This window comes from Coffea eugenioides, chromosome 1, assembly GCF_003713205.1.
Source record: "Coffea eugenioides isolate CCC68of chromosome 1, Ceug_1.0, whole genome shotgun sequence".
Classification (NCBI taxonomy): Eukaryota; Viridiplantae; Streptophyta; class Magnoliopsida; order Gentianales; family Rubiaceae; genus Coffea; species Coffea eugenioides.
In genome coordinates this window covers 1,007,518-1,068,798 of record NC_040035.1, presented here as the reverse complement: position 1 = coordinate 1,068,798, position 61,281 = coordinate 1,007,518, and the positions used below count along the sequence as shown (strand labels likewise).

At 36.0% G+C, this 61,281-nt stretch overlaps 5 protein-coding genes across 13 annotated transcripts; 4 read left to right on the top strand and 1 right to left on the bottom strand.

Annotated features, from left to right (window-relative positions):
• Positions 1 to 2,516: 2,516 nt before the first annotated feature.
• Positions 2,517 to 13,046, top strand: LOC113750973 (importin-5). The gene is made up of 20 exons (XM_027294867.1): positions 2,517 to 3,957; positions 4,366 to 4,569; positions 5,188 to 5,292; positions 5,393 to 5,458; positions 5,550 to 5,714; positions 6,006 to 6,080; positions 6,167 to 6,321; positions 7,486 to 7,621; positions 7,709 to 7,778; positions 7,914 to 8,041; positions 8,137 to 8,193; positions 8,863 to 9,048; positions 9,147 to 9,239; positions 9,912 to 9,997; positions 10,085 to 10,151; positions 10,323 to 10,389; positions 10,495 to 10,631; positions 11,214 to 11,305; positions 11,423 to 11,489; positions 12,441 to 13,046. Exons 1-20 carry the CDS (start codon positions 2,728 to 2,730, stop codon positions 12,603 to 12,605), a joined length of 3,351 nt encoding a protein of 1,116 aa, XP_027150668.1. The 5' UTR covers positions 2,517 to 2,727; the 3' UTR covers positions 12,606 to 13,046.
• Positions 13,047 to 17,658: 4,612 nt separating this feature from the next.
• LOC113750590 (ethylene-responsive transcription factor ERN1-like) lies at positions 17,659 to 18,721 on the top strand. The gene has a single exon (XM_027294553.1). The coding sequence runs from the start codon at positions 17,742 to 17,744 to the stop codon at positions 18,639 to 18,641; it is 900 nt and encodes a 299-aa protein (XP_027150354.1). The 5' UTR covers positions 17,659 to 17,741; the 3' UTR covers positions 18,642 to 18,721.
• A 3,187-nt stretch (positions 18,722 to 21,908) lies between these two features.
• Positions 21,909 to 33,157, top strand: LOC113763044. 9 transcript variants are annotated; one of them, XM_027306754.1, is made up of 10 exons: positions 21,910 to 22,073; positions 24,943 to 25,076; positions 27,689 to 27,794; positions 29,853 to 30,035; positions 30,768 to 31,259; positions 31,386 to 31,445; positions 31,524 to 31,603; positions 32,036 to 32,175; positions 32,409 to 32,488; positions 33,000 to 33,157. In XM_027306754.1, the coding sequence occupies exons 2-7, from the start codon at positions 25,041 to 25,043 to the stop codon at positions 31,586 to 31,588; spliced, it is 942 nt and encodes a 313-aa protein (XP_027162555.1). In that variant the 5' UTR covers positions 21,910 to 22,073; positions 24,943 to 25,040; the 3' UTR covers positions 31,589 to 31,603; positions 32,036 to 32,175; positions 32,409 to 32,488; positions 33,000 to 33,157. The 9 variants fall into 9 exon arrangements, with proteins under 9 accessions (XP_027162587.1, XP_027162555.1, XP_027162546.1 ...); XM_027306745.1 differs by lacking the exon at positions 33,000 to 33,157 and adding an exon at positions 32,732 to 32,988; XM_027306786.1 differs by lacking the exon at positions 33,000 to 33,157 and having other exon boundaries at positions 21,909 to 22,073; positions 30,768 to 31,253; positions 32,409 to 32,641.
• Positions 33,158 to 33,824: 667 nt separating this feature from the next.
• LOC113763033 (tubulin alpha-3 chain) lies at positions 33,825 to 37,530 on the bottom strand. The gene is made up of 5 exons (XM_027306720.1): positions 37,281 to 37,530; positions 36,475 to 36,689; positions 36,175 to 36,374; positions 35,370 to 35,878; positions 33,825 to 34,352 (listed from the first exon to the last, which is right to left on the bottom strand). Exons 1-5 carry the CDS (start codon positions 37,391 to 37,393, stop codon positions 34,040 to 34,042), a joined length of 1,350 nt encoding a protein of 449 aa, XP_027162521.1. The 5' UTR covers positions 37,394 to 37,530; the 3' UTR covers positions 33,825 to 34,039.
• Positions 37,531 to 53,687: 16,157 nt separating this feature from the next.
• LOC113760408 (mitochondrial dicarboxylate/tricarboxylate transporter DTC) lies at positions 53,688 to 58,637 on the top strand. Its single transcript, XM_027302975.1, has 6 exons — positions 53,688 to 53,928; positions 54,456 to 54,539; positions 55,327 to 55,388; positions 56,635 to 56,996; positions 57,846 to 58,060; positions 58,195 to 58,637. The coding sequence occupies exons 1-6, from the start codon at positions 53,803 to 53,805 to the stop codon at positions 58,249 to 58,251; spliced, it is 906 nt and encodes a 301-aa protein (XP_027158776.1). The 5' UTR covers positions 53,688 to 53,802; the 3' UTR covers positions 58,252 to 58,637.
• The last annotated feature ends 2,644 nt before the right edge of the window (positions 58,638 to 61,281 follow it).

Here is a 61,281-nt window from a genome sequence, read left to right as displayed (position 1 = left end):
GTTCTTTCCTCAAGTTTGGAGCTTGGGTTATTGTGTACATTTAATGTTTTGGAGTTGAGAAGAGAATAATAGCATTGAAACCAAGATAGCTGTATGTTTAGTAGGGTAAAATTTGATAGGTGAAAAGTTTCTTTTGTTGGAAACCACGTCATTCATTATGGTTGGTTTTTAATCATTCTTGTCAATGCCAAAAGCATAAAATTTTAGGTTTTATAGATTTTTAAAAGTCAATCAATTGTAAAATCAATGAGAACATTATTGATATTGTCTTTGTGCACTTGATCTTCATAAAAAACAAATCAATAAACACTTTCAATGGTGTAAACAAGAGTATTACTGATAAGTAGTGTGTCGAATTTTGGGTTTAATTGGACGAGGCAATGAAACAGTGAGTGAGTGGATTTTAGAGATTAATAAATGATATCTTCTTCAATGGTCTAGAGTCGGTTTGGATGGATATTATAATTTGTTGATGTATATGAAATTAAAAAATAAATAAAAAATGTGTTTACGATAAAATATAAAAATATTTTTTATTATTTCAGTTTCTCCTTTCAAAAGCCAACAAAAGACAGTGAGAACATTTCCCTCCAATTCCATCCCAACAAAGTCCTGTGCCACTTGGGATTCTGGACCATAAAGGCTACCTTGTACCCACATGAAATGATGCAGGGATACCCTCCAATTTATTATTGTCCCTAATGAGAAGCTCAGCCAGCTTACCCTCACCCCAAAAAATGAAAAAGGACCCAAATGGTCAAATCACGCCTAATGTTTGAATTTCATTGCAACATTATATTATTGCATTAGCTAATTGGACTAGGCTCAATAGCTTTTTGATTCCTTAACTTGGAAAAGGTAGAAAGGACTTTTTGCTAATAAAAATAAAAGCCTTCTACTGTTCCAAAAGTACTAAATACTCTTACTTGTCAGTAGTATATATACTACAAACTTTTAGACTCTTTTCAGGGTGTGATTGATAAAACTAAAGCCTGAAATCTAAAGTCTGAATTCATTAAATTATTGAATTGTTCAGCATTAAATCTGATACACTTAAGTACATATCACATTCAGTAATAAGTGAATAATTTATCACTTAATTTTGAGAGCAAGTTTTGTCCAGAAAATTCAGTGCCACTTAATTACTTCAGATATTTAATTTTTTGTTATCAAACGACTTAAATATATTAAAATTTGAATCTATTAAATTTAAATACTAAACCGAGTTATAAAAAACGGATTTAGTTCTTCTTTTGTTACTAAAATTCCATATCCGCACAATACTACTAGTCTACCACTTCTACTGCATGACACCCAATGACGCAAAATCACATCTAATCTTGAATCTTCCCACCCATGCCCTTTGTTTAGCCCCACCATTATCAATTTCCCCCCTACTTTATCTCCTCTCATTCTTTTTAAAGTTTCACACTCATTTAATCAAATCTTTTCTTTCCAATCCTAAAGGCACTATTTGTTTTGCAAGAATGGAAGGGAAAGAAAAGGAAACGGAGGGATAAAAGGTTTGGTTTGGTTTGGTGTTTGAGAAGGGAAAAAGAGAGATAAGATTCAGTTATCTTTTATCCGTCTACTTTTTCATAAAAGGAGACAGAAACGGAGAGAATGCGACATCAAGATTAATAAAAATTTCAAAATTTTTTCTACAAACATCTGTTATGTTATTATAAATTAGACTTTTAAATTATGGATAAAAATTCAACTAATGCATCATAATTCCATTTTCCTTTCCTTCTGTAATTCAAACAAAGATAGATTGACTCAAATTTCCTCTTCTCTCCTTTCCTTTATTTTCTATTAGAGTTATCTCATTTCCTTTCCTTCCTTTTCATTCAATCCAAACGGTGCCTAAATCTTTTTTTCCATCTAAATGAATTTTAGAAAAAAATAGAAATCAAGAATGAAAAAGAAAATCAAATAGTGTATCAAATGGAAAAGAAGAGGAAACGGAGGGATAAAGGTTTTTGATGTTTTAAATTGGTTTTTGAGGAGGGAAAAGAGGGGATAAGATTCAGTTATTTTTTGCCAACCTACTTTTTAATCTAAAAGTGGTCGGAGATAGAGAGGAGGGATATCAAAATGAATGAAAATTTCAAAATTTTCTAAAAAATATGTTATGTGTTTTCTTTCCTTCCCTTTCATTCAATCCAAACAGTGCGTAAATCTTTTTTTCCATCTAAATAAATTTTAGAATAAAATGGAAATCAAGAATGAAAACATAAGAAAAATCAAATAGTAATGTATCAAATGGAAAGCAATCAATCAAAGCATAAACCCTCCTTGATGAATATGAATAGTAGTAGTAGCATCATGCCGGTGGGTGGCTCTTCTTCTAATCTCTAATTCTTTCTTTCTACTTAACAACAAACAAACAAGGCACAAATGTGGCCCTCTCGTCCCTTCCTCCGAAGCTGAAACGAGCGCGCGCTCACATTAGCCGCGCCTATAAATTCATGCTTATAAGCACCCATTCGAGCGTGTGAGTGTGTGCAATCGAATCGCACGCCCCAAAAAAATATTTAACAAAAAGAGGAACACAAAAACGACAGAGCGCGCCTCCACTCACTCACACACACACACGCACCAAAACACGCACTCAACTTCACACAAAACACCGCACATTTCTCACTCATAATTCTCTCGTTCCATTCAATCATCATCAACTGCATCCCCCACTGCCCCAAAAACCCTAACTCGTTCCGCAGAGCCATGGCTGCCGAGTCAACTCAGATGCAGCAGGCCCAACTCGCCGCGATTCTCGGCCAAGACCCTGCCCCCTTCGAAACCCTAATCTCCCACCTCATGTCCTCCTCCAACGAGCAACGATCCCAGGCCGAGTCAATCTTCAATCTCATCAAGCAGACCGATCCCAACTCCCTCGCTCTCAAACTCGCTCAGCTTCTCTCTTCTTCTCACCACGTCGAGGCCCGAGCCATGTCCGCTATTCTCCTCCGCAAGCAACTGACTCGGGACGACTCCTACATCTGGCCCCGCCTCTCCCCCGCCACTCAATCCGCCATCAAGTCCGTGCTCCTGACCTCGATTCAGAACGAGAATTCTAAGAGCATAATTAAGAAGTTGTGCGACACGATTTCCGAATTGGCCTCGTCGATTCTACCGGATAACGAATGGCCCGAGATTTTGCCATTCATGTTTCAATGCGTCACCTCCAGCGACGCGAAATTGCAGGAGTCCGCCTTTTTGATCTTCTCCCAACTCGCCCAGTACATAGGGGACACGCTCGTTCCGTATATCAAGGACTTGCACGCCGTTTTTCTGCAGGTTTTGAATCATTCGGCCAGTTCGGATGTGAGGATTGCGGCGTTGAGCGCTGTGATTAATTTCATCCAGTGCTTGAATAGCGCTAGTGATCGGGACAGGTTTCAGGATTTACTCCCTGCCATGATGAGAACGTTGACCGAGGCTTTGAACGGGGCGCAGGAGGCTACTGCTCAAGAGGCGCTGGAGTTGTTGATCGAGTTAGCTGGGACCGAGCCCAGGTTTTTGAGGAGGCAGTTGGTGGATGTTGTGGGATCCATGTTGCAGATTGCCGAGGCCGAGACCTTGGAAGAGGGTACGAGGCATTTGGCGATTGAATTCGTGATTACTTTGGCTGAGGCCAGGGAAAGAGCTCCGGGGATGATGAGGAAGTTGCCACAGTTTATTAGCAGGTTGTTTGCCATTTTGATGAAGATGCTGTTGGATGTTGAGGACGATCCAGCTTGGCACACCGCGGACGCAGAGAATGAGGATGCTGGGGAGACCAGTAACTATAGCGTTGGACAGGAGTGTTTGGATAGACTATCAATTGCGCTGGGTGGAAATACTATCGTCCCTGTTGCTTCTGAGCAGTTGCCGGTATATTTGGCTGCTCCTGAATGGCAGAAGCATCATGCTGCACTTATTGCTCTTGCCCAAATTGCTGAGGGCTGCTCGAAGGTAAGACCTTGTGAGTGAGTTCATGTAGTGCTGTCTACTTACTTTAGAAGGCTGAATATGTAGCTTGCTTATTTTTCAGTTGTTGGGTGGTATTTGCTAATTGAGATGTTGATGCGTACATTGTTCTTGGCCCCTTATTTGTTGTCGTCTTGCACAATCACCAACACGAATGGTTTGTTTTATTAGTTAGTAATTGCTTAGACGTGTGATTTTGTATTCTTTTTCTTAAGGTGAACTTTTGTTCTTGCAGCCGTTAATTGCACTGTTTAAAAATTTGACCTTTATCGACAGCTTTGTTTGTGTATCATTTAGATTAATTCTGCATTCTGTTCATGTATTACCAGCTGCTATGCAGCGGGAATGGTATGGAATTCTTCTCTGATTTGACATTTTTTCTTTACATTGCAGGTTATGATTAAGAATTTGGGGGATGTACTGAATATGGTCTTGAATTCATTCCAAGATCCTCACCCTCGGGTGAGATGGGCAGCTATCAATGCAATTGGCCAGCTGTCAACTGATTTAGGCCCAGATTTGCAAGTTCAGTATCATCAACGTGTACTGCCTGCGCTAGCAGCAGCCATGGATGATTTCCATAATCCCAGAGTGCAGGTTTGATAATATGTATTTTATCATTCCCGTTAGACAATGCAAGTTGTTCTTGGGGGGTAATGTTGTTTCTGGAGCATTTGCTATTTATTTGGTGACCTTTGGGTCTAGCCATGTCAATGCTTCAGTGTTTGATGGTTCTACATCTTCATGCAGCTATGATATTTGCTTTATTAGTTGTTTTTTAATTAAACGTCTTTTTTTTTAAGCTTTGGCTCTCTTAGAATTGTACATATTCTCGAGATATTATGATGTTCGCAAATGTTTTTAGGTCCCTGAGATCCAAGCTACTTTGAACATTTATTTGCATGCTAGAATGGAATATTTATGCCTTGCAATTATAAGTTGTAGGATGTTGAATATTTGTACTTTGAACCACTTATTTGAATGCTAGAATGGAATATTTATACCTCGCAATTATAAGTTGTAGGATCTTGAATAGCATGTCAAAGGAAATACCTTTTTTAGCTCTTCTGAATTTCCTCTTTCGCGTATGACATTTAAGCATGTGATGAAAGCTTTGATTCTGCTTGAGTTACTGCTTAATACTCGAATTAATGTATCAAAGTGATGTTTGTACAGCAGCTGTATTTCCAATATATTTGTTTGGGAATTTTGCAGGCACATGCTGCTTCAGCAGTGCTCAATTTCAGTGAAAACTGCACTCCAGAAATTTTAACACCTTACTTGGATGGTATTGTCAGTAAATTGCTCGTACTTCTGCAGGTATGAGGGCGAAAAAGGTTCTCATTGGTGCTTAGAAAAGAACTTTGACAAAAATATTAAGATTTACTTTTTGGTTATTTTGTTCTTATCTGAAATGTAGAATGGAAAACAAATGGTGCAAGAAGGGGCCTTAACGGCCTTAGCTTCAGTTGCTGATTCATCACAGGTAGACATATCTTAAGATCATTTCTTTTACAATTGAACATTGATTTGGTAGTATTTCTGCTTTGCAGTCTGATGAATGTGCGTAATTACAGGAGCATTTCCAAAAATACTATGATGCAGTCATGCCTTACTTGAAAGCCATATTGGTTAATGCCACCGACAAGTCAAATCGCATGCTTCGTGCCAAAGCCATGGAGTGCATAAGCTTAGTTGGGATGGCTGTTGGAAAAGAGAAGTTTAGAGATGATGCTAAGCAGGTAAATAAAATATTAGGAATGTATTGCAACAATTGTGTTGCTTTTATCTGGCATCTTGGTAAATTCGCATGTTACTTAACAGGTTATTAATTATGACTAGTGCTATCACTTGATTTTTTTTTTGAATTGAAATTTGATTACACTTTTGTTACTCTTTGGCCTGTCAAAAATGAGATGAGGCCGTCATTGTAGCTGCTTTCTGAACTATCTTTTGGAATGTAATTTGGGTTATCTTGAACTGATTCAATGATCATGACATAACATAACATCTGAATCTTCCATTATGCAAAGGTTATGGAAGTGCTGATGTCTCTGCAAGGATCTCAAATGGAGACCGATGATCCAACTACTAGCTACATGCTTCAAGTATGTTACCATCCTCCCTTTCCCTTTAATCTGTTTTAGACGCTGGACCTTGTTCAAATGCTAATGAGCATATAACTCTGTGGCAGGCATGGGCCCGACTTTGCAAGTGCTTGGGGCAGGATTTTCTTCCTTACATGAGTGTAGTTATGCCTCCTTTGCTTCAATCAGCTCAACTTAAGCCTGATGTGACCATAACATCTGCAGATTCAGATAACGAAATTGATGAATCTGATGATGAAAGGTCTTATTCTTCTTGGAATTCACCCTGACGATGAATCATTTTCACATTATTTTTGAATTCTGTTTTCTTTTTTTCAACATTAGTTAATTACAGTCAATGCAGGTAGCTTTTATTTTGATCTTTGTGATTTTTTTCTTCTATCTATTGGTCCATCTAGCTCTGATGGCATTGGTTGTGGTCAATGTTCTTTATTTCTTGTGATTGAGCTTTTATGAACTTGGGTAGTTTTGCTATCTGAGTGGTAGTGCTCGAATTAGAGCATAATGTAGTTTGCTAGTTGTGCTGCATAAGATCCCTTATGTTTGGATTGGGGAAGTTTATTGTAGCACTCAGGTGTGGAATGTTATCAAAGTTATGATTCTTTTGAACCATGTCTAGGTTTGATGTTTGTCTTCACCCCATCTCCAGGAGGAAAAGAGATATGAGTTCTTCCATATGAACTTACCATGGTCCTGGGATGGTTGTGTTAGTTTGAGTTTGCCTCATCAGACTTAACTTTATTAACCCTTTGGAAGCTGCCAACCTACCATTCTTGTTGCTACTCCTATGGGTGTAAAGTGAGGCTTGCAAGCGGCTAAAAGAATTAGTTTATTAAAGATGTCTGAAGTCATATGCTACCAAGTAACTCATCTGGTGTGAGCTGGGAAATTTACATTTTTGCAAAGCAATTTGTACCCACTTGTGTCCACGGTGTAACCAACTTGACTTTTCATGTCAAACATCAAGCAATCTCCACAGAAGCCTTCTAACTCCTCATAGGATGTCAGTTCAGTGTCTTGAGATTTATATTTGTGCTCTCAGAAAGCTTTTGAAAACTTCGAACTAAAGTTCAATAGCAGCTGCTCAGCTTGATTGGTGAATAAGAGGCTTTATCGGTCCCTTTTTTTTAAAAAATGTTTTATGGTTACTTAATTAGTCTGGCAAACAAAGGCATGTTTGGGATTAAATTATTGCAAGGTATTTGAATGGACAGTTCTTGCCTACGTTCGGTGGTCTGTTATGAATATAAATACTTGCGTTTTCTACTTGCACCTGCTTTGGAATCTTGGCAATTATAATGCTTTTTCTCATTGGTATTGCACTCTCAAGGTGTCTTTTAAAGTTGCTTAAGGCTTTTTGTTACTTGGAAGGCTCTGGATCTCACACAGTTTTTTTGTCTTGTAGTATGGAGACCATTACCCTTGGGGACAAAAGGATAGGGATCAAGACTAGTGTCCTAGAGGAGAAAGCTACTGCTTGTAACATGCTATGTTGTTATGCTGATGAGCTGAAGGAAGGTTTCTATCCGTGGATTGATCAGGTACGTGTTCAATGTTTTAGTTTAGGTTTTTATCTGTTGAAACTGTTCAGTGCTAATGGTGCTCTTACTGGTCTTTTTGTTAAACAGGTTGCTCCAACTTTAGTTCCACTTCTAAAATTTTATTTTCATGAGGAAGTCAGGAAAGCCGCTGTTTCAGGTGAAATGAATTACTGTCAGAGATTGTTATTTCATGGATATTCGAAATTTTGCATTCTATTTATCCTTCCATTTTCTTGTGTTGCTTTGCTAATTAAAAGTTTCATGCTCTTTGAAATATAATCATTTGTTGCAGCCATGCCTGAGCTGTTGCGCTCTGCAAAATTGGCTGTGGAGAAAGGGATTGCTTCAGGTCGTAATGAAACATATGTCAAACAGTTATCTGACTATATAGTGCCAGCTTTGGTGGAGGCTTTGCATAAGGTGGTTTTAGTTGTAAATTCTTCTATTTTGACATCCTTGTATCTCTATAATGCTTCGTGTGGGATACTGAGATGTATTTTTTGCAAGTTGTGCAGGAGCCTGATACGGAAATTTGTGCAAATATGTTGGATGCACTGAATGAATGCCTCCAGGTTGGTCTGTGTTCTTGTTGATGTTTATGTTACATTGGATTTTTGCAGTTGGCAGTAGATTCCTTATCGTATGTATCTTTTCCTGTGATTTCAGCTAGTAGAATAAACAGTTATACCTGATTGCAACTGTCCTTAGCTGTAGTATCACTTTTAAATTTTCTCCATTTTGGTTATTGTGATTACTTACTACTGCTATTCATCTTTCTGTTTCCTTGCGTGATTGATCTGCATGAGCTGGAATGGCTTTTTTCTGTGTCTTATGCCTTCATTTCTTGTCATTTTACTTATATGCATCTTCAGATCTTGTCCTATGAGATTTTGAAAACACTTGGATATAAGTCCTATTTTACTTGATGCTCCTGTTTTTGGCCTAGCATGTAAATCAGCTAGGTGTTGAGTAATTAATTGTGTCATTGCAAGTAGTTGACCTAGTCAAATAACAAATCAGAGCAAGCACGACTGGTAATTCTTCTCTATGTCTGCTTGTATGGGAGAGATAAGAATGCTGAAAGGAAGGTTGAAACAGATAAAAGAAAAAATAGGGAGGGAAAAGGGGGTTGCATGTGGAGATTATTTCTGAATTGATTCTCTTCTTTCTTTTTGAGGTATCTGAATCTCTCTTGGGAGTTTAGAAGAGCCTGTAATTTGCTTTTTTAACTTTGTTTTTAGATTTCTGGACCCCTTCTTGATGAAAACCAAGTCCGAAGCATTGTGGAGGAGATAAAACAGGTGATCACGGCAAGCTCAAGTAGAAAAAGAGAACGAGCAGAGAGAGCTAAAGCTGAAGATTTTGATGCAGAAGAAGGAGAATTGCTCAAGGAGGAGAACGAGCAAGAAGAGGAAGTGTTTGATCAGGTTTGTCTTTCCCTTCTTTGGTTGTGTTGAGATGTAATTGGCACAAAATTACCTTTTGCCGTAATCGTTTGATCATCTCTTTCATCATTGTTGTTCAGATTGGTGAAATCTTGGGAACAATGATCAAGACATTTAAGGCTTCTTTCTTGCCTTTCTTTGACGAGTTGACATCATATTTAATGCCTATGTGGGTAAGTTTTGCCTCGTGACTTCTTCAACTCCTAATTGTTGGGAATATGGTGAAATTTTCAGATGAGATGCAGAACTTTTACCTCATCTGTTTTTTATTTTAGCGCCTTTTAGCTTTTAGTAGATTAGTTTATTTGAAAAAAGAGTTAGCGAGTGAAGAATCAGAAGTTTTTAGTTGTTGTATTAAAAGTACCCTGTGGGATGTGCATCAAGAGTCAAATCTCTGGCATTCATCCATTTGGCTATCGTGATAGCCCCTTCATATATGTTTTTTTTTTGGGTTGAAGAAATCCAAATGCAAATATACTTGGGTTAGTGGGTATTATCACCTTTAAGTGATGAATATACAAAGGAGATAATGATTGTCCTTTGTGTTGGAGTTAGATTAGTTACAAATTAAGGAGTTTTAGGTTGTAAAATCACTTATTGCCACCATTTTGCTGGAAATTTGTTAAGTTCTGGTGTAAGCGATGGAGGCTAATGATAGCTAATTTACATAAGAAGAAACACATACACACACAATGGGAGGTTCTAAGAGAAGGGTGTTTGTTCTAAATGGAGGTTGTTCCATGACATAGACTGAATACAACATTTTTCCAGCTGCTTTACATTTTTACAGCTGCCTTCCATGACATAGAGTGAATACAAAATTTGTGTGCGCTCTTCTAATGCAGGGAAAGGATAAAACTCCTGAAGAGAGAAGGATAGCAATTTGCATCTTTGATGATGTTGCAGAACAGTGCCGTGAAGCAGCTTTGAAGTATGTGTCCAATCTGCAAATTGTATTTTAATTTACTCTTGCTTATGACAGGCATCAAATTTCATTGTCTCTGAGCATGTCAACCAGGTACTATGACACACATCTTCCGTTCCTTTTGGAAGCTTGTAATGATGATAACTCAGATGTTAGACAGGTTCGTAGAAATATGGTACAATTTGTAGAAAATAACTTCCAAGTCCTCTTTTGGGATATTTGGTTCATTACATGCTATTGTAGTTTTTAGGATACGTGGGTTGCCATTCTATAGAATACTTTTGAAGTTGCTTTTCTACTAGTCTCTGAACCGTGTTTTTGATGTACACAGGCTGCTGTTTATGGACTTGGCGTATGTGCAGAGTTTGGTGGCACTGTTTTCAAACCTCTTGTTGGAGGTATATTTCTGGACTTTGACGTGATATGGTCCGTTTCCTTTTGGCTTTTGTTGGTTTATGACTGGCTGCTAAATGTCATTGATTTGTTGATTTGACTTCATCCAGAGGCTTTATCAAGGTTAAATGTGGTCATACGGCATCCTGATGCCCATCAGCCTGATAATGTGATGGCATACGACAATGCTGTTTCTGCACTTGGGAAGATATGCCAGTTTCATCGAGATAGTATCGACTCGGCTCAGGTCTGCATGCTTCATTTTCTCGCCATCCTTTGTTTGTCCCTGCTTAATCATAAAGAAGTGTATATATATATACACACACACATATAAGGGGGCAAAAAGAAGACAAAAAGGGACAAATGAATGAGGATGTTTGCATGCTTTAGAGGATGATGATATTTTAAGTTAATTAGGCTCAAAGTAGCGGGTAGAATTTAATGATTGTGTTTTATGGAATGTTGTTTTCTGCAGATAATTTCAGAGAAAAAGTATGATACTGTGTCTTGAAGGTTACTAATTAAGCGTGTCAAGCACCAACTTCTTTAAAGTTTAGTCTATAAGCAATTTCAACAACTCTTGTTGCTTAATTGAATTTGGAAACTCCTATAGGTTGATATGTCAAAAAGCTACAGTTGACTTTGTTGTTGTCTGTTTACTTTTCTGCCTGAAAGAAAGACTACCTTTTCCACCTAGGTAAATAAGAACAATAATAATAATTAACAATCAAATTCTCTTCCAGATCCACACTGGCTTAGGGTGTGCTTGCAGCCCAGAAATTCAATATTTCTTTTCCTACAATTTTTACCACTTATTCATTCTTTCCAGGTTGTTCCTGCATGGCTGAGCTGTTTGCCAATAAAAGGGGATCTAATTGAAGCTAAAGTTGTTCACGAACAGCTTTGTTCAATGGTTGAAAGGCAAGGGATTTAGATTTTGTTGTGTTATTCATGCTGTTAAATTAATTTGTGATCTTTTCCTCCTCCACTTTCCCAGCTTAGTAAATGTCAAATGACTTGTCACTTTTCCTCCTGCAGATCAGACAGGGAACTTCTAGGTCCCAACAATCAATATTTGCCTAAAATTGTTTCAGTGTTCGCTGAGGTTGGTTTTGTACTTTCAATTATTCATTTTACTTCCAATTTGAGCACTATATGTCCAATATACATTTGGATGATGCTAAAGCTGTGTAAAGGAATGTGTCTTGACTTGTGATCCCTACCATTAGTGTCCATTTCATCCAAAAGGCTGCTTTCTTATTTCATCTTCTGGCATGCAACTGTGTTTAATTTCTCTTTCCACTTGTATGGAGGGTTATCATGATGTTGGATGAGTTGAATCTTTTATTCAGAGACTGGCTGAGAAAGAAGCCATGAGCTATGGTCGTCGAGTTGCAAATGCACCTCACCACCACCAGGAAATCTTTTCGTTCCCATAGCAGTTTAAATGATGTCTTCTTTGGTTTTTTTCATGTCTTCTTTGGTTTTTTTCAACAGCTATTATTTTCCTCTATATTTTACCAATGATCCGTGTCTTCCTGCATGAAAAGAAGGAAAAAGGGCTCACTGATCACTGACAAACTTGCTCTTATTCTGTACAAGTTGCCTGTCTGGTACTCACCAGATTGCAGTTACATTACGTCTGAAGAATCATATGCGCATTTGTCTTGTCTTGTAGCCTCATCTTTTTGAGGGTAGTTGCAGTAGTTTGGGGTATCTTGGTGGCGGATCATAAGGTGGTTGGTGAGTTTGACAGATAATTGTGGTATGTTACTGAAGGTGGCACAGTGAATTGGAGGTGTGCTGCGGGAATGGTTTGACTGGTTTATGTTTGTGGTTGGGGTGAGAAGTGAGTGCACGCTTCTGTGGTGTTCAATTGAATGCATAGGCATGGAAAGTTTCAAGTGGCCTGCTTTATATTTTCATTATTGTAGAGTATGGAATCTGAAAATTAGGAACAACTTTTAATCTCTTCCGTAATGCTTGTGGTGACCTCAGACACTTTATGCATGCCGCATTCGGGATATTCTGTGATTCCTATTTACTTGTGCTGCAGGTTCTCTGTGCGGGGAAGGACCTTGCTACAGAGCAAACTGCAAGTAGAATGGTTAATTTATTGAGGCAGCTTCAACAGACGCTGCCTCCTTCCGACCTGGCATCAACTTGGTCATCTTTGCAGCCTCAGCAGCAGCTAGCTTTGCAATCCATCCTGTCATCATAGCAAGTTGGCTGACAGTAGAACTATTGTTCATGGCTTTGGGGTTGCCTTGTGTCAAATCATATTTTTCCTCAATTCTTTGCATGCCATAAATGTTCAACCGCATTCAATTTTGCATGAAATTATGCATCGACCTCATGTTGGTTGCCTGGTCAGAGTGTGAAGCTATGCGAGTAAAGTACAGACCTTTTTCCTGTAGAATGTGTATATCGAGTGTTACAGTTTGACTTGGTAGGAGGGGAGGTTTGGTCATTGTGGCTTGAGATTTTGTTTTAAGCAGGGGATGTAAGAATTGTCAGTATGACAATTCTTGTCACAGTTTTGGTCGGGTCCACTTGTTCTTCATGTTGTTGATTGTCAATCAAATACATGGAATTCATTATAAATGGTTATATTCTTTTGTTGTTTTGATATCAATCCAATCGTATTGTGTACCATTCCTCATCTTATCACTGCTTGTTTTCTTTTTTGTATTTCATATTCCGGACGTGTTTGTCTTTGTTGATTGAATGATCATTTGATTGAATGATTATGTTTGAAAGCAAATAGATAATGCGTGGTTTACCATATTGTCAGTTTTATTCTTGGATGGACCATTGATTTGCTTTGAACATCCATTTTGTCAATCAATTGCTTCGAGTCTGTACCAGAATCAGACTATATTGTAGATCGTGGTGTACTGTCTCTGATACATATTACAGTTTTACTCTTAGACTATGGTCAGCCGTTGCAACCATTTGAAAAAACATATGGTACCAGCTTATTGCTTTTGATCCGTTCGTAGGAATCAACTAACTTTTACTCCCAGCACTCGGGCTAGAAATCCAAAATCCACCACACTTGGTTGATTGTTGGATGAGGGAATGTATATTACAGGGTTGGGGTGCGAACGACTGCATTAGAGTTTGATGTATCGAAGTTTCGTCAGAACTGGAAGATTTTTTGTGATAAAACTTTTCTCTTCTGGTTGTGGAGATATTGTTCGCTCCTCCAGGCCGCAACTTGGAGGAACAGACGACCGAATATTCACTGTATTGTGAAGGGTCTTGCCGTCATCAGGGTGCCCAACCACCGGTGCTCAATGATGATCCCATCAAGAGGATGTTGACATTTACACTTTTCTATGGTAAGCCAACATTTGTCAGCTTGTAAGGAAAGAGATTCTATGAAAAAGCTAAAGAATAGAGTATGCAGCCAAATTTGCTGACTCTTGCTCCACTCCAGTTAAGAAAAAGTATGATGCCTGGGTTCTACTTCTAGATGAAGCCTACACCAGTAATCGAGTAAAATGGATTCCAAATAATTCCATTTGGGGTTGTTTTTTTTTTTTTGGGGGGGGGGGGGGGGGGGGGAGTGGGGTGTGGGTGGGAAGGGGAGGTACAAGTTCTTGGTGATTACTTGGATAGACATCTTCTCTGTCTAAACAAAAACTTTATGGATAAGAAGAACTCCGTTACATAGCGTAGTTAGATGATGCTCCATTACTTAAAAAAGTTTTTGTCATCAACAGTGTCCTTATAAGGCACGTAGTAGTAGTAGTAACGCGGGAAGATGTAGACAACTCCCAATTATCCAGCTCAATCTGAATTCAGCTTTTCCCTACTCAAGTTTTTGAAGTTTCGAGGGAAATCCAACTTTGCCAAGGTTAAACTGAACGTCAAGCTTAGGTTTCTTGTGTGTCAAAAAAAAAAAAAACAAGAAATCAAAATTTATTTGCTTAGTAGATGCCTTGTTATATATATATATATATATATATATATATATATATATGCCAAGAAGTGTTGTTTTGGATCATGCTGAAAGAAAAGAAAATTGATTGTCCTTGGATTATAGGCATTTGAACATATGGTATTATTGTCTCAGGACTAGGAAGTAGGGGGCAGGACAACTTGTGAATTAGTTATTCAAAACAACGTCATTGTTCTAATCAAGCACCCATAATTAAAAACCCAATTTCTACCAGCCATCGCCCTTTATTTTTTTAGGTGAGGGGACGATCACATCCACATTAATGTTCTTGCATAGTAATTAATCACTATGTTATGTTTATCTGCGGACTAACGCAGCAACAAATGATGCCAGCCAAAAAGGTAATTTTTGTCAGCTTGTAAGGAAATAGATTCCATTCAAGGCCAAGCTGCCTGCTATGTATCTTTACTAACTTGATGCTTATCAGCTTATCTTGTATGTATGGATAATCTAATGCAGTTGATGTTTTAGGAAACATTTATTCTCGTGAACAGCAAGCAGTAATACTACTGCTATTAACTTCTTGGTCAGTCATAAACATCTCGTGCAGTTTTTTAACCAAGAAATCCACAAGTTATGTTCCTACCATAGTTCAAAGTCACGGTCGCGATCGTGATCCGGACCGTTTCACATTGGTTTCGGCATACTAGTCGTGGTTTCAGCGAGACGTAAATTTTTGAAATATTTAATATTCTAAAAATTGTAAAAAAATATGATAAACAAAAATAATAAAAAATTAACAAAAATAATAATAATTCAAATTAATTCGAGATGACTTAGGGCGACTCGCTGTTTCTATCCGTCTCGAAGATGTCTTGGTCAAGTTTTCAGTGACTCGACCGAATTATCAGTGATTTATTATCTAGGAGTCATCTCATCCGGATATCAAATCGAAAAATCCCATTCCAGTCACGACTTAGCCAAGTCTTTGAACCATGGTTCCTACTAGTTTGGAATGTATTTTGGTTTCTGCCCAAGAATTGAGGTTAAATGTGTCTTATCTGCAACTTAATGGTCGATATATAACATAGGCAGATAACTATACAATACACCCCATTGTTTGTTCTTTATTATATGAAAGGATTGCAATTCTCATAAATTTAACTCCTTGAGCTTTTCACAGCAGTATGGGGAACAAGAAGAATTTAACCATGCCTTAAGACACTAGTCTTGAATGATACTAGCGTTTATCTTTGATTGAGACAATGAATTAGATCAGTTAATAGAGGAGAAACCAATTCCAAGCTGCACCTTCCATTTGCCTGGTAAACCAACTCTTAGCTAGAAGTTAATCTGATCCCTCCTTTAAAAAAAAAAAAAATTCCCTTGTATCATAACAATAGGTAGTAGTGTTATGTGATGGTTAATTCACTGTGTAAAAAAAATGAATCTCTTGCTGCCCTCCATCGGCATTGCTTCATATTGTCGGTGGCTGAACTAGGAAGGATGGATTATTGAATACTAATTACTACTAGATCCCAGATTCAGAATACAAAGTCATTTTTGAGTTCTCCTGTAACTATTCCAACCACTCAGAGGGCCCTTCCTTTTGGAGGAGGAGAAGGAGGAGATGATCACCCCACAAGGCTTTCTTAATTAATCACCATTTTTGTCGATTAATACTACTACATGTACAAAAACCAATGATGCAAGCGGTAAAGTTAACCTTTGTCAGGTATTGATGAAAAAGATTCGAACGAAAGGCTAAGCAGCAGCGTGCTTTAATTCGATTCTTGAAAACGTAAGACAAAAAAAGGACTTGTGTTTGTTTTACTAGTAAGTAGTTCTTATCCAAGGGGCAGATGCCTGGCGTGCATCCAAATGGCAGCCTTGCCTGACGCCTAAACATTTCAAAAAAGAAATGAACCAAAAAGAAAAGGAATATAATGGGGGGGCAGGCCCTCTACTGTGATTGCTACTTTGCTGCTCAGACAGGTTCAAAGTTGACCAAAGTGAGGGTGAATAAGAGAGAACAAATTTGTATTTTGTTCTCGAATATGCTTGAGAGGAGGGGCCATCTTTGACTTGCTGCTCATAATTCAAGGGTTTCTTGCCTTTATCTTTTGCACCATCTTTGCTTTGCTGTGTATGATGGATGGCATTTTGGGGGCTTTCTTGAATTTGAAATTGCCAGGTGGAGATACCATGCTCGAGATTTGTCCAATTGAGCTTATTGTATTTTGAAAATTAATCTCATGGGGACTTCCATTTGTTTCTGGTATATATCTATCTATTAACAGTGCTGCTGCATTTTAACTATTAAAGTTTGGAGAATTATCTTGCAATCACGGTGATGATGAAGTCAATTCTCCTGTATTGGATTCTTTCTTGCGAGTGCTGCCAGCGAGGAAAATGAAATACTAATACTTTGCAGCCAGAGAAACATGGTCAAATGGTTTCATTTCACTCCTATAGCCTATTCTCTGTTGCTCTTCTGATTGAATTATCATTTTGACTTGTAATCCTTGGCAAAAGAACCTGTTTAATATTTAAACTGATGCAACCATGGTTAGCAATATCGGCCGATACCGATACGTATTGGCCAATTCGTAACCGGAACAGAGAGGACCGCTATGATACCGATCTCCTAATCGTGGATATTATTGTATCCACGGCGACTCGCTCTGACTCGACCGATATTGGCCGATTCGAATTCATGATGCATGGCATCAGCCGATATATCCGAGTCAATTCGGAGTTGACTCGGATATTTTTTCAAATTATACCTTTTTTGGTATTTTCTAATTTTAGTAATTTTTTCAAAATTTTTGGAAACTTTATATGCTATAATGTGCGTATCACCCGATATTCAATCGATATGCCGCGACGGATATGGAACAACCGAGACCGTGACGCGACCGCGATCCGTGACGGCGAACCATGGATGCAACTAATGATTGGCAGGTAGGTGTGTGTGTGTTGCTCCACCGATATAAAAACAAGGGAGATTTGTTTGTTGGAGTAGTTGATAAATCCTGCCAGTTTTGCTAAGAACCTAAAGAAAGAACGTGTTAGGCATAAATGTGCAAGCATGCCCTGCAGGAGATCAGGCAAATAATACCAAAAGCAAATAAACATTTCCAGAGAGCTGTGTGATAATATGTGTGCGAGCATTGGTCATGCTAACCAGTCATGGTTGATTGACATTGTCCGAACCCTTTTCATTGAAAAATCAGTCAAACATTTATAAAAGAACAAATTGAATTTTATAAACAGACAACAAAAGCAGACGAGGTTGCCCACTAATGTCATGACTATATAAGTCTCTGTCGTCTCCATTTGTGAAGAATCAAGGGGCATACTCAAGGCTCCTCTGTCTATTTACTTCTTTTTTGTACTTTGACAAAATTTTATAGCTGATTGAGCTTGTTCTCTTGGGCGGGGAGGAAAATGGAACTTCAATTCCAAAAACAAAGCACGTATATGGTGGATAGAAACAGAGGTAGCAGCAGCAAAAGGAAGTTTGTTGGGGTGAGACAGAGGCCATCAGGCAAATGGGTAGCAGAGATCAAGAACACTACTCAGAAGATCAGGATGTGGCTCGGGACATTTGACACAGCTGAAGAAGCTGCTCAAGCTTATGATGAGGCTGCTTGCCTTCTCCGAGGCTCGAATACTCGAACCAATTTCATGAATCATGTTCCTTGCAATCCAGCTCTGTCCTTGAAGATCAGAAACCTCCTCAATCAGAAGAAAGGGCGTCTCAACAAAATCGCCTCTCTCGCTTCCACAGCCTCCAACAAGACAGCCACAGAGAGCAGTTCCAGAACCATTTCGCGTACTAGTAGCAGCAGCAGTACTTCTCAGAGTAGTGCTAGTGGAAGTAGTTTTAGCAGCAGCAGCAGCAACAATAATGATAACTCTGCAGCTGTTCTCACGACAATTCAAGCGCAGACAAAGCTGTTTGATGATGCATATAAGCCGGACTTGAGCTACTTCATGGCTGCAGGAGGATATCAACCGGCATCATCTTCTGATCAGTTTGATTATACCACCGGCCGTGATGGCAGCTTAATTTCAACATTTGCATCCGATTTTGATAGGATTCTTTTAGGTCAACAGGATGCAGGTTTTGAATTGCCCAAAAAAGATACATCCGAGATGATGAGTGATCATCAAACTCAATACCATCATCAGATTCCAGACTTCGAACATATGAAGGTTCAGAGACAGATATCTGCATCCCTGTATGCAATGAATGGTGTGAGTGAATATTGGGAGAATGTTCATGATTGTAACGATTCTTTCTGGGATCTTCCCATGCTCTACCAGATGTTCTGCCCCAGCTAATCCAGTAGTTCATACAATGTATCCCCCCAAGTTTTTACCATATCAGATTATAAATTAGCAGGCCATTTTGATATTTAGAAGAAAAACATTCGACTGAGTAGCATTTATACTTCTGTTTTCTTCTTGTTTCATCAGTTTCAGGATATGCCCTCATATTAGTACATAGAACATTCTATCTCTTGCTAAAAATTCCCCTAGTCCATAAATTAATTCTGACTCTACCTATCCCGCCAGCATTTTGCACTCGAGATTCTAATTCTAGTATCTGAAGTTTGAAGTCTGAACTGAACCAAGGGACAAACTATAATTCACAATACATATAGACTTCTAATTATGGTTCAAAGTTGCGGTCGAGGCCCGGACCATTCCACATCGATTTCGGCATACCAGTCATGGTCGAGGCGAAACGTAAATTTTGCAACATTTAATATTCTAAAAATTATGAATAATATTCAAAAATATGCTAAACAAAAATAATAAAAAAATTAGCAAAAGAATATCTGTAAAATATAAATTTACAAGTTGACCAGGAATGACTCGAACCGACTCAACCGAGACTATCCTTATCGGAGATTTCTTGGCTGAGTTCTCAGTAACTCGACTGAGTTCTCGACGAGTCAAGTATTTCGGAGTCATTTAGTCCCGATATTATATCGAATGGGATCCGTTCCGTTGACAATTCAGCCGAGTCATCTCGGTCTCGACCGAGACTTTGAACCATGCTTCTAATCCTGGATCAGTGAAATCATCACCGTTGGCTTCTGCCAAACAACCCATAATAGACTTTCTTTTGTTGTCATTCCATAATCACCGTTGGCTTCTGCCAAACAACCCATAATAAACGAGGCAAGTTGCCTTGTTTGGATTGCGATTTTTCGTCGGAAAATTACGTCGTTTTCCGTGATCACATTTCCCTATTACCTTTTTTCCTCACATACATCAAATTGCTACAGTAATTTTCCCATGAAAAATCATGGAAAATGCAATCCAAACACAACCTTAATTTTATTTCTTGAGCAGAGCGATAGGCTTTCAATGCCATGAATAGAAAATATACAATTTCCAGTCCATCATCTCTCTCTGTATCCATATTTCTAGTGTTGATCTGCTCAAGTCCAGTAAGCGTGCAGCTTGTGACGTAAGTACAGGTTCATGGTCACTGCACATGCTGTTGAGTGCATGTTCATGATCGTTGCACATGCTGTTTACCTTGTTGGACTTCTGAATAGAAGACACTTGTGTCATTAGCAACCTCTTGTTCAGGTTAGAATGGTATACAACTTTTTTTTTTTTTTTTTGCATTTTGCTCTAATTAAAGAAGGACAAAACCATTTTCAGCAAATCAAAACTCGATTTCAGAGAAAGATTGAAGGACTGCTGAATTGCTACACTCTTTAAGTCATTACATAATCAGTAATTGGGGCAAATGAACACAAGACTCACTGGTGACAAACTATTTTAAGGGTTGGTCAGTAGTTTATTAGAAAGTACTTCACGTAGAGCTTTTGATAAAAGAACTTGTTCGGTATTTAAGTGTTTTTAAATATATTGTTTAGATACAGTTTAATAAGCACTTATTGTATTGGATAATGCGTAATTTGAAAAATTTTAAATATATTTATCTCTTTATTTAGTTCATAATATAGGATAAAATGAACAAATTTAATATTTTATTTTTTAAACTACTAAAAAACTATTCTAAAAACATCAATTTTGAACTTTTGCTAAAAACATTTTTCACACCAAAATTTTCACTCCTAATTGTATGAGATGACGTTCACAAAACGTTTCAAAAATACTTTTTTTTATCAAAAACACCCGCAGCAGCAAACGTCATATTCTTTTTCATTTTCACTTATGCAATGTCCAACAAACTCATTTCAACTGATAGAACATTAACTAGGTACCTATTTTTCCTTTCTTTATAAAGCTTGAAATCCCCCTTTAAACATAAAAAATAAAAACAAAAACGATGTAAGCCCGCTTGCGCCCATTAGGCTAATAGGTTAAAGCAGGTAGTCCAACAATGGACTTGAGGTACCCACTAGTCCATGGGGGCCCATGAACCCACCAGCAGGTGGTGGCTAACAGCTGCCACCAAGTGGGGGCCTTACTGATTAAAAAGGACAACATATCCAGACGAATTGTTAAAACCAACGGCAATATCTGTTGGGCCTTGTCGCTGCTGTTGCCTGGGCCAATGTGGTAACTTCAGGACAGTGCCATCTTTGGACGGTCCAAAAATAACAAGTGTACGTCAAGGTACTCCCTTTGTGTGAGACAAAAATTTCAATTGTGAATTTTAATTGTAATAGTAGCTTTAATTTGAAAAAAAAAACAATTTATTTCCTTAAAAGAAAGAAGAATATAGTGAAAAATTGTAAATGTGCGTAAGGTAACATAATATATATGTAGAATAATGTATTCAATATTAGAATATTCTATGTGAATTAATTTCTAGTAACTTCCACACGTAAATATTTAGACAGTAAATTGTTTTTAAATGACATTCTAAAACGTCTATTTTTGTAAATAACATACACAATAAAAGGGAAAAAATAACATTTTTCAAATAAAAAGACAACACGAATGCAATGCAAATGATTTTTCTTTTGCATTTCCATAATGCATGATAATTAAACACACATATTTAGCCCAAAAGATGAATAGAATAAAAGAAAACTTTTATTTTGGTCTCTAACCACTTATAAAAAAGATCCCAATATATACAACATTGTAAAACATCCATCGAGTTTTTGTAAATTGTTTTTGTTCATAACATACACAATAAAAGGGAAAAAAATAATGAAAGATAATTTGATACATATGAATTTACTTTTGCATTTCCATAATGAAAGATAATTAAACACACATATTTAACCCAAAAGGTGAATAAAAATGAAACTTTTATTTTGGTCTCTAACCAAAGATATATATACATATATATAGAGAACCCAAAAAAAAAAAAATATATATATATATATATATCCTTGGCAAAGGATAAGAAAAGAAGGAGGAGAATGTTAAGGAATAAAAAGAAGAAAGGAGAATATTGAGGAAGTGGAATTACACGCATGAAAAGCACAAACGGTGTAATGACATTGTAGCCACGTCATATTTCCAAACTTTTGCATTCCTCTTTTCAAGAAAAAAACAAAAAAAGAAAAGGGGCACTTAATTAAGAAGGAAGTTTTGAATAAATTTCAAAGAAATTAAAAGCACAATTAAATCAAAAGATTCAACTGAAGGAAATATAATGAACGTAAGTAGAGCAGAGTTGTAATACTGGGAACTCCTTCTCCACTTCCACCTCTTCCTCTCTCTCTCTCTCTCTCTCTCTCTCTCTCTCTTTTCTCGCTCTTCCCAGAAATGCTCTGAATTACTTAACTCGGAATCTCTGCCAAGAACGAGTTAGCCAGTACTAATATTCAGGTAAATGAGAAAAAAATGCTAGCTTTATCTTTTAACTTTTTCAAGATTCTTTTTTTTTTCTTTTTAAAGCTGTGATATGATCCTTTTTCTTGTTATTTGTTGTGGGTTTTTGTTGTATGGTCAGAGAAATGGAAAAGGTTTTATTCTGTATGCTTCGTCGTTTTAGTGATCATGGTTTCTTTTCTTCATTTTCTGGGGGAAAATTTGAAACTAAAACCGTAGGTATGTGCATCATTATGTGAAGGATATTGAATTTATTGTTTTATGGGTGTTTTTGTGTGCGAGTTTGTTAAAGTTTTGATTTTTGGAGGATTAGTTAGATAAGAAAGAATAGACTATAGCAGTTTAAAGTTCCTCTGTCTAGGTTTTTGCATTTGTGTTGCCAGAATGGTAATGGTTTCTTGTTTTTACTTTTTTCTTTCTTTTTTTTGGTTTTAAGTTTTTGGGTCTGTTCTACTGCTAGGAGATTGAAGAGTTCAATACACCCTGTGCAATCTTGCTATTTCTTCGATTTTGTTGATTCAATCATCATTTGCATAGTGTTGTTTTCCTTGTTTATTTGTCATTGCATTCATTTCTTAGCTACTATACTTTCACCTTGAAGACCATAAAATGAAACGGTTTGGTATATTATCTCTTAAAAATGGTTGCTTGGTTTCTCGTTTACTTCTTGCAACTCTGGACAAACTATTCATATTCTTGTTCTTGGTATTAATGCTGTGTTCAATTCTTGGCTTAGGCATAGGTTTCAGGGCGCAGGAAAGAAGGGATAGAAAATAGAACTGTATACAGATTGGTTATTCTTCTTTTTTTGGAATGAAATGGAAAATCGCAATCTCAATAGATTGTACTTGATTTTTTTTTTTTTTTTGGAGAAATGGAAGCAAATTTGTTCATTTACTGAAAAGGTTTCCCTGCTTCCTTATGAGTCAGTCTTCTCTAATTACTCGGCACTCTAACTAAAGAAGGTAACTGATTGTATTGGTAGTTGCCTATCTGGAGAACTTGTCAATTGCTGTCTTAAGTTGGTTCTGTTTCATGTGTTGGTCTAATGGAGATTCCGGTATCAGTGTTGTATTTTTCCTTTTTCTCCTTAAAAAGAATCTACTTGTGACCTGACTGAAGTATATTTTTAGGTGTCTATTGCTTCGTAAGTCAGCAATGTCTTGTTGTAGAACACGTGGACTTGAACAGTCAGTGTGTGGGGTTACACCAATCACCAGTCGGTCTACCTGCATAATGAACATAATTGTGGTAGAACACGTGGACTTGAACAGTTGGCGTGTGGGGTTATACAATCACCAGTCGGTCTACCGCTATAACAAACATAATTAAGGTAGAACGCGTGGACTTGAACAGTCGGGTGTGTGGAGTTATACAATCACCTGTCGGTCTATCGGTATAACAAACATAATTAAGGTGTGCGTTGAACCCAAGCCCCAAGAAATTTCATAGGGTGATCTAAGTATGTGATTGCATCCACATGTAATACCGAAGTTGCAAAATTGCAACTACGCTGTGATGTAAAATTGCACCTCAATTAATTTCTGGACTCAGCATGGTTGATTGACCAGATGTTGATTGGTTCAAAGTTGGAGTTTGCTATTATATCCTGATTATTCGACATAACTTTACTTGTTCTTTTACCTTCTTGCTGACTTGTCCCAGTAGATGCTCCTGATTGATTTAGCCAGAGCATGTTATCACAAAGAGTGCTTGCTGCCATTCATTTTGGTGACATGCTAGGAGCACATCAAAGCTATCATATCCCCCTCCCCCCTCCAAACCAACCAAAAGGGGGGAAAAAAGACTACAAGATGAATAATTAAATAAAGAAGGCCCTCTTGAGTACATAAATGAAAACAAAAGGAACCTAACCAAGAAAGGAGGGCCAAATATCACACCTTAACAATTAGAAAGGTTACTATAAGATAGCTTAATTGTAATTGTCTTATCCTAACCGGTTTTGGTCCTTTGAGTCCATTACCAACTTGTTAAAGATATTAAATGGCTTCTCTGTGCATGATAAAGTTTGTGGCCATCTATTGAAGAAAGTTTGCTCTTTAACTGATGCAACTGGTTAAGGCTTCAATTTTCCACTAAAAAGGCCCTTTGAGATTTCCTTGTTTTCTCAAAAGTGTGCTTTTGAAACCTGTAGCACATTGGCTGCATGAAGTAAACATGAAGAATTCTTGTGTTGTTTTAAAGAGGTAATTTGGATAAATAGTTGCACGTTCTGGAGTGGCGATTATCCATAGTTTCAATGTTTTGTTTCTAGGTCTATATTTACTATGCCAAGCATGGTGAGAAGGACTGATTCAGGAGAGCAAGCAATTTCATACTTGTGCAGTCCCTAAATAAGGAAAGAGTTCGAATGCATTTTATGAATAGACACCTTTCTATGCCCATCTCAATCTTAAGATTGGCAAGTTTCATTGTATTATGTGAAATCCTTCAGAAATTTTTGAATTTGTTTACTTTTGTTGCTAGTCCTTTCTATAGATACTTGTAACTGATGTCTGTACCCTGCCTATCCACTTTTCAGCGTTAGTTGTGGTTTAAATCATGAATCCTTTTTTATGTAGATGGTTTACTACTTGTTACCCTACGCCAGTTGTGCCAGGGCCATTTTCTTTTGTTGCTAGTTCTTTCTATAGATACTTGTAACTGTTGTCTGTTCCCTGCCCATTCACTTTTCAGTATTAGTTGTAGTACAAATCATGAATCCTTGATATGTATGGTTTATGACTTGTTACCCTACGCCTGTTGCATCAGGGTCATTTTTGGCAAAAATTAACTGTCTTCTGCCCCACCCTTTTCCTTTTATTGGTTTTCCTTGTAAAGGCAACTTTTTCATATTTGATATCAGGTGACGTCTAGCTATCATAAAGCCTGGAAAATACAGTGGTCAATAGGTTACTTATTGATCTCCACCTAAGAACTTGACAAGTACTGAATCTCAACAAAATGTCTTCTGAAGATGGGGGAAAGCTCTTGACACTAGTAAGCTTTTGAATTATTACATGCCCATTTCCTGGTTGCTCATGTTAGTTTTTTGGTTGAAAATCATCTTTTCCCAATTTCAGATAAGGTGATCTTCAAGTTTAGCCTTTTGGCCCATGAATATGGTTACCCTTATATTGTATTACATCTGTTTGAATCCAAGATGTCTGAAGAATATATTTGTGGCTATGTTCTTCTAGTTCCTTTCTTTTTAATATTATGAACCTTTGATGTAAATAACTTCAGGGGACTTCAGTTGCCTTCATTTATTAGTAAATGAAAACCTTGTATTTGTTTATTCAGTTATATTGACTAGGCAAATATGAAAAAGCTTTTTCAACATACTGCAAAGTCTCGAATAAAATTCTGCAAATCAGTTTCTAACTTTAAGGACCAAAAAGTTTTTCAAGAAGCATCAAAGAAAAGGAATAGTGGGAACTGTTTTGAACATGCTTTGCAACTCCACTTTTAATGTCATACAATTTATGAATCATGGGATTATAAGTTTTCTGAAATACAAACTTTTAAAATAAAAATTCTGAATTGAGTTTTGTAATATTATGAAAGTAATGTATATTGCTTAGAATATTGAAATTGTTTTAAAAATATGTTTTTTGTGTGTTTGTGTAAAGACATGTATGATAGATGTTAGAAAAGCAGACAAATTAATATGCCACCATACACGTAAAAATCTGAGTTGCATGCACAAAACCCTACTCTGGTAAGTCAGGGAAAAACTTGACATCAAAAGAAGAAATGATAATAAGGTGATGAATCATGCCAGCAAAAGAAGTGGTCAAGGCAGAAGAAAATGTTTAATCCATATTTCTTGAAATATGTTTTGAATTTTGGTCCAGTAAAACACAATCTTGGGCTATTTCATCTGATAAAAATTGATTCTATGCTGACTTTTGCATGGGAAAGAACAAGTAGAGAAGATCTTTGGAATTCCAAGTAATGGAAAAATTTGCATTGATTTTCACTTTGTTGTTTTGGATGCTTATAGGTTCAGAAAAATTTGAGATTTTGTTGAATACAAAAGATTTCAACTTATGTTGGAAATAACTATTCGATAGAATAATAAATGAGCTGTAAAGAACTCAATGTATGCAATGTATGGATGTTAAGAACTACAACAACTTGAAAAATTAAATTAAAGAAATACTTAAGGAATTAACTTGCTTTTGAATTTAAAATATCTGCTATTTTATGTGTGGCTCAAATGACCTTAGAATAAATGGACTGATGAATTCCTAATTTATTCTGTCCAAGACAGAGTGCAAAAAAATCCTACCACATACTTTCTGCAACATTACTGCTGTAATAGTATGTGAATCATAGGTTCCATCCAAACATATGAATGAGAGACTTATGTCATTGTCAAGTTATTCTTCCTATTCAAAATTCAAGTGTACCTACATTGATACATACATACATACATACATACATATATATATATGGATAAGAACAGCCATGTTTGATTGAATTTTGGCTGATGAAATTGTTTTATTTAATTACTTTAAATAGTTCAATTTCATTTGAAAAAGTGCATTGCACCAATATAACTCCAGTACCTATTGAGGAGCAAATGATGAATATATAAGACAAAAGATGAATAAGATTAATTTGAGGTACTAGATAAAGTAAATATATAAGAATTTAAGTTAGGCTGTAACAACCATCTCTTACTGTTCCAGGGAAATAGTATTGGGGGAAAGTGTATCCTTCCCTCAAGAAGGATCATCTCTAACATGAAGCCCACCTTGAGAGAGAGAGAGAGAGAGAGATTAGCTGCAGAGATTCATGTTTATTGATTACTTAGTGGATATGAAAATTTTCCCTCCTTCATCGGCTCAGATGATTTAGTTGACTTTTCAGTCACTTGAAAAACTTACAGATATAAAAAGTGCAATCCAGCAAGCTTGACATCTTGTACAGAAACATCATTGAGTTCTGTTTATGTGTGTGGTTCTTGCAGTATTATGTGTGCTATGGAGTTGTAAATCCAATGTGTACCTGCTCTCACTGTGCAGTAGAGATGGTAAAAAGGTAGAACTGGAGCTATTGTAGCCACAACCTGTAGCATTTACAGCCAAAAGAAGAAAAAAGTTGTCCAGGCACCAAATATTTTGCGCTGCTTCTTTCCTCCCTTTTTTTTATTGCATTTTCACTATACTATTTTCCTTCATCGGCAATTGACACATTAAAGTAGTCTTAGTGTTTTGGCATGGGAAAAGCTGCATAATTTTTTCACCGTGTGTTAAATCTTCTTTAGCTTTTTTCTGGCCATTGGGACAGGATATTATGGCTTTTCTTATCTTACAAAACGTTAAATGTGCTAGTTTTATGATTTCTTGCCAATTTTAGTAGTGAACTTTCTTTGTTAATCTGCTTCTGCATTAAAGCTAGCATGTAAGCCCTGTGATCAGTAATCAGACAGTACAAGTTTGCAATTTTAAAAGAGGTTTGATTGTCTTGGAGATTTGCTGATCGTATTGTTGCCTTATTTTACTTGAAAGTCTGATGAAAAGATAGGGAAAAAGCACAAGTAAATTATTTCCAGATATCTGTTTATTCATTCATTTTTCTTAACCAGTGTGCTCTCTTTGCAGGTGCAAAACCGCATAGAAAGGTGTCTTCGCCTTTATATGAACCAAAGGGAAGTTATGAACACTTTGTTCATTCAGGAGAACATAGAGCCACATATTACTGAAATTGGTATTCTTCTTACTAAACCCTGCATTATTTATTTCCAGTAAATGAGTGATCACTAACAGTAACTTTGTTTGTGACTCAAGCATTTCATAGTTCTTCTTACTTGTTTTAGTCTAATTTTTGTATTATTTTATCTGAACAATTAGCTAGTGAAGTAACATGTTTCTTTTTCTTTTGTTTATCGTTGTTAGGGTGGTAACTAGCAAAACTGCTGTGGCCAGTGCTTCATTAAGTATATTACTCTGTGTTTGTTGGTACATTAGAACTGGTTCAAGCATTCCAAGGCATAAATAGCAGTTGATATAAATACTGTCCAGATGTACTGTCTGAAACTTGCATGGAGTTAGGAGAAACTGTTGGCGTGGCTTCTTCTTCTTCCCCCTAATTTTTCTCCCCTTTCATTCACCAAACAATCTTGACAATCCCCTAGAATAATCAAGACCTTAGAAAAGAGAAAAGAGAACAAAATAGTTGTTTGATTGGTGTCCAATCAAGTGCTCGAAGTTTGAGCATGCTGAATTAAATTGAATCATTCTTTATTTTAATTTTTTTTTACATTGTTGTATGTGACATATCTATACTAAGATAAACACTGGATGTCATCTTTAAGGGCTTGATGATTCTGGGGGCTGCAAGCTGGGGGATATGGCATAAAAGCAGAAGAAAAAGAATATTTGTCAAATTGACCTTTTATCAAAAATTCATAATAGCAATTTTTTTTAATCAACCTTGGAGTGGCCATGTGATAGAAGTAATCTCTATTTTGGTTTTAGAGGCGGATCAAGTTACATTTCAAAAGTTATTGCTTTCTTCTGTCCACATCCATAGATGCTGAATGATTCATGAATTGGATTAGCAACTCAATTCTTTCTTGTCATGCTCCAGTTGAATCAACTGGCTGCCTAGGGTAAAAAATTGTTGGTCTTGTACTGTGACTACAAATTTCCTTTTGCCTTCACCCCACCTGTCTGCACAGGATGTTTATTAGTTGATTGGCTACCTGAAAGTTTCTTTTTTTTTTTTTGATTTCCCATTCTTGAGCTGCCGCCTTTTAGTTGACTATGTTTAGATCTTGTTCCTCATTTGGGCCTATGGTGCAAGTTGTCTACCAAATTTCCTAGTAGAGAGGCTTGCTTGCTTTTAGCTCTGAACATAATGGAGAGGTATTGCGAGAAGTTTGAAAGTGCAGCTACCTTATGTATATTAGATTTAGCTACTTCTGCTTCTAATTAATCTCTTTGATTTTAGAATATGATTATTAGGATGTTGCTTCTCTTTTTCCTTTTACCTCAAGTGGATGGTTATGTAACAGCAGAAGTTCTGGTTGTTAGTGGAATAGTATTTGGCCATTTGCTGAAAGTTCATCAACCAGTACCTTTGTGACTACTTTTTATGGCTTATGCATATCGACTGTAAGCTAAAATTTAAAGTTTAGGAGCATAAAAATTGCCTTAGTAAGGCAGATCAGGCAGATCAGTCTAGGAGCTAGTGGCAACAAATTAATAGGTTCATTGCATGTAAAGATATAAAGTTGATGGTTCCAGGGCCATTTAGCAACTTGCTGTTTGCGTATTAGTTGAGTTCCGAATTCTGGTTGTGTAAACATGTGCAAATAGAGATCACGCCATTAATTACTTCTTGTATATTCCTGATTTTTGCTGACAAATAATGGTTGTCTGACACACTTAAGACATTTTTTGGATTATTTGAATTTATATTAGCTTTAATTGAAATGGTATGTCAAGTCATGAAAGTAAATAACTTTTACTTTATTTAGATAAAAATTTTATCAATTCATGAGAATTGTTAGTTTAGAGTGATGAAATTGGAAGGGGAAGTAACTTTTCAGGTATAGTTGACCAAGAAGCATAGACTCGTCTAAGGAGATACTGTATATTGTTAGATTGTCTTTGGTACCTCTTGATTGGTATTATAAATTGAGATTGAGTTTGGGATGCCATCTCTTTTAATTTTGACTTTATTTGGTTGCTACCATTCCATTATCAGTCTGTAATTGTGTCGCACACCTTTCAAGGTCATAACTTGATACATGCATTTCAGTTTGGCAAAAGCTGGAAGAAGAAAATCAAGAATTCTTCAAGGCATACTATCTAAGATTGATGGTGAAAGAGCAAATCATGGAATTCAACAAGTTGCTTGCAGAACAGGTGGAGTTGATGCGTCGATTTGGATCAGCAGGGATTGCATCCATATCTATGTCTAATGGATCTCATATTGCACCAAGTATGATAATTTTCTGGTTTTAGGTTGATTTGGTGCACTCAACACTTAACTCTGTCTGAATGCATCAAAAGCCCCGTGAAGTTGTCAACTTTTATGCTTTAACATCTTCTGTTTGTATCTAAATTGATTATAGTGTGCTTTGTTATTTTGTGCACCTTTTGTTCCCTTTTTCATATATTAGCAACTCATTGGAGATCCATTAACTGTTGTTGAGCAACCTATTCTCTGGTTATATGATGATTATCTGGGACAAGAATTGGAGCAGAGATATTAGATTCTCTGTCCCTTCTCCTCGTCCTTCCCTCTTCAAAATTGTTCATCCCCGTCTCTTTTTCCCTTCTGTGTCAATTTTTCTGACTGTCAATCTGCTTAATACGTTTAATGAAGATTGCCATGGTGATTGTGTTTTTGGATTGAAGAAATTATTGGAAAATGTTATTGACCTATCGTGCATTCCTTAGTTTGTAAGGCCATCTCGTCACGTTGCTTGATTGTGTGGCATAATGAAGATAAAACCTTAATGAAAGTTTGCACTTAACTTAAATGATGCCTGCACTTCATGCTTATGCCCCGAACAGCCTTTCAGCTTTATACTTTAGTGCACCTTCTTCTGTCTAACCGAATATTTAGATGTTATCATAGTGGCTTACACGTTAAATTATTTAACTTGATCCAAATTCTGCTATCAACAAACCACAATATTGTTGTTCATTCTATCATAACTTTGTGCAGCACAACAAAACTTGGGTGTTTGTAGAGCTGCAGAAAATGTTGGCCCTACTTTGAGGGCGGAGAACATACACCAGCCTATTTCTGCCAATTTACACAACGTTTTCAGCAACTGTGGGTCATCAATGCAGTCATGCGTCCAAACAGCTGTTAATATGGCTTCTCATAGCAGAAACGTTGATGTTTCTGCAAATATGTTGTTGGGTCAGAGCTCAAATAGGGCAATAACACCTGTAGTAGATGGAGGGATGATTAAATCGGAACCTACCTACGCTGGAAATTCTTCTTTTGAGTTTGGTGCACATAACAATCTTGTGGAGTCTCGTTCTGCATTGGCTGATGCATCTGTCTCGTCTTTCAGTAGTGTGGAGTCCAATTCACAACCCGTAAACGAAACTCTGATTGATGCTGACACTTCTTCATTTGGGTTTTTTGGGCAAATTTCTCAACATTTTGGTCTCTCAGACCTCGGAGCTGATTTTGCCAATGGTTCTGGTTTGCTCTCTCTCTCTCTCTCTCTCGAGCCCACCATCACAGACATCTCCCTCCCCTTCCCCCTTCCTCCTTCCCCATCTCCCCACTCACCCTCTTTCGCTTAACCCTTGTTTCGTTTCATGACAGACATGTACTCTAGCCCACCCTTCATGACAGCTGATTCAGGCAACTTTCTTGACCCCAATGGTAGGTTGAAACACCAAGGTAAAGATTTTTGTTGTTTTTTATGATTTCCAATGCTAAATATGTCACTTTTTCCTGAAGCAGAGATTGAAAGGTTGAATACTGCACCAGAAAGCTTGAGATACCAAGATCTTGGTGGTGACTAGCTAATGTGCTATTTGGTACTTTCATCCATCTTGTGCCTCTTGCTTTTAAACTTGACTATGTCCCTTTTCTTTACTTGATTATTTACCTGCTTGTTCAGAATTTCAAGAATTTTCCTAGTCTTTGGGCTATGTCCACGGACTATTGACATGTAGGAAAAGTCAGCTTTCTGAAAGCTATGACCTTTTCTAGTGTTTTGGAGTTAATTCCCTGCCACGTATTCATGGCATGAAGGAAAAGTCAAATTTCATATAGGTCATCTGCGTGTTTGACATACTTGTATTTGCATGTGAAAAATGAAGCATGGTGCCTGATTAAGTGTGTGATGCTCAACTGGATGTGTCAGCACCTGATTCTTACAATTGTCTTTTGCTTATGAAAGTGACATTGTACTCAAGAAGAGTGATGATTGCCCAGTTTATAATTGTTTTCTCACTTAAACATGCCAGAAGCGAAAGCAAAGAGGCAGCAGAGAGGCAGAGTTAGAAACTACCATCACTACATGAAGTAGTTTCTTGAGAGGACATTATAATCCGTCTGTCACGTTTGCTGCTTTCCGCTGCTTGTGCCAAGTCTTATATGAACATAAGTAGGTTATGGGTCCCTAGAAAATAGCAGTCTTAAATTTCTTCTTTTCCTGTTGTCTCACTGTGATTGGGACACTGTATCAAAAACTTTCTTATTGTATTCTTGGTAATGGTTTAAATCCCAAGGAATGAAGTATATATTGTGATAGAGTTTTTATTTTGCCTTTTTTTTTTTAGTGTGTCGATGTTAATCAGTGAGTGGATTGATTATTTCCTTTTCATTTGCTTTCTGCAGCTCCGAGATAGGCAGAATGAGGACCAAACTTCTTGTAAATAGCTTCTTATAGTGGCTTTGGAATTTTGCACTCTGTGAAGGTATAGTTTGATGTACATCTGATAGTACTAAGACGTGAACACCGTATTTTTGTAGAATGAGTTAAAAACAGGTTAGCATAATTGGTTTTTCGAGAGTAAATTGTTGGATCTTTTCTTTTCTGGGTTATGGTTTAATGGTGGTTAAAGTTGTTAGCAGGGTGCCGTAGCTTTATTCCCACTGTCCCTTAAAAGGAGATCGTCTCTTTATTTTGGTGATTTCGTTATTCCTTTTCAATTTGGCAGCTGATAGGGTTTCACATCAAGATGTTTCTGGGGATTACCAGAAATTGCTTCCTTTTCTACCACACACTAGTGATTTTGGGGAACTGATTTTGAACCTGAAAATATAACCGTTTTCCATTTTCATGAGGTTAAGATTTTTAATTGTTGTTGGCAACTAGAAGATCTCAGGAAGCTTGGCTTTAATTCGTCTCTCCAGAGTGTCTCTTGAACTTTTCCAGTGGCATCAGTATTTGTATGTTGATATTAAATGTTCTCATCGTAATCTCAGATGTTTTGAGTCACATTATTGTGTGGCATCGGAGGCAACAAACAAGCTTTTGTTTTCTCTTGGATCACCTGCTGCAAGCATTCTTGATTTTAGTTTTTCATGTGACATTTCTTCCCCATAACTGAGCAGGCATTAGACAGTCGGTTGGTAAATGTACTTTCAGCTGATAAACAAAATTTTAACCAATGCCATAGGCATTTGCTGCTGGCAGCCACTAGCCTAAGATTTTGTTTATGGTTTATTTGTATTATGGGTGTAAAAGGAACTAGGGGAAACGCCTGCATGCACGCGTTTCAAAGTTCGCGGATCACCTAAAATTGCGTTTTTTAGTTTGAATTGCATTTTTTTAGAATTTTTTGTGAAAAAATTATTGTAACGATTTGATATATGTGAAGTAAAAAGGTAGTTGGAAAATGTATTCACGAAAAAACGTAGCAATTTTTGCTATCCAAACAAAGCTAAAGCAAAAGCATAGGGTACAGAGTTACATCCGCTGCAGGAGTAATTTTCTCATCATATGCTAGCAGCCAACAATCCTAGACGTTTAGTGCCAAGAGGCCTCCTCCTTGTTTGCTTGATCTAACCGTCTAACAAAAGAGTCATCTTTTGGCCGAAAGATTGTTTAAATCAAAAGCCGAAGATTGTTTTCATAAGCATTTTGACGGCCACATCTTTGTAATCAAGAGAAACCAGCCGAAAGCATCTCACCATTTCACTCTGATATAACCTTGTCATGTCATACCAATTGAGTTTCAAGGCAATAATCAACGTTGGAGGTCAGAAACAAGAAAGGTAAATGGCGAGGAAAAGAAAATGAGGTATGGGTTTCTTGAAAGCATGCTTCATCACAAGGATCTAATATATATAGATCATCACCTGTTTGCTATTAGCACAAAAACTTTGAGATTGAAACATTTGACACAATTCAACAATTGCAAGCTAGGCAAAGAAACAGCAATACACAAAGATAAGGTACAGATTCAATCAAGTAGAAGAGATGGGCAAAGCCAGAAAGCCCGTGTTCATAACATGCCAAGCTATCAGTAGTCTTCGGGTTCTTCCTCTTCGTCAACACCTTCAGCACCAACTTCCTCGTAATCCTTCTCAAGAGCAGCTAAGTCCTCTCGGGCTTCGGAGAACTCACCTTCTTCCATGCCTTCACCGACGTACCAATGAACAAATGCCCTCTTGGAGTACATGAGGTCAAACTTATGATCAATCCGCGAAAACACCTCTGCCACTGCAGTATTATTACTGATCATGCACACAGCTCGCTGCACTTTGGCAAGATCACCCCCCGGTACCACAGTTGGAGGTTGATAGTTAATACCACATTTGAAGCCGGTAGGGCACCTATGTAAAGAAGAGAGGATGATCAAACGTTCACATTGAAATGAATAAACATATTGACTATTGCTAAGTTGGTCTTAGCTGTAAGTGCGCGATGCTCCACCAAAAACATTAAGAAATGCACGACGATCATTCTCAAGGTTAACCGATGAGCCGTCAAACACAAAGAGTCGTTCTTCCCTTTGAGGGAAAATTTAGGGAAGAAATACTAGCAGAAAGAACAAATGTTAGTGGGTTCTAACACATGCTGTCTGCAATGAACATGCATGCCGTGCAGTAGATAATTGTTGATGGTAGCATGTCACGTTATCCTACTCCATGCTTCACCTAGAGTGGAACACATATTTATGTATGCATGGACAGGTTGGAAGTGATCATAAATCAACGGTTAAGATTGAATAAACCAGTATCTGAAATCAGGCTTAGATTGAGCTTGGTTCATAGCCATCTTATTTACCTAAAGAAACTGATATATAACTAATGACTTGAGTTACAATTTCACCAAATTATGTTAAAGGTTAATTTAGAGTAATCCTGCCTGTTTTACATGAATGTAACACCCAAATTCCATGTATAGGTAGCTCGTGAACTGTTTTTCAGGTTTATGTTCTCTACATGTTTTCAGAGATTCCACCTACTTTGTGTTCTCTTTCCTGAAGATCAATGAAGAGTATGAAGCATACCCAAAAAAAAAATTACATAACGCTAAAATGAAGCTGGCAAATTCAAAATTAAACATCAGCAAAACACCTGAAATAGTCCTAAATGCAGCATCTTGTGGATTTTGGAGAAGCTGATCTTAGTTAAACTTGTCCAAACACAATAATGATACAACTAAAGAACCATTCAGTTCCAGATGTTTTAGACCAAATGCATGACAAGATGATTTAGACTAGCATATTCATATCTTGACCATTTCAGAGAATATACTAAATAGTTACGAGACTAAGAGCCAGCATCTTGAAAATCTCCAAGATACTTCTTAATGTATAATAGTGTGATAATAAGCAATTTCCTTACCAGTCAACAAACTGAACTGTCCTTTTGGTTTTTATGGTAGCAACAGCAGCATTGACATCTTTGGGAACAACATCTCCACGGTACATCAGGCAGCAAGCCATATACTTCCCATGTCTAGGATCACATTTTGCCATCATGCTTGAGGGCTCAAACACTGCATTTGTTATCTCAGGCACTGATAGCTGTTCATGGTATGCTTTCTCAGCTGATATTACAGGTGCATAAGATGAAAGCATGAAATGAATTCGAGGATATGGTACAAGGTTGGTCTGGAACTCTGTAATGTCCACATTGATGGCTCCATCAAATCTTAAAGAAGTTGTCAGGGATGAAATGATTTGAGAAATCAAGCGGTTCAAATTAGTATATGTAGGTCTCTCAATATCTAGAGATCTCCTACAAATATCATAAATGGCTTCATTGTCCAACAGCACAGCAACATCCGTGTGTTCAAGGAGGGAATGAGTAGAAAGAACACTGTTATAAGGCTCCACAACAGCAGTGGATACCTGCAAATCAAACCAGATGAGTGCTGTTAACCTCCTATTTTGCAACTTCATAATTTAAATTAATTAGATAATACCTATTCAGCAACAAACTGACTCCAATTTGTTTCATATCAAAATGTTATAAAACTTCAACTATTCGACGTGTACTCATAGAATCAACATCCAGCAAACTTCTAAAGCAAATAATAACTAAGGGCATTGCGTTAAAACGTGCGAGAGATACATAAACACCACATAAGCATAACATTCAAATTAACAAGTCCAATGTTCCTCATCTGTAACTACAGTATAAGCACCTGGGGAGAAGGATAGATGGTGAAGCCAAGCTTAGACTTCTTTCCATAGTCCACAGACAAACGCTCCAATAACAATGATCCCAATCCAGAACCAGTACCACCACCAACAGCATTGAAAACTAAGAAACCTTGCAATCCAGTGCAATTATCAGCCAATTTCCTCACCCTATCCAGGCAAAGATCAACAATCTCTTTTCCGACTGCAAAACATATTAACACAGCAATGAATATCCAAACATAACAGACAGATACAAAACTGCGATGGTTTAGACAAAGCTTCGGTCCTCAGAAACATTTTACCTGTATAATGCCCTCTTGCAAAATTGTTAGCAGCATCTTCCTTTCCAGAAATAAGCTGTTCAGGGTGGAAAAGCTGGCGGTATGTCCCAGTCCTGACCTCATCGATAACAGTGGGTTCGAGATCCAAAAAAATAGCTCTTGGAACATGCTTCCCTGATCCGGTTTCGCTAAAAAAAGTGTTGAATGCATCATGTGCAATACCCACTGTAGTGTCACTGCAAAATTTAGAGAGGATTCATTCATAACCACAACGACAGAACAAATCACTGAAAGGTACGTGAAACAACAAAAGAAAGCAAGATTCAGCAGAATGCGCATCTCATTTCAACTATTGATCACATACCACCCAGATTTGTTCAGAACATGGTTTCACATTTGCTCCAAAACACAAATTAATTTTGCTCTCTCTTGAATCTTTCTGTCATGAGGCACAAATGGTCACCAGAAGCACAAAATTCAAGAATGTACAACCATCCTCTCATCATACAAATTGAGATCAAATTTCCCAGAGCTACAACATCGGATCCACCGACAAAATTGCCCAAAACTCCAACAGAAACAGACAATGAATCCCAAAAAGAAAAAACAAAACATCTGCTCTTTTGATCCAGGGAGAAAAGGTAAAAACCAAAAAATCACAGAAACCCTTTTCAAAAAATGAAATTTTTAATCGAACCCATGCAATGACAAAGCCCAAAGATGATAAGAATCACAAATCTTCAACCATCAACCCCTATAAACGCATAAAAAAGGAAAAAGGTAAGCTTTTACAAATAAAAGATGGGCAGAAAAAAGTAGAGACAGACCTGGGCATCATGCCATCAGCGTGGATGCCATGTTCAAGGCAATACAGCTCCCAACAGGAATTCCCAACCTGAATCCCTGCTTGTCCTATGTGAATGCTTATGATTTCTCTCATTTTTAACAACCCCTAAAACCTCCACTCTTTTTTTTTTTTCCTGGCTAGGTCTTCTTCCTTTCTCTTTTGATCGCAAGAAGACCTTTTCCTCTCCTCTTTCTGTCTTTACCCTCTCTTTCTCTTTCTCTCTCTGTAAGATATAAAAGGTGTAGAATATCTAGGGGGCACTGAGGTAGTCTCTGTTTTCTAGATAGGTATGTATCTCCCCTACTTGCTCATTTCTTATTTAATTTTCTAATAATAATGCAAATCCTGTGGTTTATTTATTCTACGGACAGCATAGACCCAGCCTTTTTCTTTTGCCCTTTTTCTTCTATACCTTGGAAAGATAGAGGGCTAGTTTGTTAGAGCACATAAATGAAATCAAGGAAGTATCATTGGAAAAAATTATTTAAAATAAAATTATGGCATTCTTTGGGACGTGTGAAGATGTACGTGAGAATGAAAAAATAATTAAAAAATATATTCATAATAATGCTAATGAAATAATACTTATAAATAATAGCCAATCTAAGCGCCTTCATTGTTAGTGTTTAATTTTTCATACCTTAGTATTCCTATCCATATGTAAAAACAAGAGAAGTCAAATGTATTTAGAGATCGTGATAACCAATCTAAAACTAATGTATACAAGATTTTCTGAAATGTCATAATAGAATGACATCATAACATTTTTTTGCGATATGTATATGTGAGATGAAAAGATAATCGCAAAGCTTAATCTTCTTGGACGATTAATACTATAATGAAACGCACCTTAGTCTTAATGGTAAACAAATAATATGACTTGTAAGCATTTTATCTCTATGCTTAGCAAACAACTGTTCGGATTGCTATTTTTAGGAGTTTTTGTAGAAAAATATACTATAACAATTTGATATATGTAAAATAAAAAGTTGATTGAAAAATATATTTATAAAAAATGTAAAAATTTTCTATGAAATCCAAACAAGGCGGTTCACGAATGGAGCTTACCAAAGGCATGAAATGTGAAATAATAGCCATAGATGAATAGGCAATAGCTGGTCCGGTGGTGGTTCAGTTCCCTCTAAATTATCCCTGGACCTATTTAGGTCTGCCCCTTCCCCTTTAATGTAGCATAGATTAGGTTATACAACAGTTGTCATCTCTGAAAAAAAAAAAAAAAAGAATAGGCAATAGCAACATACTACATTTTGCTAATATTTGCGAAAAAAATCTAATACCTTTTTTTCGATTTAGAATCCACACATCTTTTTTTTTTCCGGAAACGTTAGAAGAATCCACATATCTGATTATACACATTAGTGTAAGGTCACAATGAATTCTCTCATGGTAAAATTTGTCATCTTTTCTTTTTTATATCTTTAACCCCAAGGACCACAAACCCATACAAATTGGAAAAATGTGACTTTAAGTAGCATTATACATTGGTCCCTGCTCCAGAGCGGCTAAAGAATTCGAGCAATTGAGCACCCTAGAATATCCGATGCCAAACGCGGCATAATTTGTATGAGATTTTAAAACTGAAATCCCAACTTCTTATTCTTCTTTTAATAGGAGAATTGTCCGAATAGTAACTGACATTCACTAAACTAAGTAATCAGCACATTTACGGTCATTTCATCAATTATTACTCTTAATTTATAAAATAATCAGAATTCTATTTTGACAAAAAAATGATCTCCATCCGGATTAGCCGTTTTTTATGATATTTTTGAAAAATTTTACTGTAGTAATGCAAGTGAAAAATGCTTACTGCAAATGAGGTTGTGTTTTAGGTTTTTTTTATTTTTTAGATTTTTTTGGCTTTTTTATAACAGCGAAGTTGGGTTGTATTTTAGGCCTTTTTTTTTATTTTCACTGCAAACGACATATTTTTCGATTATATTTGAAATCGCGGCCCAACTTCTTATTCTTCATTGATTGGAGAATTGTCTGCAGAGAAACTGACGCGCAGAATATCTGCAGGATGGAATCGAGAATGGGATTTGATAAGTGTGTTTGGAGTCCGGAAGAGGGCCCCGCCATTTTTGGGTGATTTGGAGCCAGCCATTGGCTGGGTCCCTCACTTCCAGATATCTCATCTTCGCGCCGGCCTCGGTCGATGTCACCATTTTACCCCTTCCCGGTTGAGGTAACAGTAGTGAAGTTAGGGGACAAATAAGGACGCACGCTGAGGGGTATATAATGGAAATTAAAGGGGTGGACAGGGTGTCCTCCATGTGCTGTTGTATTGGATCTTACTACAACTAAAAAATATGAGGTAATGCTTCGTTGTTTTTTTATTTTTTCTCTGCCTGCTTTACACTTGGATCCCAATCATACATGCTTAATAACTCACTAATACATGAGTTTATTTTTAATTTTTTAGTTTCTTATCAACTTGTTTCTTTAGCTTTTCTTATTTCTTTGTTTTGTCGGTTTGGCCGATAATCAGAAATTCGGTAAAAAAAAATTTTTTTGAGATAATTCGAGAAATAGATTTTTAAGCCCAATATCTGATTACTATCCAAACTTTAGTTTTGGTAAATTGGATCGAAAAACTGGTAATTCGGTAATATATGAAATTCGAAATGTCAATAGTGAGTTAAAATATTTTAATTTTATCTAAAAATTTGTTGTAAAGAAATAATATCCCATATGTTTTTTCAATAAAATTCAATCAACTTAACTCATATATATATACATATATAATTAGGTTCATAATAAAGAGCTCTAAATTTATTTGTCAAGCTGAGCTCCAATATATCAGCTCCCATCAAAATTTGACTTCCAAGTATGATTATAGTTAAGTTAGCTCATTAGTATTTAGTAATAAGGTTAAAAATTACCTTGATATTTAGAAATATATATACTTATTTTATAAAAAATTTGATGATTATGCCAATAATCAGTAATTTGTTAATATATTTTTAATATCTATTCCTGATCCGTTTTACTACCAAACATTATATTTCAATTTCCAATTTACCAAATTTGAAATCTGATTTATATTGGATCGGTCGATTTTTCAATATTTTACGAAATATGAACACCCCTGCTCATAAGCACTGGATTGGAGTTTTTGGGCTTTTTGCAGAAAAATATATATTGTAGCTATAAGTAAAAAAAAAGATAATTTAAAAATGCGTAAAAGAATATTCTAAACATTTTCCCTAAATAACTGGCAATCCAAACAAGAGTGCTTTAAGTGCATCTATTGCTGTTTGGCTACAAATTAAAGTAAAGAAAATTTTCTACACGAACTAGAAATTGCAAACAATGATGAATTACAACAATATCTTAAAATCTAAATACCTCATTTTGACCTGGACACGAGATTGTATGGGATTGTAATTTTTTAAGAGTTTATCAAGAATAATTTATTGTGGCACTTTTTTTAGAATGTAATACACATGAGACAAAAAAATAATTCAAAAAATATAAAAGAAATATTCACGCCAAACGTAAAAAATTTATCGAAAATTGCAATCCAAACACTGTTTGGATTCTCCATTTTTTTAAAAAAAAGTTTTTCATTTTCATATATAATACTATAGTAATATACAAACAAAAACAGTTTCAAAAACAGCATATCCATATAATATATAAAAAAACAACTCCAATACACAAAAAAAAATTAAAAAAATAAAATCTACATCATATTCTTCTTCCATTTGTTACCACCACTATCACTCGCCAATGCCACCATCTCCTCCTCCCTCTCTTTCCTCCCATTTTCTCTCCCTTCTTTTTTCTTCTCCCCTCTTTCTCCTCCCGTTTCCCAGCCACACCTCACCCCTCCCTTCCCCGAACTAGTCTCCCCTTCCCTACCACATCCCATCCCTCTCTTCCTTGGAGGAGAATAAAGAGGAAAGGAGAAGGAGAGGGAGAGGAGATGGTGAATAGTAGTGGTGGATGATAGTGTTAATTTTTAAAAAACACTTTAAAAATTTTTAAACTTTAAAAATATCCTAAGATATATTCCAAAAAATCTCCAAAAATACCATTAAAAATATTTACAGTAAATTTTTTATATATATTACTATAATAAAATATTTTAAAAACACGTCTAAAAATAGATGTTGCAAACAGAGCCCTTGGCTTCTAAATTACTATTACTATTCTTTAAGTACGCCTACTTCACTACTATTACTATTCTTTAAGTACGCCTACTTCACTTCTGTCGTTTGGGAAAAAGAAAAAGAAAAAAAGCACGCCTACTTCAAACGTCATAGCATTCACGAGTTTCAAGGCTTCTACCTAAGTCGATCATCGTGCGGTCAAACCGGCAGTATTTAGTACTCCACACGTACCATGTTTTTTCGGAAACTTGTACCATCCTCTTCGCATATTTTGTGGGTAAATCCGCAAATTGTCTTCCCATTACGTTGCAGTGAACTCCAATTCCTCAAATAGAAGGCCCTGTAAATTGTAGTGGAAAAAAAAGAGTTATTCATACACATATCAATTAAGAATAAAAAAAAATTATTTTATAAAATACGAGAGATGAAAAATTTTATTTTGTAAAATATAAAAGACGAAAAAATTAATCTTGTGAAATGTGAGAGATTATGGATCAAATTATGTAGAATATAATTTGATAATTTTGCTCCTGAAAAATTATCACATGCAAGCCATGTGATGCATTTCGGTCGAAAATTTAGGTAGGGATCAAATTTGATCAATGTAAATTTATAAGAAATGTAAAATTAAACTTTCAAAAGTGATAGACGGAAAAAGTCAGTTTGTAAAATATGAAAAATATTTTAAACGATTTTTTCATTTGTAATTCAAATTCCAATACGAGAAGAGCTATTTATAAACAAAGATATTCTATATCCACCGACAAAAAAAAAAAAGGAAAAGTCGATGATGGGTACTATGGCAAAGCTCAATACATGCTAGATTTTTTTTTTTCTTTTCACTTGATACAGTTGAAATTGGCAATAAACGCCTCCTAGTTAACTTGTCTATTTTGGTATGATAGAAGAAAACAACATGGGGTTTTCTCTGCATCAAATCCAGATTTTTTCTGCCTTCACAAATGGGTAGATGGTAAGCGATTGAGATGGATTTCCCTCCAACCTCCCATCTCTATCTGTGGATAAAATTGAGCTGGCTCAACAAACAAAGTTGAGGTGTTTCTCAAGTCTCGACAAGGACTATAAATATCAGGGGCCCCAAGATTCTTTCGGAATGAATCAATATATATAGTGCTCCAATCATGCAAAAGTTTTACTTTGGGGTTTAACTTAAGAACACTTCATGCAAAAACAAACAAAAATAATGGAAGAGGAGAATCCCCAAATGATCCACGTAAAGAAGATAAAGTTGAGAAGAATGATAAAGGAACATGTATTAACCAAATATGCCAACTTGAATGAGGTATGAGGTGCTTCAATATTTGGAGTGAATGATCATTTTGCCGGGCGTTGCACCAACAACGTTAGTTAGCAATTAATAAACGGCAATAACTTTATCAAGATGGCTTTGAAAACCCAAAAAAAAAAATAAAAATACTCCTTCCGTCCCATTTTGATAGTCCTGATTTTTTTTTCATACAATCTAAGAAAAAGTAGTTAACTTTGTTGGAACAATCAATTTAGATAGCTATTTTTTTAAAATACCCTCACATTAATTAGAATACAACTTTATGTGAACTTGAATTGATGGTAAAATTGTGAGAACATGGATGGTTTTGAAAATTTTCGCTCATGGTTTGTAGCCAATGATGACATAGTTTGTTTCCCTCCTGATGTAAATAAGCTTGGAAAAATGCATTAAATGGGGTAAGTTTATAATAACAATAACTTACATTGAATAAGAATATTTTAGGAAAATTAAAATACAACTACATTTTTAAATTAGAAAGTGGACTACAATTTGGAACAGACGAAAACGAAAAACAGGACTATCAAAATGGGACAGAGGAAATATATTAATCCAAACTAAAAGAAAAACAGAAAAAAAGGGTTGTCATTCACATGCATGGATAGAGCCAATTAACCATCTTGAATTTATTCGAGTTCAAATCCATAGCAAAGTCAAGGGACCAGCTCAGTTACTAAAGGTCCAGGGCTGGCCTCGTGTTCATGAAATGTGTAGAGACCCGTAATGATCATCGAAAGTCTTCATCTTATGACAAAGAAACAGGATACCAGCTGTATCCAAATCAGATCCTGAGTGTCACTATTTTATCCTAGAGATATCAGGACATTAATTTAAACTAAAATCAAATATCACGTGATGATTTAAATTAAGTAGACATTTGACATAATTTTAAGAGTGACACTAAAGAAATGGCATTGAGAATCTCAATTGATCTGCGTCCAAATCAGATCCTCAGCGCCACTCTTTTATCCGATGTCAAGTGTCCAGTTAATTTAAACTAAAATCAAATATCACGTGATAACTTAGATTAAGTGGACATTTGACCTAATTTTAAAAGTGACACTAAAGAAATGGCATTGAGAATCTCAATTGAGCTGCATCTAAATCAGATCCTGAGTGCCACTCTTTTATCTGATGTCAAGTGTTCAGTTAATTTAAATTAAAATTAAATATTATGTGATAACTTAAATTAAATAGACACTTGACATAATTTTAAGAGTGACACTGGGTTGCCACTGAAGAAGTGGCGCTGAGGATGTCAATTAAGCTGCATCCTCCCCAACAAATCGAGGGGATTAATAAGGGAGGATATATGGATATATAGCTAGTAGTGGTAGACTCGAGATACGAGAGTTTGGAAAAGGCATTACAGAATATTGTTCTTTCATGGAAAAGTGAGTGCATCAACCACTTTTATTGAGATTCAACTCAAGCTTTTTTTCATTTTCAAAATCATGGAGATGGCGCGGGCTATGTTTAGCTACAACTATGTTCAATGCTTCTTTCTAGATTGAAATTCTCGTTAAGGAAAATAACCGAGAAACCCAGTAAAGGTAAGGAGTGAGGACTATTCATATGGCTTAGAGTTTTGGCATTTGCGAATTTCTTTTCTTTTGTTTTGTAAGTAAAAAATCTCGAATCAGGATTTCCTACTCACGATTCCTCCCATCTTACCACACAACCCAATCCAACATTTTCAATTGGCGTTTGCTATATATATATATGTATATATTTCTTAATTAAGTGTAAGTAGAAGATCTAAAACTCGAGACCTCTCACTTATATCTCCTCCCCTCGTACCATCCAACTTATTCCTCCACCCATGGCATTTGCAATTTGTTTGAGAACAAATTTAATTAAGCAATTTGGGCTTTCATTACCAAGGGTGCGGACCCAGTTTATGACTTAGCCCAGTTTACAAGTTTCAACGGGGCATAGTTGAGTGCGCTGGCCACCATCAATAGCTTCCGCAAGTTCAATCATTCTGACCAAGAAGCATGTTCAATCCCATCTGAAAAGTTTGAGATCTCATGAGTGGGAATTAAGAATGCAAATTATCACATTTTTTGCAAGAAGGCATTCTTATCCTATGTTGGTGTTTTAGCTAAGATTAGTTTTAAGTCGCGTTTAATAAAATTGAAGTTTGAAATTTAAACTTTGAATCCATTAAGTTATTGAATTGTTAATTATTAAATCTAATACATTTGAATGGATATCACATTCAGTGATAAGTGAATAGTGTATCACTTAATTTTGGGAGCAAATTTTGTCTATAAAATTCAGTGCCACTTAATTAATTTAGATACTCAATTTTTGGTTATTAAACTGTCTGAAAATGTTAATATCTGATTCCATTAAGTTTAAGTGCTGAATTGAGTTATCAAACACGTTCTTAGTCTGCAATTTGAACTATTTTCTCAGAATCACCAAATGTTGTTAAGTCACTCTTATCATCCAATGTGATGAGTGCAACTCTCAATCGATGAGTAATCTTTGTAGTTTCGACTTCGACCAATAAAGATTCAATCTTTCTTACCCAAAGAAAAAGAAGACAAGATAGTTGTTTAATCTTGAGTTTGTATCGGATATCTTTAGCAATTAGGATGTTGTCAAGTATCTTCTTATTTAGATTCGGCTCTATATATAGTAATAGTATGTTTCTTGAAACGCATTTGAGACCAATCATAAAAAGTGGTGAGTATAAGCAAAAAGAGCAAAGACGCATTTGAGACCAAATATGGGCCGTCCATACAGCGGAGTGGTCGGGCAACATTTCTGATTTTCAAAACCAATCAATTTAGTCGAGCACAATTTTCATTTTTTTGTTGGCCCATGATTTAGATTTTAGAGCCGCCACCGAAACCCACCTGCCATAAAGACCAAATGTACATCAACGGCCTTAGTTCACAAGATGGATGACCTTTATTCCTTTTTTTTTTCTCTCTAATTTTTGAATTAATCTTATATACGCTATCAAACTATGTATTATACAATTATATTATGAAAAAATTTAGTTACCATGCATCCAATGACGATAATTTATACGTTATCAGTGTATAGAAATTTAATCTCTCTTTTTTTAATTAACACAATATGGGTAATTGGATTCAAAACCTTTCGCCTCAAACAATTTTTTTTTTTTTGGATTATGTTATATGTGAAAATCGTCTCACGTAAATGTTATACTGATTTTGGCGGGTTACCAACCCATGGATGTTCTGAAGTTCTTTGCTCTACTCACCCGAGTAAAGAATCGTGGTACAAATTTGATGTTTGATACTCGTATATTTTCCCCCTTGGAGTGGTTTGCTTGGCTGTCTTCTTCTCCCTTTTTTTTTTTTTTTTGTCAATCAACAACGTATATACTATCATATTCTAAGGGGAAGGAAGGGAGAGTCCAATTGAATTATATAAGGGCTAGAGGGAAGATAAATCCATCTAAATCAAAAGGTGTTCTGGCACACTTTTTAGATTAGAGAAATGACCGACATATATTTTTTACATGCACAAAATCACGACAATTGTAGATCTTGTACTTGATAATTACGAGGATTGCCTAAAACACTAAAAATTGATAATTATTTAGAGTTATCCAATTTTTGCTTATATTCTTGGCTCAGAAAGGCTCCGGAAAATATGTATGAAATAATCAATAATTAGCTGGGATGTGTATCTTTTTCACTATGACTCAATTGTAATAACAGTAAATTTTATATATATTGTCAGTGTATACACTTTCATGGTTGAATGGATGACACATAAGTAAATTTTCAATTTGAAATTCAAATTTTACACATGTATCATATATTTAATGATAATAATGTATACGCTGACAGTGTATATAAGATTAATCCTTGTAATAAAGGCAGACTTTTTCCTAATCAACAATTTCGGACTACCAAGTGGCATTGACCCACGAGTCTGCAAACAGCACCACATAAGAGGGTTTGTTCTATTGAAATTTGAAAGGATGGCGCATCAGGTTTTGGATGGAATATTGGCATCCAATTACTCTTTTTTCGCTTTATCCTCCTCACCTTTTTCACCGCAGAAATTGTGAAAATGACAATAGAAAAGCGGTTGACCTCTACCTTGATTCACCAGTCCAAAATCTCCACATCCTCACAATTCGGATTCTGCATTTTGTCTCAATGTTCTGGAAAGGGGACAACATCATCCCCCAGTCAATTTACTAGCCAAGATGGTTGTTGGGCCCTAAATTTTGGGGTCTACATTCTATTCTACAACTTAACTCAACATTGGAAGTTGTCACCTTGTGAGAGGATGAAGACTTCTTGATTTTGAGGTCACTTGAGCATAAATTAGACTAGTGGAAAGGCATTTTTGTGAGTTGAAAATTTGGTAAGAAATTCTGGGATAAGTCATTGTTGAATGGGTTAATTTGATGTCTCATGGTACTAGCTAATTGTTAAGTATAAGTCAATTGTTAGCCAAGACGAAAATGTTAAAAAGTGACATAAAAGACTTGCACCAAACCTCTGGATATATATACATACATATATATATGTATATATATATATATATATCCGTACTTTGAATATAAGGGTCAAATGTTAAAGTTAAACATGGTGATCTCGACAACTCTTTTCCGGAGCCACTGCATGGATCATGATACCCTGGCCTGAAGCTTTGACGTTTTCCTCTACGTAATCTTTCCAAATATGCAGGAAACAGCGGAGAGAAAATTGGATTTGTCAGAAAAGTTTGCAGTATCAGCTTTGAACAACAGATTATAATACTTCTGTTTACCGAATCACATCTAAAGTCGTGTTTATTTCCCCGCAGCAGCCAAGCCTTAAAAATATCAATGACAGCACTGCCGGACCTTTCATGTTTGTTCTTTGTATTGGGCGATACAACCTTTCATGTTCTCATGCAACAAGACAACAAAAATGACGACCGCTCCGTAGTTATTAGCTACGCCGTTTTTTTGTTGTATACTACTTTTTCGTGGTAATAATCCTTCTTACTTAGGAGTTAGGCCAGCAAATCATCCTAGGAAGATGAGAACTGAATATGAACCCATAAATGTTTTTATCCATCTTGGAGAAAAATCACATTGTCAAGGGGAATATTGGATATATAGCTGGATTGGTTAGTTGGGGTGAAGCCCTCGTAAGGCGGGCAAACATTTAATACTACAAACCAGATTTTTGGCAATGGATTGCCTCACCTCCTCCTATTCGGTGAAAAGCAGCTGCAGCTCTGTACAAGTTGGGCAGTTGTGTATCGATATAGGGTCCAATGAAAGGGAGATTCTCATTGGTGACGACAAGATTGAATGACACCAAAGTATTGATATGCCCTTAAGTTAGTTAACAAATCTACAATTGGAGTCTTAGGTAAGCAAAGGGACCATTGGGGAAGGCGTGCACAGGTGCAAGGAGGAGTCAATTGGTTCTTCATCTTTAGTAGGTTTCTTCGTGATAAAGAGATCACGCACTACATTAAAGTGATTTGGATACAAAGGATAAACAGGAGATTAACTGATTCTGATAACTTATTAAAAAAAATTTTAATTAATAGAGTTTGTCTTTGGATAGTTCTTATGTGAGCACAAGATAAAAGGTGGATCCGGTATTTAGTTGTCTGTGAAATTTAAAATTTTGTAAGCAAACACTCAATAACATATTTGGTGGATAATAATGTTTGATTTAATGTTGGTCTTGGATTATGTTATTTTGATTTTCTAGACGAATAAGATGAATGGATAATATCACCATCAAATGCCTCTAACTAGAAGAAAGATGAGAAGTAAGGTTAAGAGACAATTGATGGTTCGGCCTCTATTTCTACATATATATATATATATATGGTGAGAGTCAAATCCCTCATACTGATGAAACTTCAAAAGTCACAATTGTTACTGAAACTATTGGAATGACAGAGATCTTTTTGTGTCATGAAAAGATACTTGTCATTGTTTTGGAAGAGTTATGAAACTACTAGGCAATGAAAAAGTTATAATTGAATTGACCTCACTATTCATAGGTTTAGGTTTCTCATATGGAGCATCTCTGATTGATCTGCACTCTCTTTAGATTGGTCACTAAAAGATGGTTATATATAGTGCAAACTATAGTAAATGTGCATGACTTGATCATTAATGAGTCAATTTGGGAATTGGTTTGAGGAAAACGAGTTGTTCAAATAACACTTATTCTTTTCATATTACAGATGTCTTAGTTGAAAATTGTTCAAATAATACTTACTCTGATTGTTACGACAAACTCATGAGCTCTGATTTGGAAGAACTTGTAAACAAAATTAAATGGTTCAAAAGCAACTTAAAAAGATTTCCTGTGTTAAGATAAACTCATGAGGTCTAATTCGAAAGAAATTGTAAACAAAATTAAATGGTCCAAAAGCATCTTAAAAAGATCTCTTGTGTCCAATGTTGCGGACAGTTCATGAATGTTTGCATGTACTGTGCGTCTTTCATACCTAAATGATTTCTTGATAAAGAATCATACAAGACGAAGAAAACTAAAATATGTATGACATTTTAATAATTAAGATGGATGCATTATGTTACTTAAAAATGGTTTTTTAGCAGAAAATGAGTGATTATAGATGATCGACCAAGTTTCAGAAAGCTACGAATGGAAACTTAGTTCTGATTATAAATGAATATATTTTTACATCAACTATTTCATTCCCTAGTTTCCTAATTTCTCTTTTTGTGTTTTAATTAGATTCTATCTGCATTTTTTTGGTCATATTGAGCTTCGACATTTTCTTTTTGCTTAATAGGTATTTCGTGCATTGCATAGGCACAAAAGTAACATACTTATATACATATCTCCTTCATCTCTTTTAAATCTAAAAGTCATGTTTAATCTTCTTTTATATTAAGGTCTCCATCACCTTTTCCTATCTCATCTATTGTTTACATTTTTTCTTCTTTTTTTTTTTGTTAAATTCCTTGAAAAGGACATTTTGTAATTTTGTGGTTGCTTGCTCTCACAATAGAGAAATATGATCACCAACTTTTTGAAATTGGGGAATTGATTGAGGCAACATTCTTTGTGAAGGTTATATAGTACAAGGTTCGAATTGCAAGATAGCAGAGATAAAGAGGAAAACTTGGCACATTAGTCTTAGATTGCATTATCTTTATTTGCTAGATGAACATGATTAAATATTACATCCAACATCCCTAATTGGGAAGAATCAAAAGAAGAAGGGTTAAGAGACAATCAATACTTCGGCCTTTACTTTTACGTTATATACTGTGAGTGTCGGATTCTGTTGTTAATGAAACTTTAAAAGTCATAGTTGTTACTGAGGCTATTTGGAATGACGAAGACCTTATTAATTGGTGAAAACATAGTCGTTATTAATCTAGAAGATTTATGAAACTACTAGGCAATGAAAAAACTATGGTCGAGTTGACCCCCTTATGTATATGGGTGAAGGCCTCCATGTATAAAGTGTCTTTGATTGATCTACTCCCATCTTAGATTGGTCGCTAAAAGATGGATAGAAATTGTCTACTCTTATGGATGATGTATACTATTGTCAATGTGCATGACTTGTTCATTCAGTGAATCAATTTGGTGATAGGTTAGAAATGAGTATATAGTGTGAAGAAACAAGAGATGGTGAGGTTGCAGGTGGATTATACTTTGATGGATCTCATTCTTCTCATTTTGCTATAAAGCCATTACTACCTAAGGAAAAACGTTAATTTAATAGGGCAAGTGAGATGTTAAAAGAATCTTAGATTCTTCCAAAGAAGGTGATATTGGTTCCAAAAAATAAATTATTCATATAGTACTTATTCTTCTCGTATTAGGGATGGTTCACCTGAAATTGTTGAACTTTTTATTAGAGTAGACTTGTCTAATTCTAACTCTTCACATAAGAAGTTGAAAACTAGTGCTGCGACTCCTCTACTAGCCATGCAATCTGAAAATGCTAGAAGCTGCAATACTGAATTTGGAAGAACCTATAAACAAAGATTAAATGGCTCAAAAGCATCTTAAAAAGTAGATAGACCATGGAAACTTCATGGATACTTGTCAAATGCCATATGCCTTCAGTCTTTGTATGACTTCTTGATAACCTATCATAGAAGACGAAGAAAATTGGAAGAAGTGTGATGGTGGATGTTTTTCAAATATCATGCACCTTCAGTGCCTAAATGACTTCTTGATAAGCTATATATCATAAAAGGTGAAAAAAATTGGAAGAAGTATGGCACTTTTATAATTAATTGAGGTTGCATTTAGTTGTTTTGCTTCATATTTACAACCACTTGGACAAGTTGATTCCTAGTCCTAATTATGTACTATATAGTTTAGAGTGTGAGTTGTGTCAATTGAGAAAGTATCACTCTTCCTCTTTGCTTCTTTTTTTTTTTTTTTTTTTGTCGATACATTTGTATAACCTATTCTATCATAATCTAAGGGAGATGGGGAGCCTAAGGAGGCTGTGGTAGGGGCTAGTGGGTATACAGACCCAACTAGACCAAAGGAGTGTTATGATACAATCCTTAAATTTTTTTCGCTGCAGGTGAAGTTTGAATCCTCACTTACAGACCAAGGAAGCCCTGATGGCCACTGAGCCATTGGCCCAGTGGTTCTCTTTGCTTCTTGAATCTACAAGATAATGTTAGAGACAAATTCATATTGCTAGTGTGTTAGAATTTCTATATATAACTAGCCTTCTAAATGACCAATAACAAAAAAAAAAAAGAAAAAGATGTCAACCCATCCAACCATTTAGGTGATTGATTTTCTCCCCAACCACTTGGGAACTGTACACCATTTTTTGTAGGTTTGATTTAAAAGAATTTGGGTATAGGTAAGCAAATGACACCCATTAATGGGTTTTGTTGGTTAAATTTTTAAAGATGAGTAATGCTAGTTGGGAAAATAATTAAACCCCATGCAATAATAAATTTGAATTTAAACAATTAAACGATAGATAAATTATGGGATATTAGCCTATGTCACTTGGCACCTAAGGAAAATTCTATTAAATTTATTATGTTGTAAAAGATTTTATGTTTGGTTATGAAATCTCGTTACTTTTATCATTATTTACTTCAATCAATAAATTGCTATCATGATACTTGCACAGGTAAAATGCTTTTTTTTTTTTTTTCAGTTTTGTAAAAATTGATTATGTTGACATTGAAGTTTTAGTTATAATATCTTTTTTCTCTATTCATGAAGTCAAAAGATATTTGTTTGATGCCTTGACTTATAGGAAAGAGCATGATCTATAATTATGTACTATGTTTGTGATATTTCATTTTCTCATAAAAGGAAAATATCATAAAGTGTAATTCTATATTACATTTGTGATATGCCACTTTCTTACAAAACAAAAAATATAAATTCTTTAACTTACTTAAATCGTTTTTCATAATAAACATTTGGTGATTATAAACGGTTGAACCTATTTTAGAATATTACAGAAAGAATACCTAGTTTGTACTCACATTATTTGATCAATATTCCATTCCTCTAGTTCCTAATTTTTATTCATATTTTTTATTATTTTTTGTGGTTTCATATTCTTTTTTTGAGTGGATCTATGTTTCAGTCTATTTTGGTGATTTATTTTCTCCACAGATAGATCCTATATTTTTAATTTATTTATCTTTGTAGTAATCCTACGCATTTTTAGCGTACTTAAATAAAAAAATTTTCAATCTATTTCAATTTTCAAAAATCACGTCCGATATTATTTTATTACAATTAACCAATCCAATTACATTGTCAATTGATTTTCTGTCTAAACATATACTCCATTTTGCTTTTTTTTTTTTTTAATTTTTTTTGGTTTTTGGTTTTTGGTTTAATCAAATGCAGGTACAACTAACCAATGACTCTTATATAGGGCCTAAAGATTAATTTTATAAGAATGGTGTTAAATTGGGAAAATAACTATAAAACTATGCCACAATAAATGTGAATTTGAACATTTAGATGATAAGTTCAGTAAAATAAACCAATTTCCCTTGACACCTACTAAAAAAATCTTATTAAAGCTATTATGATTTAAGAAAGTTTTATACTTGGCCACAAAACATCCTTATTTTCAGCATTATTTACTTCAATAAATAAAATGTAAACTTGCGCACTGCACGGATAAAAAGCTAATCTTTTTTAAATAAAAATTGATATGTTGAATAATCTTTTCTCAATATAGAAAAGATTATCAATGTGCACATCTTTTAAAATAGTTTTTCATAATTAATCCGAGATGACTATGAATGACTGACTCTATTTCAAATAAGTACCTAAAAAAAACTTGGTTTTCACTAGCCTTTTCGGGCTGACTCATCCTTCATTAAAACCTACACACACAAAAAAAAAAAAACTCTTTGAATTATTGAAATTACAGGTGCAATTTTTCAATCTTTTTAATGAAAAAAAAAAGGTCAAGATGTAAGAAGTACTATGTGATATGTTGCTTACCTCCCTTCACATTTACTAGCACCATTTATTTAGAATCTCATGCTAAAAATTGAAAAAAAAAGAAATTGGAAGATGGATGAGGAGATAATATATGAAGTGGGCATAATATTAAACTTGTGGCCAAGAACAAAAACTAGAAATACAATTTTCTATCTGTAAATTCTTTCTGCCTAGTGCAAATGAATGCAAATCCATGTCTATATTTCACCATATGTCAGCTTTTTTTCTTGGAAGCTTTTTATTTCACCATTTAGACAGCTTTTTATTTCACTATATTTAGACAGCTTTTTTCTCGAAGGTTTAGCATCATATGTTTTTATATAGCATTATACTACTGTTTATTGTTTTTGAGCACATGACAGAAAAATGTGAAAAAGCAGAGAGGTTTTTTCCTCGTTATTTTGTTGGTTGTCAAAGGAAGACTGAGTAGTTGTTGAGTCCACAACAGCGTGGCGTCGAGAGATATATAAATACCTTTAGGCATTACCTCAGCTCTTCTCTGTCAATAAGCCCTCGTGTATTTCGCCAACCCCTTTCGTCCTTCCCCTTTCTCTGTCTCTCTGTTTCTTTCTTTGCTTTGAGGAAATCTCAAGAGAAGAAATGGGAGAGGAGAAGCCTAAGACGTCACCTCCCACCGGTGTATGGCCTACCGTTAAGCCGTTCGTCAATGGAGGTGCCTCTGGTATGCTTGCTACCTGTGTCATCCAGCCCATCGACATGATTAAGGTGTACTACAGCTTCAATTTTCTGTTTTGGGTTATTTCTGTGCATTTTATTTTTGCAAGCTTCTATTGTTTCTTTAAAGTTGGTATTTTTTTTTCTTGTTTTAAGATGTTGGATTTGCATTATTACTTTGGTTTTTTTCGTGCGGGGTTCTGGGAATTTGCGAGTTTATGCAAAAGTTTTGATTTTTATTGGGGGTTTGAGTGGTATCTATAGGGGGTTTTAGATCTTGGATCAAATGGGCATATGTCGATTCGTGAAGTCATTTTTTGTTTTTTGATGTTTAAGGTTTAATTAAATTGTTAATGATCTCTTGAGATCTAAACGAGGGTCTGTTTAATGCTAGGATGAGAGGTGATAGGATTGGGGGTCTTATTTGGATCTAAATTGAGATGGGTTCTCATAGAAATCTAAAAATCCTTACTTTCTGAAATGAAAGAATGGTGTTTGATTTTGACCTTCCGGGGAGGCTTTGAGCACTGGTGGGTTGATTTTTTTCCTTAATTGCTACCTTTTTTTGATAATTGCAGGTGAGAATCCAGTTGGGTGAGGGATCAGCTGCTGAAGTTACTAAGAAAATGCTTAAGAATGAGGGTGTTGGTGCCTTTTATAAGGTTTGTGCCTATCTGCTGCCGAGTATTTTCAGTTTTGCAGCCATTTCGAATGATTGTTTGAAGTTGACTTGTAGAATTAACCATCTGAACTTAGATTTGACTTTCGCTATGTATGTGTGTCAGATTCACGTCATGCCAGTTGAGCTGTACTTTATCTGCTGTCTCTGAGATTTCATGGAATTTTATGCTAGGGCACTGCCTTAATTCATTTGCATGTTGGAAGGTGCAAAAATGAAAATTAGGTGGTTATATTTATCTTCTGTCTCGAGCAATGCAGTTAAATCTGTGTGCAAATGAAAGTGGTTAATTTGATGCCTTCTGACCTTCTCAGCAGGGTCAGTGTTTGTTGGACATTTTTTGACTAACATTTTCTTCATTTGGAATTGCACTCTCTTTAATCCTCAAATCCAGAAGTAGTACAATTATTCATTGAGAGGACTCTGAATAATTGTTTTATTAGGATTAGTTAAGAGATTTTAAATACATGCAGTCGCTTTCATTCTGTATGGAACTGTTGTTCCATTGTCCATAGGCACTATTGAGTAGGCTTACAGGCTCTCATATGTTATACAAGATTCATTTTGAGCTTTCAATTTTTTTTTTTTTGTAAATATTTGGCTTGATCCTTTCTAATGATTCTTCCCCAAACTCTCTGTTTTGTCAGTTCAAAATGTGGCTGCTCTTTTTTTTTTTTCTGGACTGTTATGCATATCTTTTGTGCTTCCATCAAGGAATTTTTGGGGAACTTATGCATCACTTATTCATGTCATCCTGAAATTCTGAGCAGGGTTTGAGTGCTGGGTTGCTTAGACAAGCCACATACACAACTGCCAGACTTGGATCTTTCAGGTGAGTATTGTTGTGAAGAGGGATCATTTTATCTTTGATGAATGATAAACCAATTGTTTTTGGATTCTTTTTTAAAGACCAAACTTGGTCAATGTCGATTTTATTCTTATTATGTTGCGTGTATTCAATTTTTTGTTCCGGCTTTTGATGGCTTTAGTACTTGCTTGCTTTGAGTGCGTTTGTACTGGCTTCTTTTTTTGTCCATGTCATTTATCATTTATTGTCGTTGCAATGTCAAGTACGTAAAGCAGGATGCTTCCTTGAGATTAAAGAGGTCTGATAAACATCACAGAATATTGAATTTTCTGGCCTTGTAACTGTTTTTTAGCCACATTTTGTTATCATTTTATTGTTAATCCTAAAATTTTCCTGCATCAGTTATGTGTTAGTAAATGCTACTATTCTTGTTTGAACGGCTGTTTTGGTATATGTTAATGGAAGAGGAAAAGATAGCATTATTAGTGAAATTTTAATAAGAACATTCTCTTTGTACCTATACCCTTTAGCTTTCTGTGTTATTTTATGCGAAGTATATTTTGATCACTTGCTATTAACTCGGTTAAAAGTGCTGGGATAGCTTCCTGGAAGAAGGTTCCATTCATAAAGAATGAACATGTTGGTGGGTGGGGGAATTGGATATTAGGGTCCAGGCAGCACTTACAGCTTGCAGTAATGATAATTGTGATGGCTTGAAACCTCAACAATGCCACTTCCTCTGTCCTATTGTTAAACATCCTTTCCTTTTTCTATACACTTGTAATGACCTAAAGTAGCAGAAAAAGCTGTTATTCATTTCTTTCCCATGCCCTTGTGTAAAAAGTCGGCCTCGTTTTTCACAGGGATGTTGTAAACACAAATATTTTAGTGTGTGGCTGAAGTCATGCAGTCATGGACCTGCATTGCATTCTAGGGTCGTAGCCCATGCATTGTCTTAGTTTCTATGTAATCAGGGCTGAATTTGGATTTTGCAGTTTTGTCTGTCAATTTCTCTCTCTGCTGTTAATTGCATTCCTGAAATGTAACTGAAATTCTGGGATGAAGGAGCACCACTTTCTTGTCTTTCTTCAGTTTATTTGCTATTTTCACTATTGCATGGTATGGATGGGGAACTTGGAAACTGAAAACTAAGCTATGCCCTTACATTTTGCTTCAGAACAAGATTCTTTTGGATAGGTGATGCATTAATGCTTGGAAAGCTTACTTGATTTGCAATGCTTATTTGTCACCCTTTCCTTTTATATAACAGGATTTTGACTAACAAAGCACTTGAGGCAAATGATGGCAAGCCTTTACCTCTTTATCAGAAAGCTTTGTGCGGTCTGACAGCCGGAGCAATTGGAGCATGTGTTGGCAGTCCTGCAGACTTGTCACTCATTCGTATGCAAGCTGACGCTACGTTACCTGCAGCCCAGAGGCGCAATTACAAAAATGCATTTCATGCACTTTATCGTATTACTTCCGATGAAGGAGTTTTGGCACTCTGGAAAGGTGCTGGCCCTACTGTTGTGAGGGCTATGGCACTTAACATGGGAATGCTTGCCTCGTACGATCAAAGTGTTGAGTTCTTTAGGGATTCCCTTGGTTTTGGCGAGGCTGCTACTGTTGTAGGTATGAAATGATCCATATGAATTTTGATGTGCCTCAGCCTTGTCATTAGATTCCTTAAACTTAAAACCGAGTGATGCTGTATAATTTACTGTCAGCTGACCATGGGTAACATAAGTGTTTATAGAAAGTCTTGGACATCCTTACCTTTCTTAAATGATTTGAGGCTAGTTTGGAATGGTTTTCAAACCAAAGTGACCTCTCACTCTTCAAGGTCATTAGTCTCCTTTAGCTGCTTGTTACCTTTTCTGCAACTTTGGTGCTTAGCCAGGGTGCAAATGTTGTGAGATTATAATGGTGCCTTAGTCCCCTATGGGCTTTCCAAATTATAGAACCTTCTTTCTAATAGATTTAGGCCTGAAGCCGTGGAGGATATCAGAGATTGACATATGCTGTAAAATTTTGGCACAGGAAGTGGGTTCTTTTATGAATACAAACTGTTTTCTTTTTTTTTTTGGTTGCAATTCTCGAAGTGGATTGCATTGTTCTGCTTTTCATGCTGCTAGTGATACTAAGTTTGTGATTGAAAGTACACTTAAGTTTGTGGACTGTTGGGGGCACTGGGGGTTTCTTTCTTTTACGGCTATTATGCATTTGGCTGATCCAGGCAGAGAGGTCTTTGAGAAAAGAAATATTGTCTGGTTGCATTATCTGGCACTGTTTGCCCAAAGAAAATGTCTCTAATCCGGTTTCTGTTACTTTTTGGACAAGAAAGCCATTAAAAAATAATTTTTGCTTTTTCTACAATTGAATGTGTGGAGAAAGCTCACTTGACATAATGTGTGATAGTCACTTTTAAACACTTCTGTTTTGATTTACAAAAATTTTATATCATCTGTTATTTCCTTTCAGGGGCCAGCACTGTTTCTGGATTTTTTGCTTCAGCTTGCAGTTTACCATTTGATTATGTGAAAACTCAAATACAGAAGATGCAACCAGATGCTGAAGGAAAGCTGCCATACACTGGTTCTTTAGATTGTGTCTTGAAAACCCTCAAGTCTGGTGGGCCTTTCAAATTTTACACTGGATTTCCAGTGTACTGTGTTAGAATTGCCCCCCATGTTATGGTACTCTCTCTCTCTCTCTCGTATGTATATCCTGAAAAGATAAATGAATGGCAACACTTTGCCCCGGTTTAAGTTTTACGTGTGAGAACGATGATTGTCCAAACTTACTGATCTTGTGTACATTTGCTTGACAGATGACATGGATATTCCTCAACCAAATTCAGAAAGTGGAGAAATCTATCGGGCTATAGTTTTAATGCGGCGGGAATAGAGAAATATCTGTGGGAATTGAGTTCTATGTCACAATAATATTCAACTTTGTGGTTTATTTATTAGCTGCTGGTTTTTGGTAAACTTTGACATCCTTAAGCTCGGAAGGGATGATCAAGAAACTATTTTTGAAAAGCAGCAGACTGACATAATTGTTGTACCAAGCTGGATCACAAACTTTAGAATTAGGCATTTGATGATGATGGGGTTTCAAACATCTTGCTTAGCGCATATATATTGAGGTTCACTGAATTTGAGATGCTGGAAATATTGTTTCAAATAATACATGTACTATGACTAAAGACTGCCGCATCATAACCGGCTTCTTTTTGCTCTTGCTTAAATTTCTGCAAGTTTATCTTCTTCAGTGCGCTTGGGGTTGTTTTCTTTCTTTTGTACTGCAATTACATCTCATGTGAAAGATGAAAGCAGGCCTGTTTATTGGATCAGAACTAGCAATTGCAGTTGGGATTTATCCAAGAAAGCAAGGAGGCATGGCATGGTGTTTTTTGTTTTGTTTTGAACAGGAAAGGAATGCCTGCCCCTTCTGACATAGCTTGGGAACGTAAGATTCTTTCAGCTCAAATGTCATTTGTATGGAAAAAGTTTAGAAACAGTGCAGAGTATGGTTCACGGTCAGATCCCTTGGATGGAGCAGTAATGCTCCGTTTGGATTTTGTTGCCCCTTTCAGGAAGCAGTAATGCTCAGAAAATAAACATAATCAAGGAATTTTTTGGTGAAGTTATAATTAGTTTATGGCATGATCAGGTAGTCTTAGGGGTGGCAATTTTCGACACGACCTGAAAACACGACACGAACCTAACACGAAATTAATGGGTTTGGGTTGAGGTTTCGGGAATTCGGGTCAGAATCGGGTTGGACCCGATGAACCCGAAAAGAAAACAGGTCGATTTCGGGTCAACCCGTGGCGACCTGATATGACCCGATATGACCCGTTTACGAATTAAAAAAAATTTAATAAACATAAAAATAATTTTATCTAACTAAACTAAGTTATTCTTTTTTTCAAAGGCATTAATTACTTAATCCTAAATGAATTTATTTAATTTGTGTGAAGTTGAAATTATTATATTTAGACAAATAATATATTATATTATTTTTTACTTTTATACTGTTTTAATTTATTTTATATTTTGTTTGGGATAAAACACTTTTACGGTGTTTAATTTATTTTAGATTTGGTTTGGAATTATTTATTTAAATTTTTATTACTTGATTATGTAATTAGTTTTGTGAGAAATTGATTTTATTAGAAATTACAGTGATAAATTAAAATTAAGTTTCGGGTCATTTCGGGTCGACCCGCCAACCCGTCAACCTGAAATTTTCGGGTTCGGGTCAGCATACCTGACCCGTCACGGGTTGGCGGGTCGGGTTTGGGTCAACAGATTTTCTGACGGGTTGACCCGAACCCGACCCGCCAACCTGATTTGGACCCGAATTGCCACCCCTAGGTAGTCTGAACAAGGAGAAATAGGGGGTGGCAAATTTTAATGAATAATCAATCATGTTCTATAGTATACCACAAGAAGATGAAAACTAAATATTACCGAAAAGTTAGAAAATTGGGTTTTAGAATCATAACACTTTTATACGCCCATTGATTCAAGAGAGGCATGAATTGCTATGGCAAAATGATGATGTAATTCAGACTACCTCTGCAAAGTCCCTGAAAACAAAATAAGAAAACAGAGTGAAAACAGGAGGAGGAAGAATTTACGAGCTGCATATCATCACCTCAATAACATCCCCAGAAGGCAGAACAAGAATTTACCCACACAATCAGCGAGAAGGAAGAGTTCAGAATCAGGTGATGATGACGATAAATGGAGGATGCTGATTTCCCCAACTACAAGAACGCTCAAAAAACTTTGGCTTCTCTGAAATCAAACTTTACAACTTGGATCATCAGGGCTTTTGCCCAAATGGGTAAATGTTTTAATCCTTGCATGAGAAAACTGGTACTGAAGTTTTCGGAGTTCTGGATCTTCTGGAGTCCAACAATCTGGAGAGTTTGGACTATCAAGTTTGGAGAGGTGACAAAAATCATCAAGTTACTATAAATGCCCCAAACCTTAAACATCTGGCAATCGTTAAACTTTAATATTAAGTGGAATCTCTTGTTAGAGCCGAAATATTAAGTGGCTTGGTCCATCCAGCATCAAAAAGTCAGGATTTTTTCGAGCTTTCAGATAGGGTGCGCAGAGTGGAATCGCTCTGTGTAAAAAAACCGATGTTGGAGGTACTTTTTCTTTTTCCAACTTTGGCTAAAATAAATGGACTTTCAAACTAAGCAATACATTATTCTGATTACTACGTTCTCATGTGCCTGGAGGCTCTGTATAATTCCAGCTGTTCTTTGCCTACTTTCAACAATTTGATCATCTTGGACTGAAAGCCGTCAGCAATAGGAACATTGACCGCATCCAATCCTGGAAAGTGATGCCAAGATTCATTGAGAGCATGGTTAGCCATCTTGGCCGAGTCACCGGAACGGAAGAGACCGGTACGGTACTGATTCCCGAATCGTGGATAATTTCATATTCGCGGCGACTCGCTCTGACTCGGCTGATTCAAATCCACAATGCACGGAATCAGCCAAATTATCCGAGTCTTGTCTCAACTCTAACCTGAAAATATCCCCGAACCATATTTGAGAGTGCCCCTAACCTCAAAAAGCTTGTCTTAACTCTAGTGAATTATGCTGATGAATAGTTTTATCGTTAGAATTCCTTAAATTATATCTGTCAGCTTAATTTTCCTTCAACGACAGCTGTGTTGGCATGACGTCTTTCAACAACAGCTGTGTTGTCTAGGAAACATAACTCGTAGAATTTGATTAGAAGGCATATGAATGAAAGCTTGTTGAGTATCTTCTGCAGAATAGAGGAGCTTTAAATAAGATGAAGCTTTGACAAAGCCTTCAACTTGCAAAGAGAATAATGTCATATAAAAGAAGCTATGCGGATTGCAAAATTCTGGTAGAAGA

Coding starts and splice junctions, on each gene's coding strand:
- LOC113763044 (XM_027306754.1), top strand. CDS start 25,041: ATGTCTTCTGAAGATGGGGGAAAGCTCTTGACACTA. Junction 31,260..31,385: donor TGATTTTGCCAATGGTTCTG/GTTTGCTCTCTC, acceptor GTTTCATGACAG/ACATGTACTCTAGCCCACCC. Junction 31,446..31,523: donor CAACTTTCTTGACCCCAATG/GTAGGTTGAAAC, acceptor TTTTTCCTGAAG/CAGAGATTGAAAGGTTGAAT.
- LOC113760408 (XM_027302975.1), top strand. CDS start 53,803: ATGGGAGAGGAGAAGCCTAAGACGTCACCTCCCACCGGTGTATGGCCT. Junction 54,540..55,326: donor GTGTTGGTGCCTTTTATAAG/GTTTGTGCCTAT, acceptor AATTCTGAGCAG/GGTTTGAGTGCTGGGTTGCT. Junction 55,389..56,634: donor GCCAGACTTGGATCTTTCAG/GTGAGTATTGTT, acceptor TTTATATAACAG/GATTTTGACTAACAAAGCAC.
- LOC113763033 (XM_027306720.1), bottom strand. CDS start 37,393: ATGAGAGAAATCATAAGCATTCACATAGGACAAGCAGGGATTCAGGTT. Junction 36,375..36,474: donor TGCAAGAGGGCATTATACAG/GTAAAATGTTTC, acceptor TATGTTTTGCAG/TCGGAAAAGAGATTGTTGAT. Junction 34,353..35,369: donor ACAGTTCAGTTTGTTGACTG/GTAAGGAAATTG, acceptor TTCTTTACATAG/GTGCCCTACCGGCTTCAAAT.
- LOC113750973 (XM_027294867.1), top strand. CDS start 2,728: ATGGCTGCCGAGTCAACTCAGATGCAGCAGGCCCAACTCGCCGCGATT. Junction 8,042..8,136: donor TGGTGGAGGCTTTGCATAAG/GTGGTTTTAGTT, acceptor CAAGTTGTGCAG/GAGCCTGATACGGAAATTTG. Junction 10,152..10,322: donor ATAACTCAGATGTTAGACAG/GTTCGTAGAAAT, acceptor TGATGTACACAG/GCTGCTGTTTATGGACTTGG.
- LOC113750590 (XM_027294553.1), top strand. CDS start 17,742: ATGGAACTTCAATTCCAAAAACAAAGCACGTATATGGTGGATAGAAAC.